The sequence below is a fragment of the Zingiber officinale genome, chromosome 1B (genome assembly GCF_018446385.1).
Source record: "Zingiber officinale cultivar Zhangliang chromosome 1B, Zo_v1.1, whole genome shotgun sequence".
Lineage (NCBI taxonomy): Eukaryota > Viridiplantae > Streptophyta > Magnoliopsida > Zingiberales > Zingiberaceae > Zingiber > Zingiber officinale.
Window position 1 is genome coordinate 3,918,991 of NC_055986.1, and position 72,089 is coordinate 3,991,079.

At 40.0% G+C, this 72,089-nt stretch overlaps 3 protein-coding genes across 4 annotated transcripts; all 3 read left to right on the forward strand.

Moving 5' to 3' along the window:
- Positions 1 to 26,693: 26,693 nt before the first annotated feature.
- On the forward strand, positions 26,694 to 31,196 carry LOC122047348 (disease resistance protein RGA2-like). Of its 2 annotated transcripts, XM_042608560.1 has the most exons (3): positions 26,694 to 27,073; positions 27,212 to 30,815; positions 31,093 to 31,196. In XM_042608560.1, exons 2-3 carry the CDS (start codon positions 27,279 to 27,281, stop codon positions 31,120 to 31,122), a joined length of 3,567 nt encoding a protein of 1,188 aa, XP_042464494.1. In that variant the 5' UTR covers positions 26,694 to 27,073; positions 27,212 to 27,278; the 3' UTR covers positions 31,123 to 31,196. The 2 variants fall into 2 exon arrangements, with proteins under 2 accessions (XP_042464494.1, XP_042464484.1); XM_042608550.1 differs by having other exon boundaries at positions 27,212 to 31,196.
- Positions 31,197 to 36,962: 5,766 nt separating this feature from the next.
- Positions 36,963 to 38,983, forward strand: LOC122047217 (disease resistance protein RGA2-like). The gene is made up of 3 exons (XM_042608760.1): positions 36,963 to 37,078; positions 37,179 to 37,258; positions 37,401 to 38,983. The coding sequence occupies exons 1-3, from the start codon at positions 36,963 to 36,965 to the stop codon at positions 38,981 to 38,983; spliced, it is 1,779 nt and encodes a 592-aa protein (XP_042464694.1).
- A 29-nt stretch (positions 38,984 to 39,012) lies between these two features.
- On the forward strand, positions 39,013 to 40,374 carry LOC122047965 (putative disease resistance protein RGA1). Its single transcript, XM_042609832.1, has one exon. The coding sequence runs from the start codon at positions 39,013 to 39,015 to the stop codon at positions 40,372 to 40,374; it is 1,362 nt and encodes a 453-aa protein (XP_042465766.1).
- Positions 40,375 to 72,089: the final 31,715 nt, after the last annotated feature.

Sequence of the window (72,089 nt, forward strand, 5' to 3'; positions counted from 1 at the left end):
TTCATGGAAATCTGATCCATATATGTTGGAGCAGTTTCAACAGTTTCTTGCTTCACGGCCCTCTGCCATGTCAGCTTCCTCTCATATAGGTTTGTCATCATCTGGTATTTCAGGTATATCTTTATCCTTAAGGATTTGGGACTTTGGTGTCTCTTATCATATGTCATATAATTTATCATCTTTTATTTTCTTTTTTCTCCTTTTTCATCAATATCTATTGTTACTGCTGATGGTACTCCTATGTCATTAGTAGGTGTCGGTTCAATTGTTACATCTTTTTTATCTCTTACTGATGTTTATCATATTCCGAGTCTTACTTTAAATCTTGTTTCTGTTAGTCAATTATGTGAGTATGGATACCTAATCTCTTTTTTTTCATCCAATTGTTATGTTCAGGACCCGCAATCTCAGAGACTGATTGTGACAGGTCATAAGCAAGGAGGACTCTATGTTTTGGATCAACTCAAAGTACCAGAAGTTGTAGTTTCGACTACAGATTTATCATCTTTTCATCTGAGTCGTTCATCTTCTGATTTTTTATTTGTAGCACCCTCATTTAGGTCATGTTTCAACATCTCGTTTGTAGTTTTTAGCTTCTACAAGAGTAATAGGACATTTAAAAAAGTTTTGATATTTCTGATTGTAGTGGTTGTAAACTAGCCAAATTTTTTGCCTTACCATTTTCTAAAAGTTTTTCTTTTTCTTCTACTCTATTTTATCTTATCCATTCTGATGTGTGAGGACCCTCTCCTATTCCTACAAAAGGGGGGGGGGGGGGGGGCAAGGTATTATGTTTTGTTTATTCATGATTGCACTCGTTACACTTGGGTTTATCTTATGAAACACAGGTCTGATTATCTTACTATTTTTAACAACTTCAGATCTCTTGTGAAAACTCAACATTCTAGTGTCATAAAGTATTTTCGTTGTGATTTGGGGGGTGAATATGCTTCAAATCATTTTTCATAATTATTTGCTTCTGATAATACTATTCATCAAACCTCTTGTACAGATACTCCTGAATAGAATGGTGTGGCTGAATGAAAACATAAGCATCTTATTGAAATAACCCATTCATTTTTATTATCTGCTAGTGTTCCTAGTACATTTTGGGGAGGAAGTAATTTTTACCGCTGCTCACGTGATTAATAAAATTCCAACCTCACATTATTTAGGCTTGTGACCTTTTGAAAAATTATATGGGCATGCTCCTCTCTATTCATCTTTGTGTATTTTTTGTTGTACTTACTGTTGGAACCCCAAGGTTGGTTTTGGTGTGATCAACAAGTTAAGTTAGGTTCTGTTGTTTTCTAACCTTGTGTCTAAGTGTGCAGGAGCTTAGGAGCACAGGTACTCGAGCGGAAGACGCAGCTAGCGAGAAGGACGGCACGCGGTGCGTCCGAGGGACGAGGCGCTGCGGAAGAGTACACCGGCGGACGAGAAGGAAGTGTGCGCGATGGTTCCGAGGTACGAAAGCCGGAGCGGAAGATTGCTCGGGGAGCAAGAGACGCAGCTAGCGCGAAGGTCGGCACGAGGTGCGATCGAGGGACGAAGTCTGCGGATGAGTACGCTGGTGGACGAGAAGGGACACGCGGCAATTCCGAGGGACGAGAAGCCGAGGGAAGCCCCCGAGAAGACCGGAAGATGGGTTCGGTGAGCCCTATTCCGGATGTCGAGATCACCCAATCAAGCGGATCCGGAGCGGAAGACCGGACCGAGACGGGACTTAACGGAGAAGTGGTCCGGACAAAAGTCAACCGTAGTTGACTTTTTGCGTCCGGAACCCGGGCGCCCGGACCTGATTTGACCAAGATCGCGATTTACGCGATCTGAACGTTGGGGATAAAACTTTATCCCCTGTACCCTTCCAAGCTCTTCATCGCCTGTAAATTGTAAACAACACTTGTGTGCTTCCACCGCTTAGATTAACTTCTTTCTTTCTATACCGAGACTTCTCCGCCTGAAGGAGCTCTTAGTGCGATCTTCATCCTTGGATTAACAACCTCCCTTGTAACCAAGTCAAATTCGGTGCCTCGCTTTTATGCTTTATTTTCTGCTTAATCTATTTTTTTATGTGTTAGCTTAATCGCACGAGGAAGGGTTGTGTTTGATTTTTCAGTCCCCCCTTCTACCCCGCCGCATCGGTCCTACAAGTGGTATCGAGCCAGGCGCTCTAACTAGTGTAACGAAGCAACAAGATGGCTGGATCCAACATCCACGCACCAAAATTCAAGGGGACTTCGCTATGGAAAAAGCGAATAGAGGTATTTCTTGAAACAGATTATGATTTATTACTAACAATGGAATTTGGCTATGAAGCACCAGAGGGCAAAGCAAGAAATCAATGGTCAAAGAAGGAGCAGGCTGACCACGTGGCAAACAAGAAAGCGGAATTTCATCTGCTAAGTGTACTTCCAACACAAGAAGTCAATCGAGTCGGTACCTACAACTCGGCAAAGGAGCTTTGGGAGAAATTCCTTGAGTTACACGAAGGACCATCGAAGCCAAACTTGAAAGACGGGATTTACTTCGTAACCAACTTACAAACCTCCGATTTGAAGAAGGTGAAACAATTGCACATCTACACTCGAGGATTCAGGAACTCATCACCAGACTTACGAATCTCGGAGAAGAGGTAAGTAACCGAGATTCGCTAAGGTATGCCCTAAATTCCTTTCCTAGAAACTCAAAATGGGCATCACTAGTAGATGTCTTTTACATTTCAAAAGATCTAGAAAAAATTTCATTAGACGAATTCTTTTCAACTTTTGAAGTGCATGAGTCAAGATGTGCAGGTCCGAAGGAGCCCAAGAATAATGTCGCCCTTAAAGCTTCGAGAGACGAACCTGAGTCAGAATCTTCTCTCGACGACGAGGAAATGGTAATGATGGTAAGACGATTCAAAAATATTTGTAAATCTAGGAAATCTAACCATCCGCAGGGAAGAAAGAAAAGAACCATCCGCTGCTACCATTGCGATGAAGAAGGGCACGTCAAGGACAATTGCCCTAAACTGAAGAACAACGGGAAGGACAAGGGTAAGAAGCCTATCCAAAATCGCAAGGCCCTAAAAGCGACGTGGGACGATACGTCGTCGGAATAAGAAGTCAAGGAGTTCTCCGGGCTCGCGTTAATGGTGAGCCATCAAGACAACGACTGCGAATCAAGCTCTTCCGAAATGAGCATCGAAAGCATCAATGAAGGGGGAGCCATGTCCGAAGAGAGCAGCAGTTCAGGGGGAGAAACCGACAACGAGATCGACAAGGTAAATGAGGTACGATCTCTTCCTCCTAATAAAATGTTTAAATTCATTAAAATTTTAACAAAAGATTGCTGCAAATTAGAAAATGAAAATAAAGACTTAAAAGGAATATTAGCTACATCTTGTCCGTTAGAAATGCTAGATAAATCAAATTTAGAAAATGAAAAATTAAAATTAGAAATTCAAAATTTAAAAATTCAAGTAGAAAATTTGAAAAACTCTGCTTGCTCATCTAAAACCAATTTTAGAAGGTTCAATAATTTGAATTGATATTATAGATATCACCAGGGACAAATTAAAAATATCTCTAGAAAATATATCCCTAAAAACTTTTTAGTTAATCCAGTAGGTTGGAACCTATATTGGGTTCCTAAATCATGCTTAAATTAATTTTAAAAGTAAAATTAGCGCTTTAAGTGAGAAAATTAAATAAAGAATTTCTTTATAAGACTTTGTCTAAGGAAGTGGTTGTTGCTCCAATAACCAAGAAGGCCTAGTGCCTCGCCACGACCTGGAAGCCAAAATATTGAAATAAATATTTAATTAACTTACTAATGAAGCATTAATACAAGAATTAATTAGTGCTTGAAAAAGGTTATTCAAAACATTTTATTTCAATTTACCTACTTAGGATTTTTTTTGATTTTATTTATATACTTAGAAATATTCTTAAAAATTATATTTTTCTAAGTTAAGAATTTTTTTCTTGAAACTAGAAATCTCAGCTTTAATTACTTAGAAAAATTTTCTAAATTTCTTAAAAACTTAGATTTTTTTTAGAAATACTTTTTCTAAGTCTTTAACCCTTAGATTATTTTTCTTGGAACCCCATTTTTTTGTGATCAAAGGGGGAGAAGGGAAAGTATAAGTCTAGGGGGAGGTAGATAGATTTAATTTTTTCTATCTTTTTGCACTTAAATTGCAATTTAAGTTAATTTACTTAATTCAATTTTATGTCTATTTTAACCCTAGCTTAACTTGGGTTGATCACACCAAAAAGGGGGAGATTGTTGGAACCTCAAGGTTGGTTTTGGTGTGATCAACAAGTTAAGTTAGGTTCTGTTGTTTTCTAACCTTGTGTCTAAGTGTGCAGGAGCTTAGGAGCACAGGTACTCGAGCGGAAGACGCAGCTAGCGAGAAGGACAAGACGCTGTGCGTCCGAGGGACGAGGCGCTGGGAAGAGCTAGCGGACGAGAAGGAAGTGCGCGATGGTTCCGAGGCACGAAAGTCGAGCGGAAGATTGCTCGGGAGCAAGAGACGCAACTAACGAGGCACGGGGTGCGATCGAGGACAAAGTCTGCGGATGACTGGTGGACGAGAAGGACACGCGGCAATTCCGAGGGACGAGAAGGCGGACGCCCGAGAAGACCGGAAGATGGGTTCGGGTGAGCCCTATTCCGGATGTCGAGATCACCCAATCAAGCGGATCCGGAGCGGAAGACCGGACCGAGACGGGGACTTAACGGAGAAGTGGTCCGGACAAAAGTCAACCACAGTTGACTTTTGCTCCAGGCGCCCCAACCGGGCGCCCGGACCCTGATTTGACCAAGATCGCGATTTACGCGATCCGAACGTTGGGGTAAAACTTTATCCCCAGGCGCCGGAACCCTTCCAGCGCCCCGACCAAGGCTATAAATATAGCCTTGGTCATCAGTTCAGAAATTGTAAACAACACTTGTGTGCTTCCACTGTTTAGATTAACTTCTGTCTTTCTGTGCTTACACTGCTGTAAACGAGGCTTCTCCGCCTGAAGGAGCTCTTAGTGCGATCTTCATCCTTGAATTAACAACCTCCCCGGTTGTAACCAAGTCAAATTCGGTGCCTCGTTTTTATGCTTTATTTTCTGTTTAATCTATTTTTTTTATGTGTTAGCTTAATCGTACGAGGAAGGGTTGTGTTTGATTTTTCAGGGCTATTCAACCCCCCCTTCTACCCGGCCGCATCGGTCCTACACTTACTTTGTCCTTCGTCCACATATCGAGCATAATAAATTAGCCTCTTGGTATGCTCTTTGTATCTTTTTGGGTTATGATGTTACTCAAAAAGAATATCGTTGCTTTGATCTCGTTAATAAAAAATTGTATGTCTCTCATCATGTTATGCTTCTCAAGCATATTCCATTCTTTTCTATTCCAGCTAGTTCACATAATATGACAAAGTCAGATCTGCTTTGTATTGATCCTTAATACCGACACTGAGGAAGTTTCACCTATAGCTCCTACTGGTAGCTCAACTAAATTTGGTATTTTGGTTCCTGAGATATTTGCTCCACATGCTCCTCCTTTTGCCTCTACCCAATCATCTCCTAAAGTTACGGATGATCCTTCTCTCCACCGTCGTCAGTCCACTAATGTTTGTAAGTCTACTAAACTGTCAGATTTTGGTTACTCTTGTTACTCTCATTCTTTTTCTTCATTTGTTATATCTATTTACTGTCTTTCTGAGCATGTATCCTATAGAGAAGTTGTTTGTAACCCACTTTAGCAGAGTGTTATGGCTGAGGAACTAACTGCTTTGTATCAGACTCATCCATGAGATTTGGTTCCGTTGCCACTAGAAAAACACAATATTGGCTCTTGTTGGATATATAAGATCAAAACTAAATCTGATGGATCTATCAAATGATACAAAGCTCGTCTTATTGCTAAAAGTTACTCTCAGAAGTATGATATAGATTATGAGGAAACATTTGCTATTGTTGTAAAAATGACGAGGTTTGTACTCTGATTGTTATTGCTTCTGTTTATCAATGGAGAATATCTCAGATGGATGTCAAGAATGCATTTTTAAATAGTAATCTTCATGAAGAAGTTTATATGATGCCTCCTCCTGGTATTTCACACTAACCTGGTGAAGTTTGCAGGCTTCGTAAAGTGCTTTATGGTCTCAAACAAGCACCTTATGCTTGATTTGAGAAGTTCTCTACCGTGATTATTTCGCTTGTTTTTCATTCTAGTAATCATGATTCAGCCTTATTTGTTAGATATACAAGTGCAGGTCGTATTCTTTTATTATTATATGTTGATGACATAATTATTACTGGTGATAATTCTGATGGAATTACTTCCCTGAAGTCTGAGTTGGCTCGTTGTTTTGTTATAAAAGACTTGGGTATACTGTGCTACTTTCTAAGCATTGAAGTTGTTTATTCTCCAAAAGGTTATCTTTTATCCCAGTCAAAGTATATATCTGATCTGTTTAAGCGTGCTCGTCTTACTGATAATAAAGTCGTTGATACTCCTATTGAGACTAATGCTTGATATTCTTCATCTGATGACTCACCTTTGTCGGATCCTAGTTTATACAGAACTATTGTTGGAAGCTTGGTTTATCTCATTGTAACTCGTCCAGATATTGCATATGTTGTTCATGTGGTTTGTCAATTTGTCACTGCACCAACTATAGTTCATTGGGCTGTTGTTCTTCGTATTCTTAGGTATCTTCGGGGTACTCAATTTCAAAGTCTTTATTTTCCTTCTACTTCATCTCTTGAACTGTGTGCATACTCTGATGCAGATTGGACTGGTGATCCTACGGATCGTAAATCTACCACTGACTTTTGTATTTTTCTTGGTGATCCTCTCATTTCTTGAAAGAGTAAGAAGCAAGATGTTATTTCTAGATCTTCCATAGAAGCTGAGTATCATGTTATGCCTCAACTACTCGTTGGTTGCTAGTGGATATAGGTTTCTCTTTTCATCAACCTGCTCCACTATATTGTGATAATCAGAATGTTATTCAAATTACACACAATTCAGTTTTTCATGAGCAGACGAAACATATTGAAATTGAATGTCACATTACTTGTCACCATCTTTAGATTGACATCATCACATTGTCTTTTGTTCCTTCAAAGCTACATATTGCTGATATGTTCACCAAGTCACATTCTGCTTCACACTTTCGTTTATTATCTGACAAACTCCCAATGCTTTTAACTGTAGCATCGTGACTTTAAGGGAGTTGTTAGATTATATATATTTATTTGTTTATAACTTTTAAGACAATTTGATTTTTTTTCCCTTTTTAAATTTATATTTAGATTTCTTAGCTAAACTATAAAGGTCTCTGTATTCTAATAACCAATTTTACATTCAATAGTATTGTTAGTTTTATCTTTATCTTTTTCTTAATTTCTACCGAATTAACTATTTTATGTTTGTTTTTCTTGTATACTGGCTACGTATTTTTGTTTTTCCTCCACGTATATGCTTATAACGGTGAATTTATTATCTCGTTGAATACAAACAGCGAGATCTTTGTTGCCGTCATCTTTAAACTTGTAAATTTTTAATAAAAATTGAAAAGTGCAACACTAATAAAGCCCTCTGATTGAGAATTACATATACAAAGGGTTAGGGCAGACTACACTAATATATAATTAAACTCGTGTTTTAATACTTGACAAAAAAGTTGAAGTTAGGTTCAATGTGTTCAATCTGTTGTTGACTAATATATAGATCAAAATTGATTTGAAAGATCTAAAGAACCATACATCAAATAGAAGTCCAGTTATATCAGCATGACTAAACAATTAATAGAAAGTCCAGATGAGTCAGGGAGAATCAGACATAGTGTAAGGAAGTCTGGTTGAGTCAGAAGAACTAGACAACTGACAGGAAGACCTTATGAGTCAACAGATTTGAAGTCAATGGATATTGACAATGGTAAGTAAGATAAGTTAACTGAAGTGGAGAGATCTAGTGAGAACGCATTCCAATTTGGGACTTAGGCATTGATCCAATTTAGAGCCAACATGGAAATCTAAATTGAGATCAAACTAGATCAAAGTCAAGGTCAGGTCAGACAGGATCTAAGTCACATATATTACATATGTCTATTTAGATCTAACTTTGTGTTGCAGAAATATCTTGTATTTGTGTCGCACTAACGATATTTTGTAGAATCTAGAAATTAACATGTTTGGTCGATCGAACATATTCATCAGTCAACCGAACATCAACGAATTCAGAATCAGAGACTGTTTCAGTTGATGCTTCGCTTAGTTATCTGATTAACTCATCGTCTTTATCCATGTGGTTCGGTTTACTTTTAATGTTAAATTAAATAATTGTTAATTTAAGATAGTTTAACTTGTGTTAGATTCAAATTTATACTTGGGTTTTCCAAGTAAACTTCTTTAGAATAAGCTTCCAAGCTATGACGAATCACTTAGACATCATTAAAGTAACAACGTGCCTAAGACAAAGCTTTCTAAATTGTCCTGCCCAAGGAATTTAAGACTAAATTTTAGTCTAACTAGCTCAAATTGAACTGGGTAACTTTAGCAAGTTCCACTAAATTGGTTGCACCAGGTTGAGCACATATAATTCATGTTAGATATATTTTTGATAGAGCTTCCATAACCCATATACTACAAAATGAGCCTAAGGTATCACTTTGGGAGCAGCACTTTAGTAAATTGTTGTCATATATCAAGTTTTGGAAAAAACATGCAACACTTTCAAATAAGTGTTGCATTATAACTAAAATGCAACACATTTTTTAGAAGTGTTGCAGTTGATATTAGAAAAGGCAACACTTTTGTAAAAGTGTTGTAATAGTATAGGAATATGTAACACTTTTTAAATGTGTTGCGATAGTAGTAATATTTGCTACAATAGGAAGAAATGACATATTTATTTTTCATAAATTGCCAACAACTATTTTTCGCCAAACAGAGCTCCCGTACGTGAACAAAACTCGTGAACTCCCTCCCTAAACTTGCGACCTCCCTCACGCGAACCTAAACCCTCAACCTCCCTCACGCAAACCCTAGAATCGTGAGTTCCTCCCCTCCCTCCATCGAACTTCTCTGCTCTAACCCTAAACTCGCAATCTCCTCCTCATGCTCCCTCGACAAAATTTCTCTGTTGCACGCCAACCTAAACTCTTTCTCCGCTGAACATCTCTAGCGAAGCCCTCTCCACAAACGTCTTTAGCGAATTGAACATTTTCCTCAGGTGTATAATCGTATGAAAAGTGAGGGGTTTGTGGAAAATTATGATTTGTGGATTTTTCATGAAGAAAGGATCCATTATCATTGAAAACTACAAGATATTTAGATGACGATATTCCAAGAACGAATGAAAACATTAATGAATGATTACAATATATAATAATTAAATAATAAGTGTTATTAAAGAAATAAACTTATAGAATTTTTTAAAAAATTTTAGAATTTTTAGAACTTTTTAAAAAATTTTAGAATTTTTAAAAAAAAATTAGAATTTTTTAGAATTTTTAAAAAATTTTAGAATTTTTTAAAAAATTTTAGAATTTTTTAGAGATCTAAATAAAGTTCGTAAGATATGTTTCAATTACAAGGAGAGAAATCTTGTTTGGATAATAATTATATAAGATACAGTGCTCAAATAATAATTAAATAATAAGATTATTTGAGAAATAGTCTTATTAGAATTTTTAAAAAATTTTAGAAATTTTCTGAGATTTAAACGAAACTTGTATGATATAGATTAAGGGGTTCAATTATTGGGATACGAAAAAGTCTATTTAAACTATCGTATTTAAACAAGGAAATAATTAATTTCCCTTGCCCTAACCCAATGTTTTGTTTCTTTTCTTTTTTTCTTTTCCTTCGTTTCTCCTTGCCCTAACCCGACGCCGCTCCTCCCCTCTCCTCTTCGCGCGGCCGCCGACCTCTCTCTCCCCATCCGATCGTCGCCGGTGAAGTCCTCAGCCGGCAATGTTCTCGTGACCTCGGAGCTGTAGCACCGTCTCCTCCCACGCAACGCCAACTGACGAGCTCTCCCAATCTCTTCATCGCCGACCCTCTTCCTCTATGGTCTCCGTTGTCGTCGAGTGCAGTCGTCGCCGAGTGTAGACGTCGCCGGAAGGAAGGAGCAACACCAGCCTCCGCGTGCCTCTGCCCTAGTGCAATCGCCACCTTCTCATCGCCGCCCCGATCTCCTCTTCCCTCCCAAGCCGCGCACCACCGCCTGACGCTGCCACCCTCTCCGACCACCGTCCAGTGTCGAGCCCTTCCTCTCCCCTTGCTGCCGTCATGAAGCTCCCGGCCAAGTCCCCCAACTGCCCTATAATGGCCGAACAGCATGGTTCCGACCACAAGAAGGTAGGTGGTAACGTTTAAGGGTGTTTCTTTACTTGTCTGATCACTGGCATATTGTAACCAGAGCTATGTGTTCTGGATAGCAGATCAATAACCGTGATGAATTCCCATTCTGTATTGGGTCCTATCCACTCTTTGCTGGTCAACAATTCCCTATGATGGTGAGGGCAGCTGGGCAGAACGAAGCTTTGTGCTTTGGCGTGGATGTAACAAACAGAGGTTGTTTTCTCATCTCTATATGAGATTGGTTATTTGATTATGAATGTGGTTAGGTTGTGCTTAGTATTTGATTAAGGGAATTCTTATTTCTCGGATGTATGGATATGGATACATTACTGATTTGAGGTGATTGTTTGGATAGCAGTGGCTATGTTGATGAATTCGGTATGTTTTCATCATGAAAGAATGCTATGATTTAGTTGCTTGAAGGTAGCTTTAACTAATATTCTCTTGGAATTGTCATCACCTACTACTTTTCAATCCATCTATGAACTAAATTTTATCCTTCAACAATATGAGTAGCTCTAAAATTTTGAACTATCCCTTTCTTTTATCCACCTGTTATGTATAAGACTTATTTTTATATTTTTCACTGGTTGAACTCTTAATGGTTGGAAGTGGTTGAATGTTTACCATGTAAGTTTAAATTAACTTATTTTCATTTATGTATGAATTACATGGGCAATAAAATTGTTTGAAAAGACACTTTGAACTTTGCATTTTCACTTGGAAGTGGTTGTGAATGTTTGCCATGTAAGTTTAAATTAACTAAATCCCCAGTCCTTACTTCCATTAATCATAGAAAAGTATTTCATTTTGACTATGTAACTTACTCACTTGCTGCAATTTGATGCTTGAGGTTTAGTTCTTCCTGATGTGGTTTTGTTGATAGCTATTTATTATTGCTATTGACTTTGCAAGTTTGATGCTCAATTATATAATTGACTTTGCAAGTTTGATGTTCAATTATATCATTTTTTGCTCTGAATTATGATAAGTTTATCATCCAATTGCAAATTTGTAGCATGGGAGATTATTTGGATTAGTAACATGTGAGTCTTTCATTGTGTTTGTATATAGTTTACCTCTTGCTCTTCGCTAACACCCATTTCACTACTATTTCCTTTTTTTTCCAAAATTTCTAAGACTAATGTGCTTTTGAATGCATTTTTCTCATTTAATAGTACTTAGTTTATCATTCTTTATATGGTTGGTTCCTAGTTGTGCTATGAGGTTTGGTACTTCTTTGCAGTTGCTTATTTTGATATGCTATCATTTTTAACTCTCATTGTAGTGTGTACCGCCAAATTTGAGTTCTCATACTAAATTTAGTAGATGTTATTTTCCAGCTGAAGGATGGTGGTTGGATAAGGTGTATTTAGATATATTGTCAGTTGAGCACAAAGGTTATTACTTTTGCTACATGATCAAATCTCTATTCTTTCTTTTATTGTCCATATTGTAATGCTTTTCTTGTAGGAAGCAAGCATTTTGGATAGCTAAGCAGCTGTTATAGTTGGTGATCCGGTGGTAAGAATGGGGGACCCACTTCCAGAAGGGTCCCAGGCCAAGCTGGACGCTGAGAGGATTGGCCGATCGGACAATAGCCAGGTCGGGCAGTTAAGCAGGTCCGAGCGGAACTAAAGACAGCCCAGCTAGGGGCTTGGGTTTCCGACGCAAGAAGGGGATTAGATGGCCGAGCGGGTAGGACCGCTCGGCCAGGACACAGGGTAAGGAAGCAGGGGCCGAGCGCTCACCCTGCTCGGCCGTGACATGAGGAGAATGAGGCAAGAGGTGGTCAGGTATCAGGATAGAGGCCTTCTCAGGCGAACTGGAATACATGTCCGGTCGGGAATAAAGTTCCATCCGAGCGGACTGGAGCTTGATGCAGGAAGAAGAAGCCCACATGCTCAAAGGCTAGGCAATATATAAAACCATCCATAGGAAGATTTGGCCATCCCATCAGAGGGATGGTCGGAGCTGTAGCAGTATGGCCTCAGAGATGTTCTTCTGACAAGACCATACTGCGGTATGGCGCAGGGCACGCGGATACCTCGATGTGGGTGCCCAGGTTTCCTTGGAGGCTCTATATAAAGCCCCCATTTCTTCACCGGAGGAGGTATGCGAGCATCCGTTTTCTGAGCCACTTCTGTTGTTCCTCTTGCCTGACTTGAGCGTCGGAGGGTCGTCGCCGGGAAATCCCGCCTGGCTCGGCTTTGTTGCAGGTTCGCCGGAGCACGCCAGGAGCCTGGAGGGAGCGCCACGCCCCCAGCGTCCGTTGAACACTGACTCGGACCAGAATAATTTGGCGCCGTCTGTGGGAACGCACCTGCATCCGAGCAAAAGCAATGGACGAGGCTGGAAGACCCCACATGGTGCCGCTCTCTCAAGAGGAGTTAGACGCTCTGATTGAGGCAAGAGCTGCGAAAATAGTGGAGCAACAAAAGCAGAATGCGCAGGCCGAGCGAGCGCCGCAACAAGCAATATCGACCTCGGCCGGTCGGACGATCCCAGCAGACCGGCCGGAGCCTATCTCAACAGGAGGCTTTCCTAGAGCCTTATTCCGGACGCCTCCGGAAGCTGTGCCCGCCAACTTCGAACGGGGATCTTCTTCCGATGAAGCCCCCGCCCGGGACCAAAGAAAAGGGAAAGCTCCCCGGATGGAAACTTCCCCCGAGTGGGTCCATAGGCAGTTCTCTGAAGCTATCTTGCGGGATCCACTACCGAAGCACTACGCACCACCCGCGATCGGAGAATACAACGGGACTACCGATCCGGATGACCACCTGGGAAAATTTGACAGCACGACCACGCTGCACCAGTACTCAGATGGCGTGAAGTGCCGGGTATTCCTCACCACACTCTCCGGCTCAGCACACCGGTGGTTTCGAAGGCTGCCGGACGGGTCAATTACCAGCTTCAAGGACTTCCGCACCGTCTTCCTACATCACTTCGCGAGCAGCCGGTGCTACCAGAAGACCAGCGTCAGCTTATTCACCATCAAGCAAGAGCCGAGGGAATCGCTCCGGGCGTATATACAATGATTCAATCAAGTGGCGATGGATATCCCAACAGCCACCTCGGAGACCATGATGAATGCCTTCACACAAGGCCTGCTGGATGGAGAATTCTTCCGGTCGCTCATCCGGAAGCCGCCCAGGGATTACGATCATATGCTGCATCGCGCCAACGAATACATTAATGTGGAAGAGGCGCAAGCTGCAAGGCGAAAAGAAGCTCCTTCCGAACGGCCTTCACAAATCGAGCGGAAGCCGCCCACCAGTCAGCCGCTGAGGGGACCGCAAGTAGAAGCTGCTCGTCTTCATCATCGTGCCAGATCCCAAGCCGTCCAAGAGGTAGCGGCCGAGCGGCCCAAGCAAAGGAAGAAGAAAAGATGGACGCCTATGTTCTGTTCGTATCATCGGACAGACACACACAACACCAGGGATTGCCGGAGTCTTCCCTTCATCGCTCATCCCGTCCCTCGGAGCGACCGTCGACGATCGCCATCACTCGATCGGCGAACAAGGCGTCAAGAAGCCAGTCGGCATACGTCTAGGAGGACTCCTGAGCGGCTGCGTCCCCAAAGGAATGAAGACATCTCCCGAAGGTCCGAGGGGAGACCTAGACAGTCCACTCGGGAAGAAGAAAATAGAAACAATGCTTCCCGGGGGGAAATCAACATCATAGCTGGAGGGCCGACCGGGGGAGACTCCAACCGAGCCAGAAGAGCAGGCGTCCGACAGCTTAAAATCCATTCGGTTGGCTGCAGCCAGGAGAGGGCGAGCGGGCCAGATATAAATTTTGGGCCCAGGGACCTTGAGGGAGTCGAAGTTCCGCACGACGACGCCCTCATCATCAAGGCGGTGATAGCCAACTACACCATGCACCGCATCTTCATCGACACGGGCAGTTCTGTGAACATAATCTTCAAGAAGGCTTTCGACCAACTCCAGATCGATCGAGCCGAGCTGCTGCCCATGACGACCCCGCTGTACCGGTTCACGGGCAATGAGGTCTTACCGGTCGGGCAGGTCCGGCTAGCCATCTCACTAGGAGAGGAGCCACTCAGAAGAACTAGGACTGCCAACTTCGTTGTGGTGGATTCCCCTTCATCCTACAACGTCATACTGGGCTGACCGGCGCTCAGCGAATTCCGAGCGGCCGTTTCCACATTCTACCAGAAGATCAAGTTCCCGGTAGAAGACAAGGTGGGAGAAGTACGAGGAGACCAGCTGGCGGCCCGGAGATGCTACGTGGAGATGGTCCGAGCGGAGTCAAGTTCCACCCGGAAGGCTCCACGGATCGAGCGACCGATTTGGAGGCCGACCAGAAAGAAGAGGTAATCCAATGCCTCCAAAGGAATCACGACGTCTTCGCCTGGTCGACGCATGAGTTTCCTGGAGTCTCCCCCAGCATAGCTCAGCACGAGCTGCACGTCCGACCGGACGCTCGTCCAGTGAAGCAGCGAAAAAGAGACTTCAGTGCTGAGCAGAACGTAATCATCCGAGCGGAGGTGGAGAGGCTTTTGGAGGCCGGCCATATACGAGAAGTGCAGTTCCCGAGCTGGCTCGCGAACGTGGTGCTCGTCTCCAAGCCAGGAAACAAATGGAGGGTCTGCATCGACATCAGAGATTTAAACAAAGCCTGCCCCAAGGACTTCTACCCTCTGCCCCGCATCGATCAGCTGGTGGACTCTACGGTCGGCTGCGAGCTCATCTGTATGCTGGACGCCTACCAAGGCTATCATCAAGTGCCGCTCGCCCGCGACGACTAGGAAAAGGTTATCTTTGTCACGCCGGACGACACCTACTGCTACAAGGTGATGTCGTTCGGACTAAAAAACACGGGAGCCACCTATCAATGGCTTATGAACAAGGTTTTCCGAGAGCAAATTGGACGCAACTTGGAAGTTTATGTCGATGACATACTCATAAAGTCCTTCCGAGTGGCCGACCTATGCAAAGACATGGAGGAGACCTTCCAGACACTGAGAAGATATGAAGTCAAACTCAATCCTCAGAAGTGTCTGTTCGGAGCCAAAGGAGGGCGCTTCCTGGGCTACATTGTGACTGAGCGGGGAATTGAAGCAAACCCCACTAAGGTAAAAGCTCTCCAAGATATGCCGCCGCCCAGAAACATGCGAGAAGTGCAGCGGCTGACTGGTCGGATAACGGCACTATCCAGGTTCATTTCTAAAACCGTCGACCGGAGCTTCCCGTTCTTCAAAATCCTGCGTAAAGCTGCGAAGTTCCAATGGGATGAAGAATGTGATTGGGCCTTCGAAGAATTGAAGATGTATCTAAACTCCTTGCCCGTGCTGGCCAAGCCAATTGTAGGCGAGCCGCTGCACATTTACTTATCTTCTACAGAGCATGCTGTGGGCTCGGCGCTAGTCCGGTCGGAGGGAGAGGAGCAGCCTGTATATTTTCTCAGCCATATATTGAAAGATGTTGAAACCCGCTACACCGGACTTGAGAAGTTGGCGCTGGCTCTGGTTCTCGCTGCTCGGAGGCTTCGTCCCTACTTCTTGGCGCATACTATTATCGTCAAGATCAATAGCCCTATAGCACGCGTACTACTGAATCCCGAGGCTTCCGGACGGCTTATCAAGTGGACGACCGAGCTAAGTGAGTTCGACATATAATATCAGCCCCGCTCGGCAATCAAAGCCCAAGCCTTGGCAGATTTTGTGACCGAAGTACAGAACCATGAGTCAGAGGCCATGTGGAAAGTCTTCGTGGATGGATCATCCACCCGCATGGGGAGCGGAATCGGGATCATATTGCTTGCTCCACAAGGCGAACGGATGTCTCTATCCGTTCGACTCGATTACAGGGCGACCAATAACGAAGCAGAATATGAAGCCCTTATTGTTGGATTGCAAGTCGCTCGGCACGTGGGCGCCGGCCGAGTAACACTCCATTCGGATTCTCAGCTAGCCGCTCAGCAACTCGCGGGGACCTTCGAGATAAATAGTGCGAGGCTCAAGCTGTACGCGGATGCCTTCGAGAAACTTAAGCTCCATTTCAAGGAAGTCATCATTCAAAAGATCCCCCTAGTGGAAAATCAAGCGACGGATGAATTAGCAAAGTTGGCTAGCGCACTATCCCCGATCGGCATCACCCAGCCGATCGAGCAAGTATCTTTGGTGGCGCATATCGACCGGATGGAAGGCGCCACCTATCTGAGCGACTAGAGGGCAGCTATTATGGAATTCTTACTCTCGGGAGCCACTCCGTCCGATCGGGAAGAGGCCCACCTGCTAAGAAGACGAGTCGGTCGGTTCACACTGATCGGTGATCAACTATACAAAAAGGCCTTCTCCCGCCCGCTTCTGAAGTGCTTCAGCTCGGAGGATGCCGAGTACATTTTACAAGAGGTGCACCAAGGATCGTGCGGTGGACATCCGGGCGGCCGCTCATTAGCCAGAAAGATCCTATTGGCCGAGTACTTTTGGCCGACCCTACAAGAGGACGCCGCCCGGGCCGTTGCCAAATGCTTATCCTGCTAGAAATATCACAGTGTATCCCACCGACCGTCAGAGGAAATGAAGGCTTCCACCGTGGCTTGTCCGTTCGACCAGTGGGGGATGGATATCGTGGGTCCTTTCCCCATGGCGACCGGACAACGGAAATTCTTATTAGTAGCGGTGGACTACTTCTCAAAGTGGGTGGAAGCCGAGCCACTGGCCAAGATCACCGAGCAGATGGTTAAGAAGTTCATATGGCAAAATATCATCTGCCGGTTCGGCATCCCAAGGCGACTCGTCTCCGACAATGGACGGCAATTCACCGGACAGCTGCTCTGCGACTGGTGTACAAGTTATGGCATCGAGCAGCACTTCACGTCAGTGGCATATCCCTAGAGCAACGGTCAGGCCGAAGTAGCCAACCGGGAAATCCTTAGAATTCTGCGGGCTCGGCTAGACCATGAAGGAGGCAGCTGGGTGGATGAGCTGCCGGGCGTCCTATGGGCCCTCCGAACGACCCCAAAGGAAGGAACGGGCGTCACTCCATTCCACTTAGTGTATGGAGGCGAAGCCGTTATCCCCATTGAAGTGGGAGTGGAGTCCGTTCGGATCCAGAACTACGATGAGGACAACGCCGAGCGGAGGAACATGGAGCTGGACTTCATCGACGAAGAGAGGGCCAAGGCGTCCGTCCGGCTAATGGGGTACCGACAGCGGATGAAGCAAAACTACAACCGGCATGTAATCCCCAGAGCTTTCCAAGTAGGCGACTTGGTCTGAAAGAAAGTGAAGCCGGCCGGCGACGTCGGCAAGCTGGAAGCTCCCTGGGCAGGGCCCTTTGAGGTCGTCGAAAAACTCCGCTCGGGCGCATATTATCTCAAGGACGCAGACGGTCGACTGCTCGATCGGCCGTGGACTGCAAATCACCTTCAGCCGTATCGAGCTGGGTGAAAGGTGCGTCATTGTCTCATTTCATATAAATACTAGCTACTTGTATTCTTGTAGCACAGGAAACAAAATAATCCTAAGGCAATTATTATCAACCGCCGAGCGGGATATAATCCGAAGGCCCCCGAGCCGATCAGCCGGGAGGTTTATATCTGACGACTCGTATGCGAATGACCCGTGCTGTTCGGCCAGGCATAAATATTATTCGAGCGCAGGATATAATATGAAGGCCCAGGCTTCTCAGCCGGGTAAGGAGTTAGCCTTAAAAGACCGATGAGCTCCGTCGTTAAAAATCTAGAGCCGCGCCGACCGGCTATAAATACCGCGCAGAAGACCGTCGAACGGCGACGTTAAACCCTAGAGCCGCGCCGACCGGCTATAAATACCGAGCTGAAGACCGTCTAGCCCAGACGTTAAACCGTAGAGTCGGACCGGCGACTATAAACCCCCCGACCACGAGCCCATAGATGCTATGGACTCGATGGTGAAGGCCCAGGCTGCTCAACCGGGTAAGGAGTTAGCCTTAAAAGGCCGACGAGCTCCGTCGTTAAAAATCTAGAGTCGCGCCGACCGGCTATAAATACCGCGCAGAAGACCGTCGAACGATGACGTTAAACCCTAGAGCCACGCCGACCGGCTATAAATACCGCGCAGAAGACCGTCGAACGGCGACGTTAAACCCTAGAGCCGCGCCGACCGGCTATAAATACCGCGCCGAAAACCGACGAGCTCCGTCGTTAAAAATCGAGAGACGAGCCGGCGTCTATAAACATCCGAGCCTAAAAATTCGGCAGGCGCTGACCCTGAAGGTCAGAAGTCGAACCGGCGACTATAAATTCACCAGTCGGAGCTAGGAGCGCCAAATAACGAGCGGTCGCAAACTACTATTTTATAAATTGATTAAGTCCGCTCGGGCGTTGATCCGTCGATACTTAGTATTCGCTGAAAACAAACAGTGCGAGCGAGCGCTGGACGCTTTCGGTAAAATCAAAAAGTTGGGTAAGTAGATTGGCCGTGTAGCAGAGAACGCTTGGAGCATAACTAACTCTAAAACTAGACGAGACGCCAATAGATAATGGAGAGCGAAAATAAAAGCAAGGGAACGCAACTTCATTAAAAGGAAAGTTCTGCCGAACGGCAAGTACAAAAATTTTACATCCGCCGAGCGGATGGAATACAGAAAATACTTGAAGCTCTCCTCACTCAGGGTCTTCGAAGTTGAAGAAGGCGTCGGGAATATCGTCTATCATGGCCGCCAGGTCGGGAGGGGGAATGCTCAGTTCGGCCGGAATATGCCCCCCCCTTCTTCAAGTAGGCCATAGTGACCTTGACAGCCTCCGCAAAGGTAGAGGACACATTGTTGCCAAACTTCGCGCCAAACCGCTCAGAGCGGAGGTAGTCCTGACGCGCCGCGGCTAGGCGACTCGGCTCTCCTTCCTTATATTTTTTTAGCGTCGCCCGGAAGGCCGTCAGTGAATCTTGGAGGACCTTCTGATCCACCTCAGCCTTGGTGCGTTCGGCTGAGCGGCCCTCTCGTTCGGCAGCCAGTTGGGCATCCAGGTCTTTAGACCGCTGATCTAGGGCTCGGACATCCACCTTCATTTTGTCCAGATCAGCGACCGCCCGCTTCTTCCTGGAGGTTGCCTTCTTCACCTCCTCTTCGCGCTTCTTGACTAAGCGCTCAAGCCGAGCCACCTCCGCAGTCAGGTCGGAGGCCTTCTTCTGCTCGGTCTCCAGAAGTTTTTCTTTTTCGGAAGCACCTCCGGAGACTTGGAGTTTCTCCATTTGATCCTCCAGCTCGGCCAAACGATGGCTAATTGCGATCTGCTCGGCCCAACGCTGCAAATAAAAATGATAAAGGTAAGACTCAAAGCAGGACGTGATTAAGTGGGAAAGGAGAGAAGCTTACCCCGGTGGCTTGCTGCATATTGCTGTTCCCGAGCTGCTTGGGCGTCATAAGGGCCACCTGAATTTGGGCATCCTCAAAAAGCTTGGCGAGCGGCCCGGTTAACGTTATCTCGTGAACAGGGCTAGAAGGCCGCTCGGAAGCCAAGAGATATTCCTCCGAGGGGAAGCGGAGTGTGGTCTTGAGGACCGGATGGCCGGCCGGAACTCCCTCGGTCGCAGCAGCTCGGCTAGAGGATTCGCCGATGGTTGAAGTCTCGCCTAAGCGACGAAGGCGGCGGCGGGTCCTGGGAGGAGACCGAGTGGGGTCGACTGTAGGTGAAGCGGTTGGAGAGTCGAGCTGGGGCGGGGTCCTGTCCGGAGAAATCACCTCAATAGTCTCCGGGATCTCACCCTCCCGATTGAGCTATTGGGGGGAGCTCCTCCGACGCTTCCGCCGAGTGTCCAGTGTGGAGTCCTCGGCCTGGCGGACTCCCAGCTCAGCTGGGGCAGAAGAAACAGGGTCCACCTCGACCTCTGCTGAGGCAGACTGAGTAACCTCTACCTCAGGGGCAGATTGCACTCCCCCCTCTCCTTCGGCTGTCGGGCGATCAGGGACCAAACCCCACTCGGCAAGCTCTTTCTTAGTGGCCGACTCAATCTCCACGGCCTTCAATTTCAGATGTTTGGTAGCCTTCGCGCGCCACATGACTTCGGCTGCAGAAGAAAAAATTAAATCAGTTAGATAAAAAGGGTAAAAGGAATAAGGAAAGTGCTAACACATGCGGTAGGGAAGGAGAACCCGGACGAGAGATAGGCCAAAGATGTACAGTACTCCCTTGAGGAGTAGCTTGTCGATCTTATACCGCTGGCCGGATAAGCAGCTGGCTGCATGAAGGAACGTCGGGCTGCTTCTGTACCTTCCGAGCTCCGGCTGGGTCGACACCGCGGTCTGCCATTTGGTTCGGAAGGCTGGCAGCTCGGGAAGGCGTATATAGAAGAAATACTCCTTCCAATGCTTGTTGGAGCTCGGCATGTTTTTGAACAAAACAAAACCTATTCTGGTTTGGAAAATAAAAGTGCCCAACTCGGACTGTTTGGGATAGAAAAAGTAATGGAATATTTTTTTGGGTCTAAGGGGAGGCTGTTCAGTTTAAAAAGGATAATTACCCCGCTCAGCAGCCTAAAAGAGTTCGGCACTAGCTGGCCGAGCGGGATGCGAAAGTAATTGCAAACTAGCAGAATAAAGGGGTGTAGAGGAAACCTTAGACCGCCCAGGAACTAGTCCCAGAAGAAACAAATAGTGCCGGACGGCGGGTCGTGAGGTCGGTTGGTCGGCGAAGGTACAATAATCTCGTGGTCGTCAGGGATCCCGTACGTCCGAGCAAGACGCCGAGCGTCCTCTTCGTCGAACCGAGTCTCCATGGTCGTGTACCACGGACCATGGGCGTCGGTGGCAGCGGGTTCGGAAGAACTCGCCATGGTCCGAAAAGGAAAGGGCGGAAGGAACCGAAGGAATCGAAGGAACAAACGGCGAAAGGAGCCTAAAGCTACGGAAGAGGACCAAAAAACTGACGAAAAGGGGCTTACTCGGGAGAAAATGGCCGGAAAAGATCGACGGAAGGGCGAAAGCTCGCTGAACGCGGGAAGCCGAAGTCGCTGGAGTTTCGCAGCAACGAAGGATGGAGACGAAGACGCATGAGCAGAAGTGTGGCGAAAGGACGAAGCGGAGGATTTATAGGGTTGAGGCCAATCGGCCTCAGCCGTTGGATGCAGGGCACGCCAATCGACACCTGCATCCAACCGATAACGTCACATCCGGCGTAAGCGGCCGTCGACAATGACGTCAACAGCGCCACGTGGCGCTCGGTCAGACGAGCGCATTTAATGTGCGCCATCACGAGGCATGGCCTTAATGGAGCGGATTGGCTCCACTTCCGAGGAGATACGAACAGCAGTGGCGGTGAGCATCAAAGCACTAAGTCACCGCCGAAGGCAGGCCGAGCAGCCGCGCCTGGTGTATACGCCGAACGGCTTACAGGACATTTTGAAAAACGGTGAGGCGACGGACACCCGCTCGGACACATAGTCCAGTCAGTCGGACTAAACGCCTCCTTTGACTAGACTTGAAGGGAAGGCAAGTGATCCGGTGGTAAGAATGGGGGACCCACTTCCAGAAGGGTCCCAGGCCAAGCTGGACGCTGAGAGGACTGGCCGATCGGACAATAGCCAAGCCGGGCAGTTAAGCAGGTCCGAGCGGAACTAAAGACAGCCCAGCTAGGGGCTTGGGTTTCCGACGCAAGAAGGGGATTAGATGGCCGAGCGGGTAGGACCGCTCGGCCAGGACACAGGGTAAGGAAGCAGGGGCCGAGCGCTCATCCTGCTCGGCCGTGACATGAGGAGAATGAGGCAAGAGGTGGTCAGGTATTAGGATAGAGGCCTTCTCAGGCGAACTGGAATACATGTCCGGTCGGGAATAAAGTTCCATCCGAGCGGACTGGAGCTTGATGCAGGAAGAAGAAGCCACATGCTCAAAGGCTAGGCAATATATAAAACCATCCGTAGGAAGATTTGGCCATCCCATCAGAGGGATGGTCGGAGCTGTAGCAGTATGGCCTCAGAGATGTTCTTCTGACAAGACCATACTGCGGTATGGCGCAGGGCATGCGAATACCTCGATGTGGGTGCCCAGGTTTCCTTGGAGGCTCTATATAAAGCCCCCATTTCTTCACCGGAGGAGGTATGCGAGCATCCGTTTTCTGAGCCACTTCTGTTGTTCCTCTTGCCTGACTTGAGCGTCGGAGGGCCGTCGCCGGGAAACCCCGCCCGGCTCGACTTTGTTGCAGGTTCGCCGGAGCACGCCAGGAGCCTGGAGGGAGCGCCACGTCCCCAGCGTCCGTTGACCACTGACTCGGACAGGAACAGTTGGGAATGGGAATGAGTGTTACATTTTGGATACCTTTGTGATTTTTTTTAAGGCAAGCAAAGAGTTTGTATAGTTGGCTTTTTGTAAATGTATGGTTGCCTTTTTGGGGAGATTCATGAAGGTATTAATTGGCGGCTTTTGTATAGTGCTTTAGTTGGTGATATATTTGTAGATGTCAATTGTTGGATTTTTGTAAAATTCTTAAGCAGAATATTATTGTTAGGTGAAAATTTTAATAAAAAGTGATGCATTTAATGAAAAAAGTGTTGCATTATTGGGCTAAAAAATTGTAAAAAAGTGTTGCTATTAATAGTTAAAAGTGTTGCACTTGTTTAAGAGTAACAAAAGAATAAGTGTTGCTATTTAAAGAAAAAAGTGTTGCATATAAAAAAGCGTTGCCTTTGCCATATATCGCGACAGTTCAAAAAAGTATTGCATAAAATGGCAAAAGCGTTGCGTTATATCTAACATGACAGGACTTAATAAGATAGAATGAAAAGTGTTACCTTAGGTATAATGCAACATTTATATGACTAAAAACAACACTTTATGGGTGATGTCTTAGCCTCAATTTGTAGTAGTATCATTTCAATCTTTTTCGATACTATTGATCAATTTAAAACTAACTTATTATTTTTGTTTTTAACCTTTCTAATCCTATGTGTCAAACATGTAAGCATGCAAGTTAAGCTCTTAAGGTTATAATCAAGTTACCACCTCCTCTAGAATCATAGCATTTATAGTTCTTATTTACCTAGTAAATTTCACTTTTAGGTATATAATATTAATTGTGTCCCACTTGATTGGTTAAGTATACTTTTGGAACTCAAGCGTTAAGTTACTTCTTATTTTGATTAACAAGAAACAAGTAAGATCTATTTTTTGAATTTATTTTGTATCCGAGTCTGGACTTATTATACACAGCTCTTTAAGATTCAAGTATCGTATCAAGGTATTTGGTTCCCAAATTGAACCTTTCAAATGCCCACTTGAATCTTTCAACTCCAAATTGAACCTTTCAATTGTCCACTTAATCTTTCAACTTCACTTCTCAATATGAAATTCTCTTACTCAAATTTTTCAACTTAAGTTGAGTATACATGTTGAACATTGTTAATTGAAAGATCCGAGTTAACTTGTTCCTTACTGTCTTAATTTTCCTTAAGGATTCCTCAGAATTTAGTTAAAATTTATGTTTAGCTTGCAGATTAAGTGGGATAGTTATTTTTTCAATTGAATTATATAATATTGTTGATATTAGATGTCATACCATCTATTTAATTTTTCACTTTAATTTTAAGCTTTCTAAGTTTTAGAGATTTTTTTCTCAATCTGCGGACCAATTCAAGTCTACCATGGATCGACTCACACAAGTTGTAGACCTAGGTAAGTCAACCCACTTTAATGAGTTGATAAAATTTTAATCCAACTCATTTAAATTATTTGACAAGACGAGCTAAATTGATGGGTCCAATTTAAATTGAGGGTTATATGGTCAATTGTGGTATTATATGTCACCATAGCGACTGCATTTTGAGAGAAATATTATTCTATTTATAACTATAAATTACCCTAAAATCCCTATTTACAAACTTAAATTTCTTCTTAGTTCCCGTGTCAGAAAAAAATTCATTCTCACTCTCTACATGTAAACTTTTCTTGTCAATTTACCTAACTGTACTCATTTTTTATAGATACAAAAGTATAAAATGAGGTATAATTTCCTTTTTTTTTTAAACATCATTTAACTAGAATCGAGTTTTTTTTTTTTTTTTTTTTTTTTTTGTGAAAAGTGCCAAGTGAAAAAATTTGTTCCCACTCCTTACATTTTTTTTGTGAAAAAAGAGTCATATACTCGATTCTAATTAAATAGTATTAAATTTAGGAGAAATTATAGCTCATTTTGTACTTTAGGTACATATTCCCTCACAACAAACAGATCAATTGATTAAGGCATAAAAATAGTGTGTGCTTATTTTGAAAAAATATACTAAATTCTTATTTAAATATACTAAATTTAGGAGAAATTATATTTTATTTTATACTTTTTAATCTAAAAAAATAAGAGTAATTAGGTAAATTATTTTGCATTAAAAAGTTGAAAGGAGGTTGTAGTAAACAAAATTGTGCATACAGGGAGAGAGTGGGAACAAAGTTTGTCTGACACAAGGACTAAGGAGTGATTTATGTTTTCTATCATAGAGTTTAGGATAATTTCCCCTATTTATAACGCATAAAGAATATTTTCAGATTTTAAATTACTAATAAAATACTATTTTTAATATATTTAAAAACTAATGGCCTAGATAATTAAGAAATCCTGTTAAAAAAAATACATTAAAAGATAGGAGGATTGTACTCGGTGTGGATTTCTTTAATTTTCAATAGTATTTGTTTGAACTTACTAAATAGCGACGCATTAACTCATCATATTGGCATTTGAATATTATGTAATTAATATTATTGTATATGTGATTTTTATATTTAAATTTGAAACTTATTTAATAATTAATTGTGTTGAACTTTCCTCTTAATCACCACATATTATTCTCTAATCAATTTATCAAGTTTTTCCTCACTTACTGGCTTATATTGTTCATTTAAACCTCTTCCGTATCCTGTAAAAAATTATTTAAAAAAAATTGAATGTTGAAAATATAATCAAGATCTCATATTATAAATACATGAAAAAATGATGAGCTTATAATTAAGATAGAAAATATTTCCATTGATACCAGTTCTTTTTAGAAAAATCTAAAAGTAAATCATCGGGTTTAGACCTAAAGTAACAATATTATATCATTATGTAAATTTTATTGGTCAACAAATGATATCAAGTCATCTATTGGTCAGCATTCAACAAATATGTATTAAGGTTTTAATTAATCTAATTAGGATTCTATCCCAACTGCTAAAGTTTCTTTCCCTTAGATCTTGTATGTTATTTTTAATTAATCCAACATCTTAAAAAGACGTCCTTTTGTTTTCATTATCATCAAAGTGTCTGATTGTGAAAACAAAAACAAAAGAACTTACACAAATTAAATATTTATCTTTGTAATTACATAGAGTAAATATTTTTAATTAATGCTTATTGAATGGTCCAGAAGAAGTGTTGCACAAATTAAATTAGTCAACTTTTACAAATTAAATAAGCTGAAAAAATGGCATTAAGAAGCGAGGTAAAAAAAATGAATAAAGGATTGATAAATTTAATGGTACAGATAAATTTCTGCTTAAGAAAGTGAGACGAAAAAAGGAATCAAAGAATTTGGTAGTATGTAGTAGATCTATCTATGTAATTATAAATTAAATATTTCTAATTAATGTTTGATTAGTCAACTTTCATTAAAAAAAAATGAATGGGAGAGAGTAGGGCTTTAAATAAACCAAGCGTTTGTGAACAAGTTTGGTGTTCAGCTTGGTAAGAGACTATTTATGTTCGTTCAATATAGACAAGATTAATTAAATAAACAAGCTTGAACAACTCGTTAAACTAAACAAACAAGCATGAACACATATGTGTTCAACTCGTTAACGTTCGTGAACAATGTTCACAAACCATATTCATTAATAAAAACTCTTTTCAATATGCTAAACAATTAATAAAATAAACAAATAAGTTTAAATTATTAAGCTCAATAACCTATCAAACAACTAAAGTTTTCAAACAGTCAAACAAGTTTTAATTGAGAACTTGATAACATCTGAACAAATTAATCAACCTTGAACCAAGCTCAAGCGAAGCTCAAATCAAGCTCAAGCCAAGTTTGAATTGAGAGCTCGATAACATCAAAACAAGGCAAGCTTCAAACCAGCTCAAGCTCATAAAACATAAACCAAGCCAAGCTTGAACAATCATTTCAAAAGCTTGGTTCATTTTAAGCTCGGCTCGGCTCGGCTCGGCTCGATTATCTTATTAAATAAGTTTGAACACTCCAAAGCTCGACTCGGCTCGGCTCGTTTACAACCTTAGGAGAGAGAGTTTAATTGAATTGAATAATGCCATGATGGGTTAGTTAGATAGATTATTTTTTATAATTATATTATATATTAAATATTTTTAATCAATCCTGGCAGAGTCAACTTCATCTAAGCGTAGAGGCCGAAGTCTTCAGGTTTACTTTGATCTCCAACTTCCTTTTTGCAATATTTGCAGCCGGAGACTATTTTGTAGTTGGCAGAAACATCGCTCAACTTTGCTTTGATCTCCAACTTCCTTTTAGCAATATTTGCAGAAGCATCGGCCACTCAACGGCAGAGTCAATTTTTTTTTCTCATTCTTCAGGTTTACTTTGATCTCCAACTTCCTTTTTTGCAATATTTGCAGCCGGAGACTATTATGTAGTTGGCAGAAACATCGCTCAACTTTGCTTTGATCTCCAACTTCCTTTTAGCAATATTTGCTTCTTGAGAGTATTCCGTAGTTTGCCAGAAGCATCGGCCACTCAACGGCAGCAACGATCACCTCCTGATCCACTTTATTTGGAGGTACTCAAATTAATCTCTTATACATATTACTTTGCCATATTAATCCTTATAATTTGCCATCAATCAAATCAATAGTTCGATCTACTATACGATCGACGTGAGTCCTTGATGACTGCTGTCTTTGTTTTGTTTTTGCAGTTCTTTTGGCTTGCAGATCTGAAAGAAGAACAAGGATCTGCGGCTGCTCTCTTCTGCAATTAATTAAATGGCGTTCCTACTAACAGCGGGGGGATGGTTCGCGCCTTTCTTCATCCAGAACTTGGTCGATAAGGCCAGCAACAAAGCCATCCAACTGTTTGCCGAGGGCCAGGGTTTCGAGGAGGACATGGATAAGCTGTGCACGTCGCTGCTGAAGACTCAAATCATCCTTGACGAGGTACAGAGTAGTGGGAGCAACAGCACCAAGTGGAAGACATTGATGCAGGAACTCAAGGATGCTGCTTATGATGCTGAGGACTTGATAGATGAGTTCCAATACCATGTCTTCAAGAAGAAGATCAAAGATGAAGAAAAGTACGAGGCAAGTGGCTCCATTGGCCTTCCAAACATTTTGTCTAGAGCAAAAAAAAAGTTGTTTGGGTCTTCTTATTATATGAGAGAGAGAGTGAGGAGGATTCAAGGAAAGCTGGAGAGAATTGCTAATAGTATGGAGAGCATCAAGAATGTGTTACCACGAAATGATAAAGGGATGCAACCTGAGGTGAAGTTTCAGGCCAGAGAATCATGCTCTTCCCCGGTGACGGACATATTGTTTGGCAGAGACAAAGAACTGAACCAAGTAGTAGACTGGTTGTTGGGGTCAGCTAGTCAGGTGGAACTTGAATCTGGATTTGCCAACGATACCTTCTCCGTCTTGCCCATCGTCGGGATAGGAGGGGCTGGAAAGACTACTCTTGCTCAGTATGTGCACAGAGACGACAGAGTTCAGGATCATTTTCACCTCAAGATTTGGATCTGTGTGCCTGACAATTTCACTGTACAGGGACTCACTAAATCTATAATAGAGTCAGTAACTCTACAAAAACAATATGATAGTATGAGGTTAGAACCTCTTCAAAAAATACTCCAGCAGCATATTGCGAAAAAGAAGTTTCTGCTTTTTCTTGACGACATGTGGAGCGATGAAAAAAGTATCTGGGAGAACTTCTGTGCACTACTCAAAGTTGGAGCTCATGGTAGCAAAATCATTGTTACTACTCGAGATATGAAAGTTTCTAAAATGGTTAGCCTGGTGGAACCGATCTTACTCCATGGTTTAGACGAAGATGCCTTTTGGCAATTGTTCAATAAATGCTCATTTGGCACACTCAATCCTAAAGACTATCCGGAGCTAGAAAACATTGGTAGAAAGATTGCTCATAGGTTGAAGGGCTCACCATTAGCTGCAAAGACACTTGGCAGAGTTCTGCAATCAAATTTGTGTCAGCAACACTGGGCCACCGTAATGGAAAGCGATATATGGAAAGTAAAACAAGATGAAGATAGCATTATGCCAGCTCTGCATTTAAGTTATCAATATCTTAATGAAAATCTGAAGCAGTGCTTTGCTTTTTGCTCACTGTTTCCTAAAGACTACGAATTCAATAAAGACAAATTGATTCAAATGTGGATGGCTGAAGGCTTCATCGAAGATAAAAACACAAATAGGATGGAAGATGTTGGAAGTGACTATTTCCTTGAGTTTGTTAATAGGTCTTTCTTTGAAGAATTCGGAAATTATGGATTATATCACTTTGTGATGCATGACCTTATACATGATTTAGCTGAGATGATTGCTGCAGAAGAGACATGTAGAATTAAAAGTAACGAACGAAGAAAGATGCTTGCCACAGTTCGGCATCTACGAGTAGAAGAAAGAATATTACCGTTGGAGTTCTCTGGATTCGACAAGTTGCGCACCTTGGTGTTGAGAAATTCACCTCCCAATAGCCTCTTTGGAAAACTAAGAAGCATTCGCGTTCTGGATGTAAGTAGGTGTCACTTCCGGGAGTTATCTAAACATATTGATAAATTGATTCACCTCCGTTACCTTGATTTATCATACAATTCTGAAATTAAAATTTTACCTAACTCATTAGGCGACCTTTATAATTTGCAAACACTGAAGGTAAAAGGTTGTTCTAAACTAGAGTCTATACCACAAGAATTGGGTAAGTTGGTCAATTTGAGACACATTGATGCAAATTGCAAGTTTTGGGTGCTAATGAAGGATGTACGGAGACTAACTAATCTTCAAGAATTGCCAACATTTCGTGTTCAAGAGGACGATGCACACAAGCTTGGACAACTAAAGGATATGACACAGCTTCATGGAACACTTAATATTCAAAATCTTGAGAATGTTGTCGATAGCAAAGAAGCACATCATGCTGAGTTAAAGAACAAAGTCCACCTAAAAGAATTGGAGTTGGAATGGAATGATGAGAAGGATGCCAAGTTGGAAGAGGAAGTAATTGAAGGTCTGCAGCCACACGAATCACTAAAAAAATTGAGAATTAGAGGGTACAACGGAGCTAAGTCACCTAGTTGGTTGATGCCAAAAGTTCTATCGAACTTGGAAAAACTTGACTTAGTAGATTGCAAGGGATGGGACGATGTTCTGCCATTTATTGGTCAACGTTTGCATCTGATTAAACTTTACATGATCAACATGCCTGCTTTGAAACAACTGAGTCATGAATTTGAAGGCAAGTGTTTTCCAAAGTTGGAAGTGCTTTATTTATTTGATTTGCCGGCATTGGAGGAGTGGTCTTGGACCGAGGGCAGAGATCTATTTCCCTGCATGCGTAAACTCTGTGTTCAAATATGTCCAAAACTAAAGAGATTACCTCCCTTCCCTCCTTCCCTAGAAAAATTGACAATAGTAAGGTGTCCCAAGCTCATATTAAATAGCAAAACGGAAGTTGACGAGGAAGGTGGCCGCCATTTCCCACCCTCACTCAAGGTATTGGAATTGATCAACTGTGGCGAATATGCAAAACTTTTGCCCGACTGCTTGCACAACCTTTGTTTAGTTACTAGATTGGAAATAGGCCATTGTCCACACATAACGTCTATTCCTCTGGTTCAATTGGTAGAACTGCAATACTTAAACATCTCTAACTGTGATGAGTTGCGAAGGATGGAGTGCTTAGGACTCCTTATATCCCTCAAGAAATTGAAGATCGTAGGATGTCCTAAGCTGGTTCAGTTGGATGTAGAAGATGAGCGAGCACAGAGCTTGTCATCTCTGCTTAAATTATGCGTGGACAACACTGATCTGCTTAAAATGTTTCCTCTGAGAAACTCACTGTCATTCATCACAAAACTTCAAATTGAATCATGTTCTGAGGAGGTGATATTTATAGAGCCGATATTGGTGCGAAGCCTCACTGCTGTTACATCTTTAAGATTCATTGATTGCGATAAACTGCAATCTCTTCCAACTGAGCTGCTGCATTGCCTTCCCTTCCTAGAAAAATTAGTGATGTATCACTGTCCACAGCTCCAATCACTGCCAGAGAAAGGAATTCTTCCCTCCCTACGGATATTAAAAATAGACGACTGTCCACGGATCCAATCACTGTCAGAGAAAGGACTTCCTCCCCTTCTCGAAGAACTAAATATATTTGATTGTCCACAGATCCGAGCGATGCCAGAGGATGGGCTTCCCATGTCACTAATTTTTTTCCATTGCTTTGGCGATGTTCATCCAACGCTGAAGGAGCAGTCAGAAAAGTTCTACGCGGATAGAAAAAGGAGAGTAAGTACCCTTGACGCCAGTTATTTTCATGTATAAAGAGCATTTATTTTGCATTCCTTCTATTGTATTTTTAGTTAATCTTGGCAATAGAAGAATACTCTCTTTTCACGTATATACGATTCATCAACTTTTTTCTTTGCCATACAATTTTTTTTTTCCTTTTGTCCAAGCTCCCAAATGTCTTTGCTTTTTTGTTTAGATCTTTGATAATTAGCATTATTTACATTGCTCATTCTTCTTTTTTTTCTCTTGTATTGCATGTAATTTACACGGTTAGCTTACGACGGCAAGGTTGGAATTGGAATGAGAACGTGGACGGTTCAATTAATTATCACAACAAGGATATGGTTCTTCATGGGCATAATGTGCATAAGACAAAAGGTAAAAAGCATCTTTTGGAGTTTGCTAATAATAATATTCAAGTGAAGTGATGGCTTAGGCATATGTTCCCATGGAAATATATGGTGTCTTTAGAATCACTTGCTAGGGAACAAAATTTGTTTATGGTGTATCGGTGTGGATTTCTAATTTATTTAATTTTTTCTGTATCGTGTGAGCTTGCAAAATGGATACTTGTAGATTTTTTTTTAGAAATTGTCATGATTTAGACCTTAAAAATTAGATTTCCTTTAATGAGAAGAATTTCTAGTGAAAGATAAATTACAATGTAGGATGAAAATTGTTGATTTGGGTTTACCACTTGAATATTCATTCATACAGACTAATTAATGGCTCAATTTGTATTTTCCTTTGTGTATTTTATTCTCACGGACCAAAAACGACTGTATTAATATAATTATTCATAGTTCAACTCTTAAAGAGTATTTTTGGCTTGCACAATCTTGAATTAACTATTTTATACTTTTTTCTGCATATTGATTTATATTTTCATTTTTCCTCCACGGATATTTATTTATAGTGGTGAATTTATTATTTTGTTGGATACAAACAACCGCGAGATCTTTGTCGCCATCATCTCTAAATTTGATAAATTTTTAATGAAAAATGAAAAGTGTAGCTAAATATTTAGTGAAAGCTAATCCTTCAATCCTCTATATTAGTTCATTGAAATAGGGACTGGATTGAAAGAAAAACAATATGAAGGTGCTTTGTACAAATGAGTTCATAATTTCTAGATTGTATCCGAAGTCGAACAGTTGCTCGTTGCCCTCTCCTTGTAGTACTCCGTCTCCGATATCGCTCTCTCTTTCCCTGCAGAAGAAAACGAGACGGAGGCAATCAATGCCATGTGTTGAATCCGAGAAAGCATGAGAGATTGCTAGAGATTTCAGGCTGGGAATAGACTGAAGCGAGGAAAGATGCGTGACAGAAGATGATCAATTGGGCTGAGCTCCTCTACTTAGGTTGAGATCCACTAGCCACTAGGTGATCTAGCTAGGGTTGCTTGGCAGGAGGCGGCAGCGGTAGCGGCGGTGATGAGGGTGGTGGTGGGGAAGTAAAGACAACACATGTAGCCGTTCAGTATATCCAAATTTCAATTATTTATCAATTGAGTGACGAATTTAGGAATTCAAGCATGGAGAGATAATTTTTAAACGGAACATGTAACTATATCCTCTATCTTCGTCGGTGAATCTCATAATACTAGAGGATCCACCGCTACCATTTTTACCATTTACGTTTTTTTTTTCAAAAAAACTTGTTATATATTTTAAGAAAGCTAGGCAGAAGGATGTGAGTATTTGTCTTCGTTGCAGGAGTTGTGATGCGGATAGAAGAGTAATTTTATTTTAATTATTTTTATCGAGTTTAATATTTAGGGTATTTTGATATTTCTGGTATTTATAGATTATCATTTACCTTCATATTTGTTAATTTTTTACTATTAGAATTTTTATTAAAAAAATTTCTTTTTTGCAAGATTTCTTTTCTTTCTTCTAACTTACAAAATAGGAATTATCCTTTCTTTAGTCTCAGAGGTTGAGTCTATATATACGTGTTTGTTTAGTCAGTCGATATTTAAGGGGAGTTTTTTATTAATGTTATTTTTTGGCAGAGCCGTTATTTTCCTAATTGCTGGTATTCTTCTTCAAATCACTTCAGTATCCGTGTGTGAATCAATAGATTTGATAATTGATTTCGGTATTCGTGCGTAAATCAACGAAATCGATAATTATCCGTTACATCAGTTTGGTATCAGAGTGAGATTGTACGAGAAGTTTTACTTTTCTATTTCCTGATTTTCTTTTATGAATCAACAGGTTGTAGAAGTATTGAATTTGATATTCATGCACGAATCAACAGATCTAATAGATACCCAAGTCGCTTTCGATATTCGTGCATAAATCATCGAATTTGATATTTATCCGTTACATCATCTTTTATTGCATCACACCAAAAAGACAATAATATGTCGACAATGCTTTTAATGATGATATGACCAATAATTCGAGAGTGAATTTTTTCCACTATGGAGAGAATGATGCAAACAAAAGAGCAATTTGAGAACGGAATTTTAATATTTTTATTATTTTTATCGAGAGTATTTTTATATTTCTAGTATTCATAAGTTAGAGCATCCTCTTTTGTTAATTTCTTACAATTAAGAAATTTACTTTTTTGATAGGATTTTTTTCTTTCTTATAAAATAAGAATTGAGGTTGATATATCAGGATTTTTTTACCATTCTTTAGTCTTAAAATTTGAGTCTATACGAAGATTTGTTCAGTGAATGTTTAGGGAGAGTTTTTTATTAATATTATTTTCGACAGAGTCCTTATTTTCCTAATTCTTGATATTTTTCTTTGAATCAACAAATTTAGAAGATCGTTTCAAGTATTCTTGCGTGAAGCAACGGTTTTAATAGATTAAATCGATTTTAATATTCATGCATAAATCAACGAAATCGATAATTACTGCTACATCAAATTATGAATGCTTTAACCACGGATGCACTCAAAAACCCAACCATGTTTCTTTCCTCTTGTCTTAATATCCTGAAGAATATCTGAGAGAAGATTCAAGTCTTTTTTATGGTCATAAAGCAATAAGCCTTTAATGAGATCTGTGATCTCTTTTAATTGCTAAGGCACATGCTCACCTTCTTAGAAAATTTACGCTGAAATATTGGCTTTCCCTTAATGATATCAACACCAGGTCTGTTTCCCTCTTTTTTTGTATTAACACAATCGTTCTGTAATATATTGTTTATGACGTGCAAGAATTTGAGATCTTAATCAAGCACTATTTTTTTTAATGAAAATTGTTAGGATATAATTGCTTCGTAGATCAGATCGAATCCGAAGTGCTCTATTGCAATTGCTCCTTGATGCATCATGTGTACCTCTTGGTTGCTATGTTTTAAAGAGAATCCAGATAAGATTAAAGATCTCATTTCTCACATTATACTGTCTTTGATATTCTTGGCACCCTGTTTTTTCAGATCGAATTGTGAGGATATACTGACGTAGATATGGTTTAACTTCCCTAATTGATCAGGAGTTGGTGAATGAACCATTTTATATTTGGAAATGAATTCAAAGTGTTGGAACCTTGACGCCGCTAAGGGGGTGAATAGTTTCTCATCGAAATAGATCGCTTCTTATAATGTTAGTGCACAGTGAAATACAAAAACAAGCTAACAATACGAAAACTAACCTAAAATAAGAAGGAAGAAGATAACAAACCAAACACAAACTCTAACACGATGCGATTATGTGGTTCGAAGATAACTTACTCCTACTCCACGGTTATCCATAAATGGACAATCATGATCCGTCGGTAGATGACTCCCCGAAAAGCTCCGTCTAGCATAACTCCTTGTGGGTGGAGAAACCTCACCACACTTCTTGATCACACAACCTTGGATCACACAAGAGGGTCTTGGAGACTCTAATAGACTTTAATCAAGTTTAAATTTCTCACCAAGGTCAGTCACGCCAAGCTCTATTTAATAGAGTTGGGGAGGAAAACAGTAAATTGTTTTCCTGCTACTAGACAACTGATGTAGACACTAATCAACTGGCCTTTAAGTGAAGCCGCCCGTTACACCCCAACGGTCGGCTACAAGTCGACTGATCACATACCAGTTGACTGGTGTCAGTCGACTGCCATAGTGACCAGTCGACTAGCTTAGCAAATAGTAGCCTCATAGCTCATTGTTCCTCAACCACCAATCAACTTTTTACCCTGAGTACACTCACAGCACTCGTCCTCGCCTGTAAAATTCTTGACCTTACCTTTTAGCCTCCTCCATCAGCCTTGTGTTCCTTAGATGTCTTCTCATCCTTCACGCTTTACCTTCAAGAGCTTCCATCGGCTTTGTTCTTGTTGTCGAGTCTTCAATTACCAAGAGATTGTGCCTCCGGAACTTCAATCTTGCCAAGAGCTCCTCTCTTCGAGACTTTATCCTTGCCAAGTCACACTTGAATTTACATTGCCAAGACTACATGCTTGGACTTACACCGCCAAGACTCATCCTTGGATTTTCCTTTGCCAAAATTACACTTGGTCTTTCCTTGTTGTACATGCATCCTGCACATTCATAATATATGCATATCAAATATAATAATAAAGTTAACTTAAACTTTTGTCCAAACATTAAAATATAGGATCACATAAATTACTCTAACGTATAATACTTCTTGAACTTTAAATAATATTAAGGTAATTCCAACATCAACTTGTTTTATCTTTCTAATAAAACTAAGTTCCACTCTATAGTTGAATTTCATGAGAGTTAAATCTGAAATCCTTGCATAGAGGAAAAGACTGAATGATGATTCCATGTCAATACTTGTTTGGTGTGTGCATTTATCTGATCTCCATTATGATGTTTTCTTCACTCTGATTCTGCATTGCTCCTTTGGATGTTTTTTTTTAATTCAGCTACTTAATTGCTTCTATGGGGCTAGTTTTGTGGAGTTTGGGACTTGCATACCTTGATGTATGCGCACTAAAGATCAAAAGAGACCTCAGGGCTGGCTAAGGCATGGCCTATGCCTAGGGCCCCTATTATATTGGGGCCCACAAATTTTACATATATATCTATATAAATCAAATATGAATATTAATTTTAAAATATATGAGTTTAGATATTAAGTATTTAAAATTATAGCTAAAATAAATTTTAGTCGAGATTTATTTTCATTGGTAGTTTTAATTTTTTACTAGCTAAACTATATTTGGTCAAAAAATTAAAATTTTTTATAAATTAAATCTGGATCGTTTTTATTTTTTTACTCATGTTAGATTTAATTGATAATTTTAATTTTTTACTATTAAAATTAGATTTGGTTGGTAATTTTTTTTATTTTTTTATTAAAATTTAATTAGTAATTTTAAATTTTTTACTGTTAAAAAATTAATTTATTAATCAAAATTAAATTTTGTTAATAAATTAAAAATATTTATTGATTATACTTAATTAATAGTTTTTTATTAAAATATGCATATTTAATATTGTAGTATTATTTGTTTCTTAACTTTTATTTTTCTTTCACTTTTTCAATAATTCACCATCGATATTTTCTAGCTAAATATTTTTGACTAAATAAATTTTATTAATAATTTATCAAAGTTAAAATTGATAAAAAGACAGTTTAGTTCACGAAACTTCCATCAATAAGGGATTTCGAGGAAGAGTATATTATAAGTAGTGACTATATCTAGTAGTCAAACCTATTTCTTCTAGGTCACACAATAATTTTACCGTTATGTCGAGACTTTCCTTCCTCGAAGTTAAAAATAATTGATATTTTTTTAAAAAAATTGTAATTAAAATGTATATTAATAATGAAAAATGATATGCACAAGGAAAAAAACTCAATGAAAACCTCAAGGATAGACACATAAAATGATGGGGCCCACAAAAAGTGAAATGGTGAGCCATGACTTTATGTGTCTATCCTTGAGATTTTCATTGAGTTTTTTCCTTGTGCATATCATTGCTCATTAATAATATTCCAATAATTTATTACTTGTTTCTAAATTAGTTAATATAAAATATTTTAAATTTTTAGGTTTGACCTAAGATAAAATTATTGCTACTTAGCCTGACTACCACTTCCAATTGTATAAATAATCATTGACAATATATAAAATTGTCCTTTTAAATTTTACTAATAAAAATAAATGTCGCCCCAAGGACATAGTTGAGTTGACTAATACTTAATAGATATTGTTACAATGAGCAAGGTGTCGAATCTCGACAAAACCAAGACAAATACTCTTCCCACAGTGACCAACTGTAGCTACCCGATTTATCTCCTTACAGATGCTTGTAGGGTCGATCGTGTTGGACTGTTAGGGTGGCAAATTCCACCTTTTGCTATAACTAATAAAATTAAATATTTCTAATAATATGTATTTAAAGAAATATTAAATTTTTTTCATGGTTTAAAGTGCCATATCGAAACAGGCGAAACGCCTCGTTCCGCTTGGCGACCGGTACCGGCACGACCCCGGCACCAGACCCACGACAGGTGCGACGTGTTGCGCGACCCCGTGGTCACAGCGGAGGAGTCATTCGATCCTGCAACAATAGCGGAGGGGTCATTACGATCCTGTAACAGTAGCGGAGGTGCGACGTCTTTGTTTTGTTTTTGCTGTTCTTTTGGCTTGCAGATCTGAAAGAAGAGCAAAGATTTGCTCTCTTCTGCAATCAGGTGGCGGTGTCACTAACAGTGGGGGGATGGTTGGCGCAGGCCTTTATCCAGACCTTGATCGATAAGGCCAGCGACAAAGCCATCCAACTGTTTGCCGAGCGCCGGGGTTTTGCAGAGGACATGAAAAAGCTGCACACGTCGCTGCTGCAGACGCAAATCACCCTTGACGAGGTACAGAGTAGTCGGAGCAACAACATCAAGTGGAAGACATTGATGCAGGAACTCAAGGATGCTTCTTATGATGCTGAGGATTTGATAGATGAGTTCCAATACAATATCCTCAGGCAGAAGATCAAAGGTGAAGAAGAGGACAAGGCAAGTGGCTCCAGTGGCCTTCTAAGCATTTTGCCTGCTGCAAAAAAATTGTTTGGTTCTTCCTATGATGAGAGAGCTAGAGTGAGGGAGATTCAAGGAAGGTTGGAGACTAGTATGAAGAGCATCGTGAATCTGCCAGCAACACATGATAGAGGGAAGCAACCTGAGGTGAAGTTTCAGGCCAGAGAATCATGCTCTTCCCCGGTGGCGGACAAATTGATTGGCAGAGAGAAAGAACTGAATCAAGTGGTAGAGTGGTTGTTGGGGTCAGCTAATCAGGTGGAACCTGCATACGGATTTGTCAACGATACCTTCTCTATCTTGCCCATTGTCGGGATAGGAGGTGCTGGAAAGACTACTCTTGTTCAGTATGCGCACAAAGACAATAGAGTTCAGGATCATTTTCACCTCAAGATTTGGGTCTGTGTGTCTGACAATTTCACTGTGCAGGGACTCACTAAATCTATAATAGAGTCAGTAACTCTACAAAAACAAGATGAGAATATGGGGTTAGAACCTCTTCAAAAAATACTCCATCAGCATATTGTGAAAAAGAAGTTTCTGCTTGTTCTTGACGACGTGTGGAGCGATGATAAGAGTATCTGGGAGAAATTCTGTGCACTACTCAAAGTTGGAGCTCATGGTAGCAAAATCATTGTTACAACTCGGGGCATGAAAGTTTCTAAAATGGTTAGCCTGGCAGAACCAATCTTGCTCCATGGTTTAGACGAAGATGCCTTTTGGCAATTGTTCAACGAATGCTCATTTGGCACACTCAACCCTGAAGACTATCCGGGGCTAGAAGACATTGGTAGAAAGATTGCTCGCAAGTTGAAGGGCTCACCATTAGCTGCAAAGACAATTGGCAGGGTTCTGCGATCAAATATATGCCAGCAACAGTGGGCCACCGTAATGGAGAGTGACATATGGAAAGTAAAACAAGATGAAGATGATATTATGCCAGCTCTGCAGTTAAGTTATCAATATCTTGATGAAAATTTGAAGCATTGTTTTGCTTTTTGCTCGTTGTTTCCTAAAGATCACAAATTCGATAAAACTGAGTTGGTTCGAATGTGGATGGCTGAAGGCTTCATTAATGAAGATAAAAACACAAAGAGTATGGAAGACGTTGGAAGCGACTATTTTCTTGAGTTTGTTAACAATTCTTTTTTTCAAGAATCAGATATCATTATGAATTTTGGGATGGATTTGGGATTAGAATTGTGATGCATGACCTTATACATGATTTAGCTGAGATGATTTCTACGGAAGAGACATGCAGGATTGAAAATAGCAGACACACAAAGCCGGCTTCCACAACTCGACATTTACGAGTAGAAAAAGAAAAATTGCCGCTGGAGTTCTCAGGATACAACAAGTTGCGTACCTTGGTGTTGAAACTTTCACTACCCGATAGCAGCCTCTTTGAAATACTAAGAAGCATTCGCGTTCTGGTTGTAAGTTGGTGTGGCTTGCTGGAGTTATCTGAGCATATTGGTAAATTGATTCACCTCCGTTATCTTGATATATCATATTCTAAAATTAAAATTTTGCCTGACTCATTATGTGACCTTTATAATTTGCAAACACTGAAGGCAGAATATTGTTATGAACTAGAGTCCATACCACAAGAATTGGGTAAATTGGTCAATTTGAGACACTTTGATATATCAAACAATTTTAAAATTAAAATTCTGCCCGACTCATTGTGCGACCTTTATAATTTGCAAACACTGAAGGTAAATGGTTGTTCTGAACTAGAGTCTATACCACAAGAATTGGGTAAGTTGGTCAATCTGAGACACATTGATGCAGATAAAAAAATTTGGTTGATGATAAAGGATGTATGGAGACTAACTAATCTTCAAGAATTGCCAACATTTAGTGTTCGAGAGGATGATGAACTCAAACTTGGACAACTAAAGGATTTGACACAGCTTCATGGAACACTTTGTATTCAAAATCTTGAGAATGTTGTTGATGGCAAAGAAGCACAGCGGGCTAAGTTAAAGAGCAAAGTCCACCTAAAAGAATTGGGGTTGGAATGGAATCTGAGATTGGATGGTGCTAAGGATGCCAAATTGGACGAGGAAGTAATTGAAGGTCTGCAGCCACATGAATCACTCAAAATATTGACAATTAGATGGTACAATGGAGGTAGGTCGCCTAGTTGGTTGATGCCAAAAGTTCTACCCAATTTGGAAAAACTTGAATTAGAAAATTGCATGGAGTGGGATGACGTTCTGCCATTTATTTGTCAACGTTTGCATCTAATTGAACTTCGCATGACCGGCATGCCTGCTTTGAAACGACTGAGTCATGAATTTGAAGGCAAGTGTTTTCCAAAGTTGCAAGTGCTTAAGTTATGCAAATTTAAAGCACTGAGAGAGTGGTCTTGCACTGAGGGCAAAGATCTATTTCCCTGCCTGCGTGAACTTTGTGTCATAGATTGTCCCAAACTAAAGAGATTACCGCCCTTCCCTCCTTCCCTAGAAATGTTGACAATAGAATGCTGTCCCAGGCTCATATTAAATAGCAAAACGGAAGATGACGAGGAAGGTGGCCGCCATCTACCGCCGTCACTCAAGGAATTGAAATTGACCAACTGTGGCGAATAAGCAAAACTTTTGTCCGACTGCTTGCACAACCTTACTCGATTGGAAATAAATGATTGTCTATACATACCGTCTATTTCTCTGGTTCAACTGGTCGAACTGCAATGCTTGTGCATCTCTGATTGTGATGAGTTGAGAAGGATAGAGTGCCTAGGACTCCTTAAATCCCTCAAAGAATTGAAGATTGTAGAATGTCCTAAGCTGGTTCAGTTGGATGTAGGAGATGAGCAAGCAGGAAGCTTGTCATCTCTGCGTAAATTATGCGTGGACAATACTGCTCTGCTTAAAATGTTTCTTTTAAGAAACTCACTGCCATTCTGTTAAAAGAAGAAGAGGGAGAGAGCGAGAGCAAGAAATAACATAAGAGCAATAAAATCTATTGTTCATTGATATTTGCCCTAAGGACAATACAATATATAGGATTTAAACAAGTACTCGGTCAATTAACCAATTAACAAATAATAGAATAATTCTAAAAATTATTCTAATAATTATAACAGAATTATTAGAATAATCCTAATACTTAATTTGAGTTGATTTGGTAATTTGACCCGGTTAATCTAGATAATTTCTCTTTTATCTCTATTACCCCCGACAAACTTAACGGGAGATCTTTAACGTTGAGTTTGCTTGCTAACTTGTTGAAACGGTGTCTGGATAATGGCTTAGTAAATATATCAGCAATTTGATCTTCAGCAGAGATATAAGAGACAGATAATTGTTGAGTTGCCACACGCTCACGAACAAAATGAAAGTCAATTTCTACATGTTTTGTACGAGCATGGAAGACCGGATTTGCTGAGAGATATGTTGCTCCAATATTATCACACCAAATTTTTGGTGGAATATTTGATGCAAGATGAAGTTCAGAGAGAAGTGATTGAAGCCAAATAATCTCAGACGTTGTATTTGCTATAGCTTTATACTCTGCCTCAGTGCTTGAACGAGATACCGTAGGTTGCTTTTTCGAATTCCATGAGATAAGATTTCGTCCAAGAAATATCGCATATCCACTAGTAGAGCGTCTATCTTCAGGAGAACTAGCCCAATCCGCATCATTATAAGCATGTAAATCTCGAGACGATTGGCGATGTAGAAGAAGACCATGTAGAATAGTACCTTTGAGATAACGAAGTATTCTTTTTACATTATCCCAATTTTGTTCAGTTGGAGCATGCATGAATTGACAAGCACGATTTACTGCAAAAGTAATATCAGGGTGTGTGATAGTGACATATTGTAAGGCTCCAACAATGCTTCGATAAATTTGTGGATCAGACAGAGTAGGAGAAGATGAAGATAGAGAGTTGTTTACAGCGATTGGTGTAGAGACCGGACGTGCCCCATCCATTTTAGCTCTTTGAAGAAGTCCAATAATGTATTTGCTCTGAGAGAGAAGATAGCCATCCTCATGTGGAATAAGCTCAATGCCAAGAAAAAAACGAGCAAAGCCCAAATCTCGAGTAGGAAATTCTTGATTGAGTAGACTTAATAAAGTTGTGATACCCTTGTGATTATTACCGGTTATCAGAATGTCATCCACATAAATAAGAAAAAATATCATAAATCCATCATTATTTTTGTAAAATAAAGACGAGTCAGTCTTCGATCCAGTAAATCCTTGAGTTTGTAACCTATTAGATAATCGATGAAACCATGCACGAGGAGCTTGTCGAAGACCGTATAATGATTTCTTAAGTTGACAAACATGAGATGGCAATTGTGGATGAATAAACCCAGGTGGTTGCTCCATAAAGACAGTTTCCTCAAGATGACCATGGAGAAACGCATTTGAAATGTCTAATTGTCGTACGGGCCAATTAGAACTAACAGCTATTGATAACAATAATCTGACAGATGTAATTTTGATGACTGGACTAAAAGTGTCATTGAAGTCAATACCTGGTTGTTGACTAAATCCTTTGGCTACGAGTCGAGCTTTGTGTCGTTCAAGAGAACCATCAGCTCGATGCTTAAGACGAAATACCCATTTAGAGCCCACCACATTCATGGAGGGAGTACGCGGAACTAGGTCCCATGTTCCATTGCGAAGAAGTGCATCAAATTCTATAGCCATTGCATTACGCCAATTTGGATCCTTGTTTGCCTGTGTAAAACAAGTCGGTTCAATAGACTTTGAAGAAACCAATAAAGCTCGAGGAAGAGGATGTCGAGTTGTTATTTGAGGGCATCGTGCATATATGTCACTTAAGGGAAGCACGCGCCGAGGACGACCATCATACGAATCACTTGTTGATGAGGAAGAGGAACTAGTTTGACATGGTGATTCCGATGATGGACTTGTATTACTTGACGATCCAGAGCTAGAGAGTATATTATCCATAACTGGCGAGGCTTTCGAGATTGGACACGGAATAGGTTCCACAACATTATTCCTCTCATCAGTATGCCCTGGTCTCAATGGAGTAGCCACTCGGGTCAATTCTGGTGATCTAGGAGAATTTGTAGAGAATTCTGGAGCAGAACCCAGGATGCCATCTCTTCTCACATTTCCAGTGTGTTTAATTGGATGAGCAACCTGTGGTAATTCAGACGGGATATTAGGTGGTGGTAAGAAGGTACCACTGCTTGAGGATGGAGTTGTTGTTGTGGCTGAAAAAGGAAACAGAGATTCATCAAAAATAACATGCCGAGATATATATATGCGCCCTGTCGGTATATGTAGACAACGGTTCCCATGGTGCAAATTACTATAACCAAGGAAAACACACTGTTGAGAACGAGGATCAAGTTTATGTTTGGAGTAAGGTCGTAGCCATGGATAACATGCGCAACCGAAAATACGTAAGAAGGTATAGTCAGGAGACTGATTATGGAGTTTTTCCATAGGGCATTTATGGTGAAGCAATGGAGTAGGTAGACGATTAATAAGATAAACAGCAGTTTGAATCGCGTCATCCCAAAATTTGAGTGGAACTGATGCATGATTGAGAAGAGCTAAGGCAGTTTCGATTATATGACGATGTTTCCTTTCCGCAGAGCCATTTTGTTCGGGAGTGTGAGGACATGAGACTCGATGAAGAATGCCCAAAGAGCCCAGATAACGATGAAGCGCTTGATATTCTCCACCCCAATCAGAGTGTAGAGAAAGTATTTTTCGATCAAAGAAACGTTCTACGTGTCTTTGGAATTGACAAAAGATATCAAAAAGATCAGATTTCCGTTTCATGAAAAATATCCAAGTAAACTTGCTAAAGTCATCAATAAAAATCACATAATAAAGGAAACCTTGATTCGACAAAATAGGAGCAGGGCCCCAAACATCAGAGTGAATAAGTTCTAAAGGAAAACTAGACATATGAGAAGAAGAAACAAAGGGCAATTTATGACTTTTTGCTTTCAAACATGCTTCACAAGAATGAGATGAGGATGATAAAGATGTCGGTAGGCCAAACCGATTGATGATTCCTTGAACAAGACGTAGAGATGGATGACTAAGTCGTGCATGCCAGGAGGTTTTATTTGTGCGTTCTCCAACTAGAGCTTTGGCGGATGTAGGTTGAAGATAGTAAAGACCATCTCTAATTTCTCCTCTGAGCAGGGTGGTTTTGGTTGTGGGATCCTTCACAAGACAATAGTGAGGGTGAAATTCAAAAAACACATTATTATCAAGAGCAAATTGACGGACTGAAAGTAAATTTTTAGTGATGGAAGGAACATGAAGTGTATTGCGCATGGAAAAGAGTCGACCAGATGAATGAAAAAATGTGTTTCCAAGGTGAGCAATTTGCAAACCTGAACCGTTGCCTACTTGTACAGTATCAGGACCATGATAGGAGGAGGCCTCTGTAAGAATGTCATAATCTGATGTAACGTGATGAGTTGCTCCAGAATCTAGATGCCATCCTGAGACTGAAGAATTTGTCGTAGGTACATAAGGGTTGCTTGCAAGAGAAAATGCCCTTGGGGTGATATGATGAAGTTGAGGTTGACACTTGAGATGTGGATGCAAAACCTCCAGTAAAATTTGGATCATATCTCTTATAACATTGATGCGCAAAGTGACCAATCTTGAAACAAATCTGACAACGTCCTCGTCCTCGTCCTCGGCCTTGACCTCGTCCTTGTCCTCGACCTCGTCCTCGACCTTGTCCTCGTCCTTGTCCTTGTCCTCGACCTCCTTGATTTCCTTGGTGGATAGTACCATCAGTCTTGCATGCCGTAAGAGCAATAGAATCTGAAACCCTTTGAGATTGTAATTGTAGAAGTATCTCATGTGAAGAGAGCAAGCCATGAAGGGTATCAAGTGACACTTGATCGATGCGAGTAGTTATGCTAGGAATAAAGCTATCATATTGAGGCCCCAATCCTGCAAGAACATGTATTAATAAATCTGGATCTGAAATAGGATTGCCAATCGCAGCTAAATTATTGACAATGGTTCTGATTGATTGCATATATTCATTGATGGATTTGTCTCCTCGGTGCACCGATTGTAACTGCATGCGAAGTTGAAGAACACGTGCTTGAGACTGTGAAGCAAAGGTTCGAGCAAGAGCTTCCCATATTTGACGAGAGCTAACAAGCCCTACAATCGCAGGAAGTATAAGCTCACTAATTGTTGAAATCAGCCATGTCATAATTAGTTGATCTTTCTTATTCCATATAGTATAGCCTGAATCATCTTCTTGCGGTTTAAGAGAAGTGTCATCAATAATTCCGAGTAAATCATGAACACGAAGTAGCGAAATAAATTGCATCTTCCAAAGCATATAATTATCATTGGTGAGTTTGATGGGTAAATAAGACATGGCATTTAGGGGTAAGGAAGAGAATTGTGTCGCAAAATTTGTTTCTGTGGTGGAAGATGGAGAATAAAGTTCTGACATTATAAAAGGAATGAGCTGTGTAATGCAAACTTATCTGTGGTGAAGAAGAGAACAAATATGCGTTGTGACCAATGTGAACAGCCGGAGCTTCTTGTGCAGAAAACCAAGACAAGCAGCAAATAGATAGCCAGAGCTTCTCTTCTGGGATGGTGGATGATGGACACTCCAGAGATTGGCAGAAACTCCAAAGATCAACAGCTTGAGGAGGAGCGAAATCACATCACCTCTGGGATGTGGCTGTTGCTGGCTTGCTGGGATCCGCGGCGTTCGGCGATATGGTTCTTGGCGTGAACAGCACGCTGGATTGTTGTTGAAGAATAAAGGCGGCAGCAGCTTTTGTAATGGATAGCTGTTGAAAACCAAAAACGGCGGCAGCAGAAAAACAAAGGTGATGTGGCTGAAAAACAAAGGTGTAATGGATTGCTTTTGTGGAGAGAGAAAACAAAGGTTAAGATAAAAAAAAAGTTGGTTTTAGATCTCTGTTTGAGAGGAGGGAAAGAGATATGGCTCTGATACCATGTTAAAAGAAGAAGAGGGAGAGAGCGAGAGCAAGAAATAACATAAGAGCAATAAAATCTATTGTTCATTGATATTTGCCCTAAGGACAATACAATATATAGGATTTAAACAAGTACTCGGTCAATTAACCAATTAACAAATAATAGAATAATTCTAAAAATTATTCTGAGAATTATTCTAATAATTATAACAGAATTATTAGAATAATCCTAATACTTAATTTGAGTTGATTTGGTAATTTGACCCGGTTAATCTAGATAATTTCTCTTTTATCTCTATTACATTCATCACAGAACTTGAAATTGAGTCATGTTCTGAGGAGGTGATATTTGTAGAGCCGATATGGGTGCCAAGCCTCACTGCTGTTACATCTGTAACTTCGCATAATTGCAAGAAACTACAATATCTGCCGACAGAGCTGCTGCATGGACTCACTCCTCGTCTCCAATGCCTACAGATATATGGCTGTCCACATATTCAACTTCAAGCGATACCAGAGAACTTGCTTCCCATCATCCCATTCATGTCACTATTATCTTTGAATAGGCTGAAGTAGTCAGAAAAGTTCAATGCGGATCGGAAGGGATAGTAAGTATCTTTGACTCCCGTTATTTTCATGTATATATTACTCTTATTTTTCATTTTTGTATCATATTTTTAGTTAATCTTAGCAATAGAAGAATCATGATCATAGTCTCTCTCTTCAAGTATATATGGTTCATCAACTTCTTCTTTTGCCATACATTTTTTTTTTGTCCAAGCTTTTAGGTCTTTGATATAATTAGTATTATTTACATGGCTCATTCTTTATTTTTTGTCTCTTGTATCGCATGCAATTTACAAGGTTAACTTATGAAGGCAAGGTAGTAAAGATACTATGGACGGTTCAGTTAATTATCACAAGGATCTGGCTCTTCAAGGCGTACTATACATAAGAGCAGTAAAAATATTTGTTGGAGTTTGCTGATAATGTTCCAGTGATGGATTTGTGATATGTTCTTATTGCGATATATAGCCTCTTCAAAATAAATCGTCTACTATGGGAACAAGAATTTGCTCATTGTGTCATCGGTGTGGATTTCTTTAATTTTCCCTAGTATTTGGGTGAATTTGCTAAATAAGTATCGCAGCAAATGAACTCAACGTTTTGACATTTGAATATTCTGCAACTATTATTATCGCATATGTGGCTTTTATATTTAAATTTGGAACTTATTTAATAATCATGTTGACTCTCTGCGTACTCTTAATTCTTAACTCGTGTCTTGTAGGCTTTGTGATAGCTATTCACTTACAGTGTAGTATTGTCGAGTATAATAGTTTCTTTGTAATGTTCATATCGTTTCAATATATTGATTGTTTTTTAAGTAAGAAAATTTAATCTCTACGGGATTTTTTGTGCGTGTATAAGATAGCTATTTTTTTCTGTTATCAGTGTAAGTTAGTTTGGAATTCAATTTTGATTGCAGTATAAATTTATATAACACACACACACACAATCTATTGTGACCCCTAATATCAGTAATAAAAATATATAACTATTATTATATTCTTTCACCAACACTTTAGGGGATTCTAGAATTTTATTAATAAAGAGATTATTTTTTTTCTATATATATTCATATGAGTCGCTATGCCATGTATTTTATTTTTAAAAAAAATATATAATTTTAATATCAAAATCCTAATTAATTTTGTATTTTTAAAGTTAATTACGTTTCATAATTTTATTTTGGTGATGCAACTACCCCACTTGAGAATATATTTCGTCAAAGGCAATGCTTTTTTTACCTTAAAACGTAAGATTTATTTGAATTCTTTATTAAATCTAATTGAGCGACACTTTTGATCTTTAGCAACAAAATGGAACTAGTTGACAAAAACGACATGATACTTTATGGTTCAACTCTTAAAGAGAATTTCGCTTGCACAATCTTGAATTAACTATTTTATGCTCTTTTTTTTTTCCTCCATGTATATTCTTATAGTGGTGAATTTATTATCTCATTGAATACAAACCACCGCGGGATCTTTGTCGTCATAGTTTTTAAACTCGTAATTTTTTTAATGAAAAGTGCACCACCAATAAAACCCTCTGATTGTGAAATATACATACAAAGTTCATATTATAAAATTAACTAAATATTTAGTTAAAATGAATCCTCAATCTTTCCTTTTAGTTTATGTACACTTTAAGTAGCTAGGGGCTAATTTATAGTGGGAAAAAAAAATCCAAATACATTTTTCTCCTTGTTTACCCATTTTTAAATATTAATTTATATTGTAAAATATCTAGGAAATTAATATCGAGTGCCTACTATTTATTAAGAAAACTAATATTGAGATTAGTTCATTGAAATAGGGACTGAATTGAAATAAAAAAAAATGTAATTTTCTTTATGCAAATTTGCCTACTAAGTTAGAAAATCCACATAAGCTATCTTATTCAAATATTTTATCCTAAATTTTTGATAGGATAGCTAAAAATTTTTTACAACAGGTACCCTAAATTTAGATTTTTGATGAATAGTGATTCTCTAAATTTAGAGAATGAAACTTATACTCTAAAAATAAAATAAAATTTCTTTTCAATCTTTCTCCTTCCATCCATTTTTTTTCAATCTTTCATCTTTCACTCATTTCATAAATATAATAATAAAAAATTGAAGAAAGAGAAGAAAATAATAAAAAATTAAAGATAATAAAAATTTTAGAATAGTTGATGTAGTGTGTAGTAAAAAATGATTATTTAAATTTAATAAAACAAATTATTTATCTTAAATTGTAGATATAGTAATGAAGTGAATGCTTGATGCGTTTGTCTCCAGTGACTTAGCATTTCCTACGTGGAAAAAAAGAAAATATAAAAAAGAAATGAAACAAACAGCGAAACTTTTGCCCTAAAATCCCCTCGGCTTCTCCTTCTCCTCCACCCGCGACACGACTTCTCCCTTCTCCTCCACCCACATCCGCGACGCGGCTCGGCTCGGCTCTCCCTTTTCCTCCACCCACGGTCGCGGCTTCTCCTTCTCCTCCACCAGTGGAGCTTCTCCAAGTCCTAAAGGTCCTCCACGCCGCGAAGCTCCTTCACCAGTGAAGCTCCTCCATCAGCGAAGCTTCTCCAAGCCCTAAAGCTCCTCCACACCACGAAGCTCCTCCACCAGTGAAGCTCCTCCACCGGCGTAAGCGATGGCAAGCCCTAAAGCTCCTCCATAGCCTAACGCCATACTTCCCCCGGAACAAAAATTCCTCCACCAGCAAAACTCCTCCACAGTAATTCTGTCGAAGCTCCTCTATGCCCAAATGCCACACTAACTTGGTCGATGTGGAGAGGATATCATTTGGAGGGAAGGTAGGGTTATTTTCTTCCTTGTAGTTCCTTTGGAGGATTTTTATTGCCTGATTAATTGGAGGAATATGTTTCTAGTGCTTATTTCGGCACTGAAATGCTACTGTTTGATCATCAATGTTACTGTCTCTGTTGGATTTAGGAGTCGTTTGGGGAATTTGAGATTCTTTGTTTGTTTGTTTGATTGACTTCAGATTTTAGAAGGATTTTAGGTTGCGTGAGTAAATATGCATCCCTTTTGCCATATATGATGTTATGGGTGAAGTATTGTTGTATATCATATAGCTGCAAACAATTTGGTAATTAGGCGATCTTTCTGGTTTGTATTTGTTTTCTCTTCTTTTCTTTTTTGTTGGTTGCTGACATTTCTTCTTAGATTGCTATATTTTTTCCTATTACATGTTTTGGTCATGATTGATGACTTGTTCTTGTATAAGATTATTACTTTTATGCTAGGCACTTGTATCAAAGGAAACTATGTTCCTATTTCTTTTATGCTAGGCACAAGTAGGAAAGATTATCCAACCAATGCCTATTTTAATCGAGACCAATCATTATTAACACAACACTGGAAGTCTGGTTTAGAAATTCAGAGATGTGAATTATTTGTGAGAAATGATTAGAGTATGTATCCAGTTAACTGAGGACAACTATTGATATAAAAAAAATTACAGGACAAACAAACAAATATCCATGACAGCCAGCTCTTCATCAGCAACATCTTTGACTCGAAGATGCATGAATGATGAACAAGGTGAAACTCCCAATATATTATGTTATTGTGGGTTAATAGCTACCCTCTGGACATCATGGAAGGAAACAACCCAGGAAGGTGATTTTTTTTCATGTCCACAATTTAGAGTAAGTTTTATTTATATAAAATTATTTCAAAATCAAATTTATTTATATGTTGAGATCTCTTATATGTTATTTAACTATTGGGTTTTCATTAAGTTTATTCGATATTCAGGATAGGGGATGTGACTTCTTCTTATGGCATGATCCAGAATTGTCAGAGAGAACTAATGCAATTATTAATTATTTGAAGATGGATAACAAAAAATTACAGATGGAGATTAGTCAATTGAAGAAATTTAATAGTTACGAGGGTGCAATTGATTGCAATGATCTCCTGGAGGATGTGAACAACTCTGTTACTATAAAGTTGAGTGATGAAATATGTTCACTGAATTGGAAGTTTAGAGTTGTTGTTGTTGTTGTTGTAGTTGTATTTACTTGGATTGTGATGATCTTGAGGTGGTTGATGTAATTTACTATAAGCAAATAACTTTAGATGTAATGAAAGATGTTTCTAGGTTTTTAATGTACCTTATCAGTGTTTTATGGTTTAATGTACCTTCTCAGTTATTCTTGGTTGTTCACTCACATATCCTTTCATGTCCCATGAGTTTATTCCTAGCAACTTTCAAAATGTAATGGAGAAATTGAATTTGCAAAGTTCTCATGATGAATTACATTTGATATCTGAATAGAGTGTATTTAATTTACATTAGTGATCAAATGATAGAAGTTGCCTTGAGTGTATTTAACTGTGATCAGATGATAGAAGTTGCCTTGAGTGCATTTAAATGTGATCAGATGATAGAAATCGCCTTGAGTGCATTTAACAAGGACAACTCTTATGTTTGTCACTTTGTTTCTCGATATTATTTATTCCTATGCATCTATAGTTATGGAGATTTATAAGAAGGAAGATAGGTAAATTCTAAGGTCATTTCCATTAAAGCTGAGAAGTGTACTTATTATTGGCTAACCAAAGTGATGGATTATCCTCTCTCTAATTCGTTTCCTCTCAGGCAGCAACCAAAGTGATGATTTCTTGCTTCTCATAATGATGTCGTTTCTTTGCGTCTTAAAATAGTTCTTAGTATATGCCACAAGGGGAAGGAGTTGCAGACCCTTAAAGTTAACAGTTTTGAAAGAAAAACTGGAGCTTCTGATTAACTTTATGTTTTCCTTGAAATTAGAATGTCACTAATCTTGATCGAACAACACAGTGCTCAAGCAATAGTAACTTCACAATATCGATTAGCATGCTTTGAATTTCAAACACACTGATATATAATATAGTTATGTAGAACAAAGCACCAGTATGTAAAACCAGAACAAGCAATACTAGATTAATAATCTCAAAATGAACAAAGTGTTTAAAGTTCAGTTACAAGACAACACATTCCAGTAACACACAAAATTTAGAAGTTCAATTGCATTACAATCTTCTATTACATTCCAGTAGCAGCATTTTAACTCTTGTCTTCATGGAATAATTCATCTCCATTCATAATCTTCTATGACGATCATTCCCCCCCCCCCCCCCCCCCCCCAATCCTGGATCATCATTAATCTTAAAATTCATCTTTTCAGTTTTGCCTTCCTGGAACAAACAGAGAATGAGCATCTACCATCAAGACAAGGATTGTGAAAAATTCTCTTTCAAAATTTGTATCTTTCTGGATAAGAGAAGATACCTTGAACAAATCAGCATGCATTTGTAACAAATCAGTAGGCTTCTCAAAAGACCTTGTTCTCTCCATTGTCTGCACATATGTCCACACACTTGACCATTTTCTTTCCAAACCAAATGTTACATAGAAAACACACAATCTTGAAACAAAGAGTGAGGCTACATGATAGTTACCGATAATAGAAGGGCTAGATGATGGTAATATGTCAAACATTAGAAAGTTTACAGTGAAAGAAGAAATAATGGTACCTGAAAAACCCAACAGTTCTTTATCCAACCTGAACAATCTTTAACTCTCTGTAAGAACAGAATCACCACTTAGATTTAACAAAAAAACTAGAAATACAATAAATCAAGAATTTGCAATCAAACCTGGAAATTTGTCAATTTGTTCAATGTTTGATAACTCATCTTTCTTTCTATCAATTGTAGAACCCTATAGGCAGATGTACTTATGCAAATTATTAATAAAACATAACACCAAAGTAACAAATGACACCAAATATACAAACCAAATCTTTTTCTGAGACTTTGCCTTTGCCCTTTTCACAATTTGTTCAATTTTAGATTGTTTTCTTTTTGTCGGTGGACGTCTATGAGACCTTCTTTCAGTGGACTGTGAAACTTTTTGCTCTCATTTCATGATTCCTCATGTATTATGTTGTTGTCCTGATCACCATCCAACGAATTACCAATATTGGTATACATAAACCTTTTTTTTGCTTCTTTTAATATCCCTATTAAAACAAAGCACCTCTCATCATTTTTTGACCCAAGTTGTCCCACTTCCTGTAACAATGGTTGAAGATTATTATATCTTTGTCTTTCCTCTGTATACTAACAAGAATCATCATAAAATATTGGTGATTCCTTGATATTCATGTTTAATGTCTTTGCGCCATCGTTCCAAAATATAATTTTCTGGAACTGTAGTGACTTTTCTTTTTACCAGAATAGACATCAAATGTCTACACACAATTCCATGAAACTTAAAGAGACAACACAAACACTTCATCTGACATTGTAACTCACTATATTGTACCCAAAAGGAAATCTCTTTTGGAGTTGTTCCATCTTTTCCATATACAGTTCCCATCACCTCAAAAAAAAAAATATTGACCCTTCTTCCTTCACAAATGAAGCATTACAAAACATCAAACCTCGTAGTTCATTTTGAAACAACTTAAATATCTTATTAGTGTAAACACTTTGAAATTGTTTTTCAATTGGATTGCCACTGATGACCAAAATTATTGAATTGAAAGACACAAAATTAAATTATCTTCCTTTTCTATCTTGCTTTTCAAAGCATTGTCATATTGTTCAAGAAAGTGCTTCAAAGTTGTTTTCGAATGGACATAATCATCAAAAAATGCATTCATACTCTCACTTCTTTGACTTGTCGACATACCTGTCCAAAATTTATCTTTCACATACATAGGCATCCACTTATTACGAACTTCATATAAAAAATTCAACCAATCATTTTTCTCTAAGTTAAATTCTTTGATAAATTTTTTCTAGTTGCTATCACATTCTGTAGACGTCAAAGAATTATAAACAATATTCTTCAAGTTTCTCTTTATCAACTTATAATTGGCATGACTACTAAACTTGGCTAGAAGTTTTTTCATAATATACCAAAGATATAAATGATGATGAGAGTCTGGAAATACCTCAAGAATTGAAATTTCTATGGCTTTGCATTGATTCGTAATAATAGCTCGTGGAACTCATCCTCTCATGCATGTCAACCATGATTTAAATAACCAAATGAAAGTTTTTGAATCTTCTTTAGATATCAAACCACAGCCAAGTAATATGGATTCACCATGATAATTTACTCCAACAAATGGAGCAAATGCCATTTCATAACTATTGGTAAGATATGTGGTATCATATGTAATGACATCAGAAAAAGAATCACATGCAGCCCTACATCTTGCATTAGCCCAAAATATATTTCTTATGCGAGAATCTTCATCTACATCAATTACATAAAAGAAATTTGAATTTCTACTTTGCATATGACAAAAGTAATTATTCAAGGCTTCTGCATCACCATTCCCAAGCCTTAATCTCCTTGCTCCAGTCACATAATTTCTACACTTTCTCTGATCAAACGGCAAATTTCATAACCACTAGCTTCAACAACAAATAATTGAAAACTCTTACTCAAAATTATTCCCGCTTGATCATTCAACTCTAATTTCCTCTTAGTTTGGGAATCTAACACTTTGCATCTAAAATGTCTTGACTTCCTTGGACTTAATGTATGATTGTGTTCTAGTTGAATTCTAGTAATGACACATAGTTCATCATTCTGAACTATAATATTAATCTTTGCTTTGCAATCCGTTATACTACAAGCTCTAGGATAAAAAGAATTTTTCACTCTAGGAACGTCTTACCATTTTTAGAGCATCTGAATGAAAATACTTTATCTGGCCATCATCTCCTTTTTTAGAACCCAACTTTGAAATACCAAAACCAAGACCCTGGACATATGATTTGTAAAAAGCACGGACTTCTTCTTCAGATGAAAAATACATCCCAACATGTGGAGTATCAAGTGTATTTGAGCTTGACGAATCACCCAACACTTGCACATCATCCTCAATTAATAGTTCTTGCTCCATAGTAATTTAACAACCTAAATTCAAACAAAATAGTTATTGGCAAACATAAATAAATAGTAGTACAAAGAAATGCTTAAGAACATCATTAGAAAAAAAAACTGAAATGAGAATATAACAAGGAACGTACATAAATAAATAATTCAATATGTTTCTTTTGCTGTTATGAATACACATAACTTACAAAATAACAAGGAACAAACAACACGCATTGTTGATGCCATAATTGTGAAGAAACAACAAAGCATCAATCAAGGTACCCCTTTAAGCAGGATAATGAATCATGAAATTTAACTAAAATACAGGAGAAGATACAGTGAGTGAATCCACTTCCTATACATTGGGAACTCTTTGCATAGGAAGAAATTTTAAAGGTGCTTAACAGATTCTGCTATGTCTATCCATCCATGTTGGATCATCAAAAATACATAAGAAAGTTCATGAATTGTTCAATCATCACCATGACATTTAACTAAAATACAAGAGAAGATATAGTGAGTTACCATAATGGAAAGGGCAGGAGGAAGAACGAGATACTGCCAGGAGTAGCTTCGCTGGTGGATGTTGGGTGGTGGAGCTTCGCTGGTGGAGGAGCTTCGCTAGTGGCGGAGCTTCTCTGGTGGAGGAGCTTCGCTACCAGGAGTAGCTTCGTTGGTGGAGGAGCTTCATTGATGGAGGAGCTTTAGGGCTTAGCCCGTGGAGGATGAGCTTCGTGGCTTTTTGGGGTGGCATCTTAGGGTCAGTTGGTCGTTGCCGTGGGTGGAGGAGGAGGGAGAAGTGGCGAGGGTGGAGGAGAAGGGAGAGGCAGCGATTTTAGGTTAGTTTCATGGCTGATTCCCGCGACTGTGGTGGAGGAGAAGGAGAAGCCACGACCCACGCTTCGCGGCTTTGCTGGGGTGGCGTCTTAGGGTTAGGTTGGCCGTCGCCGTGGGTGGATGAGGAGGGAGAAGTGGCGAGGGTGGAGGAGAAGGGAGAGGCAGCGATTTTAGGTTAGTTTCATGGCCGATTACTGCGGCCGTGGGTGGAGGAGAAGGGAGAAGCCGAGCCGCGTCGCGGATGTGGGTGGAGAAGGGAGAAGTTGCGTCGTGGGTGGAGGAGAAGGATAAGCTGCGGGGATTTTAGGGCAAAAGCTTTGTCGTTCATATCATTTCTCTTTTTTTTTTATTTTCTTTTTTTCCACGTAGGAAATGTTGAGTCATTCATTGAGCATTTCATGCTCCGTATTGTTGTAACATATCATTTCTCGCACTCCATATCGCTCACTGCGCCCCCTTTCCCTGTAGAAGAAAACGAGGTAGAGGAAATCAATGCCTTCGTCGAATCGGAGAAATCAAAAGAGATTGATACAGATTTCAGGGTGGGAATAGATGCGTGAAGGAAGATGATCCACAAGGAGTGGTGTGAGGAGATCTAGGGTTGCTTGGCAAGAGGCAGCAGCAGTAGCGACGGTGATGAAGGTTGTGGTGGGAAGCCTTGGAGCATGGAGTGGACTACTACTGTGGACCGGACAGTGCGTCTTTGCAGGGGCCTCCATTGGGGTTGTGGTATCTGCATTGGAGTTCTCTAACTACACCGTTTTTTGGTACGGACTCGATTTCTTCGCTTCCTTTTCCAGATCTGTTGTTATTGCATAATTGCTGAGCTCCATTTTTACTGCATTGTGTATTATGCTTGACCTTGAGAAAATGGCGAGTTTTGTTTGAAGATTATATTCTCATATGGTTGTAGTTTTGAAATTTGTCTACCATACATTTGGTGTCATAATTGATTGATTTGCTCATAGATGCTCCACTTTATGTTTTTTTTTTTTTGAAAAACTTGTTAAATATTTTAAGAAAGCTGAACAAATTGTTGGTGTAGCGAAAGCCGGCAAGAGGGGGGTGAATTGCCTGAAAAATAAAACTATACCCTCCTCGAAATTTTCAACTCAAATAGTGCAATAGTAAAATAATAAAATTAAAAGCAGAAATGAAAAGGGACTCAGCAGTTAACCGGGTTACAACCAAGAAGGTTGTTAATCCAGGGCGATGAAAAGCGCACTAGAAAGATCTCCATCTTTAAAGGCAGAGAAGCCTTTTACACTTTGGAAGTTTAGAACTATTGCTAGAAATGACTACACAGTTGATTGCTTGAGTTAATTTTTAGATCTGGACCAATGCTATATTTATAGCCTTGGTCGGGGTGCCCCGAAGAGTTCCAGGCGCCCTGGGGGAGAAAATTTTATCCCCCAACGAATAGATCGCGGTTTGACCGCGATCAAGATAAGAAGGAATCCCGGGCGCCCGGAATGGATCCGGGCGCTCGGACTGTGAAGTCAACCAGGTTGACTTTTTGTCCAAGCCTTCTGCTCTATTTCAGCTTGCCTCGGTCCGGGTCTCTTCTGCTCCGGCTCCGTTTGTTGGGTGATTTCGGCCAACCGGAATAGGGCTGACCCGAACCCAATTCTCGGTCTTCTCCTCGAGCAGTCTTCCGTCCCGGCTTTACGTCCCTCAAACGCCGTGCACGTTCTTCATGCCCACCGGTGTACTCTTCCACAGATTTCTCATCCTTCGGACGCACCGAGCCCGTCAGCTTCCTTCCCGTGCCGTTTTTCTCGCTAGCTGCGTCTTCCGCTCGACTTTCTGCGCTCCTAAGTGTTAGGACCAAAAGTAGCTAGAGGGGGGGGGGGTGAATAGCTCGTCGCGTTCGCTCGGTGCGCTTCGTTGCTTGGCGTTGCTTGTTTCTTCTGGGATGTGCAGCGGAAAATACAGAAACAAACACAAAACGCTAACACTAGGATTTTACTTGGTATCCACCTCACAAGAGGTGACTAATCCAAGGATCCACACCAACGCACACACCCTCCACTATGAATAACACTCCTTTATGGTAACTACCAAAGGCGGAGAAGCCCTACAACACTCTCAATACAAGAAGAAGAAAGGAAAATACAAGCTAAGCAAAAGCTTACAAGATGTGCAGTAAAAACCCTAACCCTAACTTCTTCCTCTTGCAATAGATCCGCCTCTTGACTTGGAAAGCCTCCAAGAACCTTCAAGAACTGGCGATCACGTGCTTGTAGAGAGCTGTGGAGGAGCTGGAATGAATCTGAGAAGAGCTCGTGAAGAGATGCCGAAGACCACGCTCGCCTGCGGACCAACGGTCGGATCCCGATCGATTCGAATGTTCGAATCGATCGGAGGCTGGATCGATCCACGGATCGATCCGAGCTTCTGATCGAAAGCGCTGGATCGATCCACGGATCGATCCGGCGCTTATCGCGCGAAGCAGCATCGTCGCTGATCGATCGGGACCTCTGATCGATCCACGGATCGATCCGAGCTTCCAATCGAAGAATGGATCGATCCGGCGATTCGATCCTGCTGAATCGATCCACGGATCGATCCGACGCATTTTTGCTCAAAACCAAATCCCAAACCTCCCTAACCAACATCCGGTCAACCTTGACCTGTTGGTACATCGTGCCTCGCATCTGGTCACTCCCTTGACCTGCCAGGACTCCCCACCAAGTGTCCGGTCAATCCCTTTGACCCACTTGGACTTTTACTCGTCGTGCCAAGTATCCGGTCACTCCATTGACCTACTTGGACTTCCACCAGATGTCTGGTCAACCTTGACCCATCTGGACTTCCTTCCTTGCCAAGTATCCAGTCAATCCTTTGACCTACTTGGACTTCCCAACACCAGATGTCCGATCATCCTTGATCCATCTGGATTTCCTTCCTTGCCTGGCTTCACTCACCAGGACTTTCACCTAGCTTCACTCACTAGGGTTTTCCATCTGCCTAGCTTCACTCACTAGGATTTTCACCTGGCTTCACTCACCAGGATTTCCATCTGCCTAGCTTCACTCACTAGGACTTTCACCTGGCTTCACTCACCAGGATTTCCTTCTGCCTAGCTTCACTCACTAGGACTTTCCAGTCAAGTATCCAGTCAACCTTGACCTACTTGACTCTTCTTCAATCAATATCTTATTGTCAAACATCTAAACCCTAACCAAGATTCAGCTTGGTTAACCAGGTCACCCTTGACCTGAGGGATATTGCACCAACAATCTCCCCCTTTTTGATGTTTGACAATACCACTATAACACTTACAATCCCACATGTAAGTTAGGCTAATCCTATAGCCTCCTTCTTCATGCCACTAGGTAATGAACACATAAGTTAAGCTTTTCATTCTCCCCCTAAGAGGGCAAACTCCCTCTAGGTAATGAAAACCTACCTTACTTCCTTTCATTCTCCCCCTATTGGCACACATCAATCCCCTACTAATAAAACACATCAACCCATCTTTGGACACACATCAACCGATGCTCCAATTTTGGGTATACATCAACAAATCCATTTGTTGACAACTCTCCCCCTGAAGAGTTGCTCATCGTTGTTCACAACATCACTCGTTGTGATCAACACGACAATGAAGGTCCCATACCCTTCATTTATCCTTAACCTCACCCTCAATGTAGACAGATACCCAACCTTGAGCATTTTCTAACCACTTGAGTTTCCACTTGAAATAATGAGGATATCCACTCCCCATTTATCCCCATTTCAAGTTTAAATGCTCAACCTTGAGCAAGTTCACAACAGAAGGTTAACCACCTTCCAAGGTTCATGAAAAATAATTTTCATGTCTTTAAAGAGTCCCTCCCCTAAAGACATGGTGGTAACTTCTGTCATTGCACCAACAATGACTTGGAATCCCTAACCCTTTAGGAAACCCAAATTTAGAAGTTTTGAGGTTCAAATGTTCAAAGTTTGAAACAAACCTCAACCTAAACTTCAACTTAGCCTTCCTTTACCATTCCATCCTTGTTTTCAACATGAAAACACCCTTTTTATGTATACAAATGTATTTTAAGGGTTTTGGAATGGTCACATAGACTAAACATGGTTCAAAGATACTGAAATCAGCCTTCACAGCCAAAATCAGCAACTTGGATCGATTGGAGTTGGGTTCCAATCGATTGAACCTTTCTGAATCGATCCACTGATCGATTCAGACTACCTGGATCGATCGGCTGATCGATCCGGCGAGCTTCTGAATCGATCCATGGATCGATTCAGGCACTCCAATCGATCCATGGATCGATCGGAGCTCTGATAGTTGCTGAAATTCCATTTCAGTCAACTTCAGAAACCCCTAGAAAATTCTACAATAATCCAAAAATTATGAAATTTCGTGTAGACATTGTTTAGGGTATATATTATCAAGGAAAAATAGTTTTCTATGAAAATACATCATATTTTCAAAGATTGACACAAACTTGAAAACTTGCAAAAACTTTAGTGTTTTCTTCAAGTTTGTGTCTAACTATTCAATGGTGATTACTATCAAAAGATAGCCTTCACCAAGGTTTTCCAAAATCATTTTGAAAACTATTTCAAAACCAATATCCCACCATATTCCTTGGGCTTAATGCACATGACTTGTACATTAGCTTTCCCAATGATGGGAAAATACATAATTATGTATTTTGATGAACCTAAAACTCAAAAGAATGCACTAAATCAACATCTTGAGTTTTGTTCATCATCATAACATCTCACTTGTATCTAATGTGTACTAAAAACACATACAAGTCATCTTATAGGTCTTTGTGAGATGTAGATTTTGGTTTTGCCCTAATCTAGGGATCATGCATACTATCTAGGCATTGTGGAGATATTAAACACCCACCTAGGATGTCACTTGTTAATAAGTGTTGGTAAATGCCTTTTGTCCTTGATTACAAGGAATTAAACTTAATGCATGATAATGTTATGGCATACATCAAAAGGAAATAATTTTCAAAAGAAAATATCCTATAACTACATGATGTATGAATGTCATGACATGGTATTTTTTGTATTTTTCATAATAAGTCATGAATGCAAAAGTAGACATGATGCCATGGCATATGATGGGCAAACAATCATGGCAAGATTTAGCATAAATAAAATATACCTAGATTAGCTATCTAAGTATCCTTAAAACCTTAGCTAAACTCACAACTCAAACCTAGATTGCCCTTAAGTGCGTCAAGAAAATGCCAAAACCTAAAATGGACATTTCTAATTCTCTTGATTAATTTATGCCAATTGAAATTAAGCTTATCCTCAAATGTTGGCATATTCCATTTTTCCTCAAGAGTAATCACATAAATCAAGGCCCGGAGTGCCTTAAAATTTATAAGAGAATACCAAAATCCCAACTTGGTATTTCTTATGAATTTCCCAATATGTGCCTTTTAAGATTAAAATCAAATTTTCACCACTAGGCACATTTTACTCTTTCAAGGAGTAAATAATAGTTCCATTTCATTTTCAAAGGTTAACAAAACCTTGAAAATGCTCCTTGAGTGTCAATTTCCTCAAAGTTGGGTTAACTACCCTTCTAATTGGAGTTGACACTCTCTACCCATTTATGGGGTAGAGAAGATGCTCCTAGGAACCCAACACCTATTGGTGCTCCTTGGATGCTCTAGGTACTCACTAGGGATAACTTCCCTAGATACCTTCCTAGTGACCTTGTTGGGCTTCTTAGAAGCCTTGGTCACATTTTCTAGGTCAACCCTAGGGATAGCCTCCCTTGTGACCTTGTTAGTGACTTTCTTAGACTTCTTAGAAGTCTTAGTCACTTTGGTTGCAAAAATACTCTTAGGGATGACTTCCCTAGTATTCTTGACTTGACCATTAAACCTAGGGTTTGTTCCATAACTATATGGAACCCTATGATAACTAGGCACATCCTTCTTAGCCTTTGGTTTGTATCCCAAACCTCTATGGCTATTTGATGGCTTTGACTTTCCTAGCCCTAGGTTTTGCTCATTTTGCCCTTTTAGGATATTTTCCATCCTTTTTAGGGTCTTTTCCATTTTATCAAGTCTTGACCTCAAGACTTGATTTTCTATCATTAAATCCTTAGAATTTGGTTTTTCATTAAGTCCATGAGCATGTTGGTTTTTAGGCTTGTATCTAAAATCCTTAGAGTTATTGCCTAGACTTTTACCTACATTCCTAACCCTAGGAGTGATAGTCTTAGCATGTAGGGCCACATGCTTTTCCTTAAAGCCCTCATGCTTCCTATTCTTATGGTAAATTGCATTAAAATGATAAAAGTTAGAACTATCATGCTTTTTACCATAATGTAAAGGGGTAGGCTCAATAAATGTTACCTTCTTCTTTACCTTGGAGGCTCCCCCTTGACTAATGCCTCCTTGAGCCTTGACCATCTTCTTCCCTTTGGGGCATTGACTTCGGTAATGCCCTTTTTGGTTGCAAGAAAAGCACACAATGTGCTCCTTGCTCCTTTTTGTTCCGGGGATGGTCTCCTTGGGCTTCTCCTTGCCCTTTTGTGCCACTTGGCCCTTCTTCTTGGCTAATTTAGGGCACTTGCTCTTGTAGTGCCCATGTTCCCTACATTCAAAGCATATAATATGATTTTTATTATTAATTGAAATATTTATACCTTTGCTTGTAGGAGTGGCATCTTTTTCTTTGGATCCGGAGGTAGAAGCTTCCTCTTGATCGGACCTTGATTCTCCTCCATTTGATTTTTCTTGACTTGTGGAGGTGGAAGCTTCTTCCTCCTCTTCTTCTCTTGACCCGGATGTAGAAGCTTCTTCTTCTTCTTGATCCGGTGTCACCAAGGATTGCTCCCCCTCAATCCTAGAGGTGGAGGCTTCATCATCTTGAATATGAAACAAGGAGTATGCTCCCTCCTTGTTCCCTTCGTTGCATTCCCTTGAGGATGAAGCTTCTTGGATTTCCTCTTCTTCGGAGGTTGAGCATCTCCCAACCTCGGAATCCTCCTCTTGGTCTTGCTCCAAAGAGTCACCCTCTCTGGATTCTTCTTGCTCTTGTACAGTGGAGGGGATCTCTTCATGAAGCTTGGCCAATTTGCTCCATAAGTCCTTTGCATCTTCAAATTCTCCAATTTTGCAAAGGATGGTGCTTGGCAATAAATTGACCAATAGCTTGGTCACTTTGTCATTGGCCTCGCACCTTTGGATTTTCTCCGAGCTCCATTTGCTTTTCTTGAGAAGCTTGCCCTTGGAGTTTGTTGGAGCTTCGAAGCCTTCCATTAGAGCAAACCATTGCTCTATCTCCATCATAAGAAAGGTTTCGATTCTTGATTTCCAAGAATCGAAGCTTGTGGATGTGTATGGTGGAGCCACCCTTGTGTCAAATCCAAGTCCATCTTGGAATTGCATCTTGAAGTTGAGCTTGATAAAATCTTGAACTTGAAGAATTTGCTCCAACTTCTTCACCCTCTAGCTTGTCTTGATATGCTTGACCCTTCCGGCGATGATTCCGGTGAAGAGCGGCCTCGCTCTGATACCACTTGTTAGGACCAAAAGTAGCTAGAGGGGGGGGGGGTGAATAGCTCGTCGCGTTCGCTCGGTGCGCTTCGTTGCTTGGCGTTGCTTGTTTCTTCTTGGATGTGCAGCGGAAAATACAGAAACAAACACAAAACGCTAACACTAGGATTTTACTTGGTATCCACCTCACAAGAGGTGACTAATCCAAGGATCCACACCAACGCACACACCCTCCACTATGAATAACACTCCTTTATGGTAACTACCAAAGGCGGAGAAGCCCTACAACACTCTCAATACAAGAAGAAGAAAGGAAAATACAAGCTAAGCAAAAGCTTACAAGATGTGCAGTAAAAACCCTAACCCTAACTTCTTCCTCTTGCAATAGATCCGCCTCTTGACTTGGAAAGCCTCCAAGAACCTTCAAGAACTGGCGATCACGTGCTTGTAGAGAGCTGTGGAGGAGCTGGAATGAATCTGAGAAGAGCTCGTGAAGAGATGCCGAAGACCACGCTCGCCTGCGGCTTTAAACCCGACGCAACGGTCGGATCCCGATCGATTCGAATGTTCCGAATCGAGGAGGCTGGATCGATCCACGGATCGATCCGGCGCCTCGCGAAAGCGCTGGATCGATCCACGGATCGATCCGGCGCTTATCGCGCGAAGCAGCCGATCGATCCGCTGATCGATCGGGACCTCTGATCGATCCACGGATCGATCCGAGCTTCTGGAAGGATGCGGATCGATCCACTGATCGATCCATAGCCTGGATCGATCCACGGATCGATCCAGCACTTGGTTTTTGCTCAAAACCAAATCCCAAACCTCCCTAACCAACATCCGGTCAACCTTGACCTGTTGGTACATCGTGCCTCGCATCTGGTCACTCCCTTGACCTGCCAGGACTCCCCACCAAGTGTCCAGTCAATCCCTTTGACCCACTTGGACTTTTACTCGTCGTGCCAAGTATCCGGTCACTCCATTGACCTACTTGGACTTCCACCAGATGTCTGGTCAACCTTGACCCATCTGGACTTCCTTCCTTGCCAAGTATCCAGTCAATCCTTTGACCTACTTGGACTTCCCAACACCAGATGTCCGATCATCCTTGATCCATCTGGATTTCCTTCCTTGCCTGGCTTCACTCACCAGGACTTTCACCTAGCTTCACTCACTAGGGTTTTCCATCTGCCTAGCTTCACTCACTAGAACTTTCACCTGGCTTCACTCACCAGGATTTCCATCTGCCTAGCTTCACTCACTAGGACTTTCACCTGGCTTCACTCACCAGGATTTCCTTCTGCCTAGCTTCACTCACTAGGACTTTCCAGTCAAGTATCCAGTCAACCTTGACCTACTTGACTCTTCTTCAATCAATATCTTATTGTCAAACATCTAAACCCTAACCAAGATTCAGCTTGGTTAACCAGGTCACCCTTGACCTGAGGGATATTGCACCAACACTAAGCTCCTGCACACTTAGACACAGGGATTAGACAAAACAGGACCCAACCTAAACTTGGTTGATCATATCAAAACAACCACGGGGTCCAACAATCTCCCCCTTTTTGATATGCATTAACCCAAGTTTAAGTTAGGGTAAAACAAACAAATAGTAATTTACTAAACTAACATTTTTGGCGCAAAAATTGCAATAATAAAATTTGCAACATAAGTTAGAATTTTTTTTAATTATCCTAACTCCCCCTAAACTTGTTAGTTAATTCTTCCCCTTTGATCACAGCAAAAACAGGGTAAAAGAAGTTTTTTTTAAAAATGCTAAGTTCATTTTCAAAAAATTTTCAAAATGCTTTCTAAGTTGAAAACATTACTATATAAAAAAATTTTCAAAATTAAGATGTAATTTTAATTGAGAATTTTTTTTTTAATTTGTAAGTACAAAAATATTTTTAGAAGACTTAAACAAAAAAAACTTTCTAACTTTAGAAGACTTTTTAGCAAAAATAGTTTTAAAGATTTTTCAAGTTTAAATGAAAGAATTTCTAATTTCAGAATAGATTTAAACTTAAAAAAAAACTATTTGAGAATTTTTCAAAAAATATTTCTAAGTATTTTTCAAAATTCATGTGCAGTATTTAAAAATGATTAAAAAAATATTTAAGTAACCTTTTTAAAGCATTGTTTTATTCTAATTTTAATACTTTTACCAGAAAGTTAATTAAATATTTTATTTCGATATTTCAGCTTCCAGGTCGTGGAGAGGCACTTGGTCTTCTTGGTTATTGGAGCAACAACCATTTCCTTAGACAAAGCTTCATAAAGAAATTCAATGTTTAATTTACTCGCTGTAAGCTCTAACTTATAAAGTTTTTAATCTAGTAAAGATTTTGGAATCCAGTATAGATTCCTTTCTACTGGGTTATTCAAAAATTTAGGGGGTACATAATTTCTGGGAACTTTTCTAAGTTGTCCCTGATGTTTTCTAATATACCAGTTTAATTTTCCGTAGACCTTAATTTTTGATTTTTGAAATCGATTTGGTCTTAAACATGCATTCTCAGTTTTCAATTTTCCAATTTCTAAATTTAATTTTTCATTTTCTAGATTCAAATTCTCTAATTGCGTTTTTAAGTTGGCAATTTCTTTTTTTGATTTGACTAAGTCTTTGGTAAGTACCTTAATAAACTTGAAAGATCGAGAAGGAGTGACATCACGTACCTTACTTACCTCACTTGGTGATGCTCCCCCTTCTTCGTAGCTTTCTTCTTCTGATTCTCCCCCTTGATCAATGCTCATCTCTGAGTCCGAGTCATCTTCGAAGAGATGATTGGCCACCAGTGCTAGTCCCGAGAAAGCTTCGGCTTCTGACTCGGATGATGAAGAATCATCCCATGTAGCCTTCAGGCTCTTCCGTGTAGAGGACGTCGATTTTTGAGGCTTCTCTTTGTTCTTTTTCTTCAGTTTGGGGTAGGGATGTAAATGAACCAAACGATTCGCGAGCTATTTGGAGCTCGATTCGGTAAAAAGCTCGTTTGAGTTCGTTCGTTTATCTTATCGAGTCGAGCTCGAGCTCGATTTCGAGCTCGACAGTTTTATCGAGCTGAGCTCGAGCTTAAGGATATTCGGCTCGTGAGCTCGCGAACATGTTCGTTTATAGGCTCGCGAGACAAAAAAAAACGAGCGTTAAATCGAACCAAAAAATGAGCTCTAAAACAAACCAAAAAAACGAGCTCTAAAACGAGCCTTAAACCGAGCCAAAAAATTCAGCCAAAAACGAGCTCTAAACGAGCCCGAGCTTGGTTAACGAGTTAGGCTCGTTAACTTTGATAATCGAGCTAATAATGAGCCGAGCTCGAACTGTTTGCGAGCTTGATAATTCTAAAACGAGCCGAGCTCGAGCCTTGTGATAAAGCTCGATTCGAGCTCGAGTCGAGCTCGAGCCCGAATATAACTTAAACGAGCCGAGCTCGAGCCTGATACTGTTCGGCTCGTTTACATCCATAGTTTGGGGCAGTCATCCTTGATGTGCTCTTCCTCGTTGCAGTTGTAGCATCGGACCATCCTTCTGTTGCGTTGATGCTTCCTCAAGTGCGATTTAAATTTAATAGTTTTAACAAATTTATTTAGCTTTCTTACCAAAAGTGCTGCTTCGTTTTCGTCGATCGATGCTTCGGAGTCGAGATAGTCCTTTTCGGCTTGTAGGGCAATGTTGAGGTTCGACTTCTCTACTGGTTTCTCTGCAAGTCGAGACTCATGAAGTTCGAAAGTAGAAAATAAGTTTTCTAAACTACTTACCTCAAAGTCCTTAGAGATGTAGTATGCATCTACTAAGGACGCCCATTCAGGGATTCTAGGGAAGGCGTTGAACGCGTATCGGATGGAATCTCGATTTGTTACCAATTCGCCGAGATTCGTCAGTTGTGTAATCAGCTCCTTGATTCTCGCTTGGAGTTGCGCTACCTTTTCGCCAGTGTTCATCCGGAGATTCGTTAGTTGTGTCCGAAGGATGTCGCGCCTCGCTAGCTTTGCTTCCGAGGTACCTTCGTGGAGCTCTAGGAATTTCTCCCAAAGGTCATTTGCAGAGTCGTAGCTTCCAATCCGGCTTACCTCCTGGGGCGGCAGAACGCTGAGCAGGTGGAATTCCGCCTTTCCATTGGCCACAAAATCAGCCTGCTCTTTCTTTGTCCAGTTGTACTCTTCTTTGTCTTTTGGCGCTGCATATCCATATTTCATTATTAATAGTATATCAAATTCAGTTTTAAAAAATACCTCCATTTTTCGTTTCCATGTAGCGAAATCTCTGTCGAATTTCGAGGGATGAATATTTGCTCCGACCATCGTCTTTGTGCTTCAGTCGGCGGTTAGTTCTTCTGAGGCGGTGTGGCTCTGATACCAATTGTTGGTGCAGCGGAGGCCGGCAAGAGGGGGGTGAATTGCCTGAAAAATAAAAACTATACCCTCCTCAGAATTTTCAACTCAAATAGTGCAATAGTAAAATAATAAAATTAAAAGCAAAAACAAAAAGGGACTCAGCAGTTAACCTGGTTACAACCAAGAAAGTTGTTAATCCAGGGCGATGAAAAGTGCACTAGAAAGATCTCCTTCTCTGAAGGCGGAGAAGCCTTTTACACTTTGGAAGTTTAGAACTATTGCAAGAAATGACTACACAGTTGATTGCTTGAGTTAATTTTTAGATCTGGACCAAGGCTATATTTATAGCCTTGGTCGGGGTGCCCCGAAGAGTTCCAGGCGCCCAGGGGGGATAAAATTTTATCCTCCAATGAATAGAACGCGGTTTGACCGCGATCAAGATAAGAAGGCATCCCGGGCGCCCGAAATGGTTCTGGGCGCTTGGACCTCCGGGCGCCCGGAATGGATCCGGGCGCTCGGACTGTGAAGTCAACCAGGTTGACTTTTCGTCCTGGCCTTCTGCTCCGTTTCAGCTCGCCTCGGTCCGGGTCTCTTCTGCTCCGCCACCGTTTACTTGGGTGATCTCGGCCAACCGGAATAGGGCTCACCCGAACCCAATTCCTGGCCTTCTCCTCAAGCAGTCTTCCATCCCGGCTTTACATCCCTCGAACGTCGCGCACGTTCTTCACACCTACCGGTGTACTCTTCCACAGCTTTCTCGTCCTTCGGACGCACCGAGCCCGTCAGCTTCCTTCCCGTGCCGTCCTTCTCGCTAGCTGCGTCTTTCGCTCGACTTCCTGCGCTCCTAAGCTCCTGCACACTTAGACACAGGGATCAGACAAAACAGTACCTAACCTAAGCTTGGTTGATCACATCAAAACAGCCATAGGGTCCAACACAAATGTGACGGCTATAGGCGGAAGGATGTGAGTATTAGTCTCCGTCCTAGGAGTTTTGAATGCTTTAACCACTTATGCACTCAAAGAACCCATGTTTCACTACAACAAAAACCTTCATAGACATCGGTTTTCCACCGGTGTCTATTTCATTTTCGACCGATGTCTATGAAGCCGATGTTAAAAGTCTGCCATTTTAGACATCGGGTTAAAACCGGTGTAGTATCACTTAACGACACCGATCTTCGAATCGGTTATTAACCGGTGTAGTATCACTTAACGACACTGTTTCATCAACGGTGTAAAACCGATATAATATTGTATGTTAATAACACCAGTTTTGGCAGCGGTAAATGACCGATGTAATATTAGTTAATAACACCGGTTTTGCAGCGGTGGAAAACCGATGTAATATGCATATTTTTTAACAGCACAAATTTGATTTCCGAAACAATGAAAAACCGACAATAAAAAAAAAACACAAATATTCACAAATTATACAAATATTCTTCCTTCAATAATATTCATAAAATACACAAATATTCACAAATTATATAAAAAATCTTCTTACAACAATATCCATAAAATACCCAAACATTCTTTTTACATCAAAAGCTAGCTAATAGATATCAAAATCAAGGTAGAACATTCTTTTAACACATCAAGGTAGAACCGCACTTCAAATGTAATCTAGCATGCATTCAGCCCACTCGAACCGCACTTCATCAATTTCAACTCTAGAGTACTTGAGACTTGTAAACTGTAAAAACACATAAATCCACCATATGTCAAATAACTAAAACAAATGTGTACATGTATCAAATAAAATAGAATACTGAGTTTTTAAAGGCTGCTGTGGAAGATAACGAATATAACATAGAATCTAAAAATTTCTTATATGACACTTAGTATATGCTGCTTAGAATATAACATAGATAATTTGCTCCTTCTAATTCAAGTGTACAGATTGATAAGAACCGACAGCATCATACAACAACTTACTAGGCATGATAATGGTTGAACAAAGAAATATGATTACACAACAAATCCAGTGAAGGAAGCATAGAAGAACAAAGCTACCTCTGATGAAGAGATATACTATTTATTGTACTACCTCTGATGCCATTTTGGTATCCTGAATATCCTGCACTAAGCTCCCTATTTTCTGTGATTTCTGCTACCAACCACAGCAGCAAGGAATGCGGCAAGAAGGCAGCTGCCTCTTTAGTTCAGCACCCAAAACAGCAAGTTAGAGCTTCCTTTCGGACCATTCAATCCTCTAGTAAGTAAAAACAGGAGTTTCAGGGAATAATGCAGTTAAGATGTAATGTACAAGATTAAACTGAAAAGAAATACTTCTTAACCATAACGCCAGATTAATGAAACAGGGAAATGGTTTTTCAACGTTAGGCAACTATATACATCACAGCAAGTCCATAATAGATGATGTCATTAATTTGAATGTTTAAGACAAATCATTCTGATTTACCTTATTTCTTTGAGACATCCATTTTGACCAAAACACACAACATTCATCATTGTGGTTTTTCAACGATTATCCCAATAGCTATCCAAATTGGTGTCCAAGGGCACATCAAACAGTACCTTGTATTCTTAGACATAATATCAATTCATCCTAGAACTATTATGATATTTCTCCAAACGGGAAGAAAGAAATCAGGAAAAGAATTTCTCACTTAACTAGCAAACAAGACAGATTAGCTATTCAGTTGGGCATATTACATTGAGAAAGTGTAAGGCCCAAGCACAAGTGTGTCTACATCCTCCTACTGAAAAAAATTCCACCACACAAGAAAAATCATTAATGGTGGAGGAGCACTCATTTTTCCAATTTGTTTTTAACATTGCTATTTAAGGATAGCAATAGCAATTTTTTACCCAGAAATTGAGAAATTGCTTGTCTTGTCATTAATATGTGATATACGATAAAGGATGTTAAATATCCTGCAACAAATAGACTTATCATTTACAAGGCAAAACATGAATGAGTTAACTATATAGATGTTTTTTTTTTAAAAAAAAAGCGAATGCCCATAACAGATTAAATAAGGATTAACATACATCATCAGCTTGGAAGAAAGAACACCAAGGTCACTATTACAACACTATTTTTACTTATCAGCTTCAAAAATACCTAATCATAATTTAACATGATCATGATCAAAGAAACAAGAGAGGCAGAGCAGGATTGGCTGTTTAACTTCATACATGTCAACTATGTGTACTGAGCATGCCAGCATGACACCAGAATGATAAGTAACCTTCAATGTTATCATCATCAGCAAGCCTTATTTGTCCTAATTATTGGGGTCAGCTTAGCTGATCTTTCATTGAGCTACATAAAAGGTTATATCACTAGTAAATTCAAATCAATTAAATCATTGTTACATTCATAATGTTTTCTTTAATCTCGTTCCAGTCCTTGCAACTTACTCTCTAATCAAGAAGAAGAGTAAGGTGCCCCCACGGGTTGACGCAATTGGTTCATGCAAGGGTATTGTTGCCAACAGGCTTGAGGTCAATTCCTAATGGGTGTGAAATGCCCCACTAATTACCTCAACCCCTCCTTGCATGTGCCGTGATTTATCTCTTTTCCAAATAGTGGAGGGTCACCTTGTTGGGGTTGCCAAGGTGACGGTTTCACCTTTTGCTTCCAAATAAGAAGTGTAAGGTGCTTGTTACCACCAGTTGACATCAAGTGTCATCAAGTGCTGGTTGTAAGAAGAGAAAGAACACATCCTCTTAAGTTTCTCAAGGACTGTAACCAGATCAAAGCAAAACTATACACACCAACCATATTAATCAGGACATCCTAGTGAAATATCCCAGAATGGTCTAGGTACAATGGAACATGTGAATGTTGAGTAAAGGATATGCAAACACGAGGATAAACACATCATTAGTAATTCATGACCCTCAAAGCTATGGCTATCAGTTGGTTGCCCTCTTTCCTTTGTATGTCCAAATATCATCAAATATCAGACATGAAATGTGTTAAATTAAATTGTACTATTCTTGATCCGAACAAATATCAGATTTTCATTTTTCATGATGACTATACACAAATGATATAAGAAACAACTATGTTGCTCTGGGTGCTAAATAATTTAACAAAGAAAAATATTTATCAAAATACACAGCTAAATTCATTGCCTAAGTACCTTGGAAAATACAAATGTTATATTGTGCCTATGACTATGGTGCTGGAACACAATCACGGCATTGCTAAGTAGCTTGATTCATTGTTCTTGATCATGTATATCTTTGAACATATATGATTCACATTACACAAGTTAGATCATTACAAATACAGCCCGAAACAAGTGTGCATTCTCTGCCAACCAACTTAAAGCACAAAAGAGAAAATCCATATGAATACTGTAAACAATACAAGGATAGCCTTGTATATAACCCACCAACCTATTGGACCATGGATCATCAAGACCTTGTCCAGTTTCTAATCACTACAGAAGCAGCAACTCATGACACTACATGCAATGTCAAAATGGAATATATTATAACAAGAGAGAAGAGGAAGCATACCGAATCCCAAAATTGAAGAACAAATCACAAAACCCAAAAGGGAAAATCCATTAGATATAAGATTTCTATAATAATAATGCATACTCCAGAAATCATTAGATGCCTTGGAGAAGAAAAAACAAGATGCAGCCTGCAAATGTTCAACCACACGTAAGTGTAAACAGGCATTAACATTAGTTAAGACAAAGCTCAGGAAGAGAGGGATCATTGATCAGTAACAAGAAAGACATCCAGCATAGAACCATTATATTGGCATTCATCGTTCAGCCACAGATCCTCCAAGTAACTTAGGATATCTTTACTATACTTGACTCTGCCATAATCAATAATGCATGTAGTATAAAAGCAATTAAACAGTATAAAGACACGGTAGTCATATCATTGATCTTAGCATGTCCGATTCAGAATAAGCTATTTTCGAGTTAAGGAACTTACCACCCAAATGACAAAGCTATTTATGCTCCAAGAATTTCACGAGTGGAACTTCATAAAGCTTGACTGCCTTCTCATTATCAATGACTGCATCAACACTCTTATTAAATGTTTCATTTGCTTGACAGAGCACTAGAAGAAAGATACTTTCTTTGGAGAACAAAATGGCTTAAACTAGAGATGATTAATCACCTTTAATCGCTGATTTAGTTTCAGTGTTTCATATTTGGTCTCTTTGGTGCAGGAAGTAATACAGAGTGGAAAAGGTTTATACAATATAGCAAACAAGTTATCTAAGAACTTGCAAA

Bases quoted from the DNA above. Each gene is read 5' to 3' on its own strand.
- LOC122047348 (XM_042608550.1), top strand. From the start codon at position 27,279: ATGGCGTTCCTACTAACAGCGGGGGGATGGTTCGCGCCTTTCTTCATC.
- LOC122047217 (XM_042608760.1), top strand. From the start codon at position 36,963: ATGAGCAAGGTGTCGAATCTCGACAAAACCAAGACAAATACTCTTCCC. The intron at 37,079-37,178 runs GTTAGGGTGGCA...CATGGTTTAAAG, and splicing joins AGGGTCGATCGTGTTGGACT to TGCCATATCGAAACAGGCGA. The intron at 37,259-37,400 runs GTGCGACGTGTT...TTTGGCTTGCAG, and splicing joins CGGCACCAGACCCACGACAG to ATCTGAAAGAAGAGCAAAGA.
- LOC122047965 (XM_042609832.1), top strand. From the start codon at position 39,013: ATGATTTCTACGGAAGAGACATGCAGGATTGAAAATAGCAGACACACA.